The 60,948-nt window shown below is 43.1% G+C and overlaps 2 protein-coding genes across 5 annotated transcripts in view; one reads left to right on the forward strand and one right to left on the reverse strand.

The window, feature by feature from the left end:
- The window catches only part of dip2a (disco-interacting protein 2 homolog A), a 142,671-nt gene extending 119,908 nt beyond the window's left edge, over positions 1–22,763 (forward strand). For 3 of the 4 annotated variants that reach the window (XM_079562822.1, XM_079562824.1, XM_079562825.1), the window contains 20 exons: positions 56–136; positions 1,443–1,570; positions 2,406–2,520; positions 2,727–2,928; positions 3,537–3,637; positions 5,223–5,303; positions 5,381–5,498; positions 6,577–6,698; positions 6,859–6,970; positions 7,615–7,724; positions 7,795–7,925; positions 8,787–8,955; positions 9,519–9,689; positions 15,522–15,551; positions 16,446–16,507; positions 18,250–18,307; positions 18,380–18,454; positions 19,506–19,680; positions 20,840–20,963; positions 22,403–22,763. In XM_079562822.1, coding sequence (XP_079418948.1) covers positions 56–136; positions 1,443–1,570; positions 2,406–2,520; positions 2,727–2,928; positions 3,537–3,637; positions 5,223–5,303; positions 5,381–5,498; positions 6,577–6,698; positions 6,859–6,970; positions 7,615–7,724; positions 7,795–7,925; positions 8,787–8,955; positions 9,519–9,689; positions 15,522–15,551; positions 16,446–16,507; positions 18,250–18,307; positions 18,380–18,454; positions 19,506–19,680; positions 20,840–20,963; positions 22,403–22,655 — 2,418 coding nt within the window. In that variant the 3' untranslated portion in view covers positions 22,656–22,763. The remainder of the gene's footprint in view (positions 1–55; positions 137–1,442; positions 1,571–2,405; positions 2,521–2,726; positions 2,929–3,536; positions 3,638–5,222; positions 5,304–5,380; positions 5,499–6,576; positions 6,699–6,858; positions 6,971–7,614; positions 7,725–7,794; positions 7,926–8,786; positions 8,956–9,518; positions 9,690–15,521; positions 15,552–16,445; positions 16,508–18,249; positions 18,308–18,379; positions 18,455–19,505; positions 19,681–20,839; positions 20,964–22,402) is intronic. The other variant, XM_079562823.1, reaches the window with a different exon arrangement.
- A 7,011-nt stretch (positions 22,764–29,774) lies between these two features.
- Positions 29,775–56,192, reverse strand: LOC306967691 (sacsin-like). The gene is made up of 8 exons (XM_079562797.1): positions 56,071–56,192; positions 53,287–53,331; positions 53,120–53,207; positions 51,695–51,806; positions 48,102–48,248; positions 41,592–43,023; positions 41,109–41,197; positions 29,775–41,025 (listed from the first exon to the last, which is right to left on the reverse strand). Exons 2-8 carry the CDS (start codon positions 53,307–53,309, stop codon positions 29,990–29,992), a joined length of 12,927 nt encoding a protein of 4,308 aa, XP_079418923.1. The 5' UTR covers positions 53,310–53,331; positions 56,071–56,192; the 3' UTR covers positions 29,775–29,989.
- Positions 56,193–60,948: the final 4,756 nt, after the last annotated feature.

Raw genomic sequence — 60,948 nt, forward strand, 5'->3', positions numbered from 1 at the left:
TATATATTATATATTAGGACTTTAAAACATGGTGCTTGTGTGTCTCTGTCCGCAGACTGTCCCCTTGTCGTCCTCTGGCGTCCCCGTGTGTGACCGGGCCTTCACCAGGACCTCTCTGCTGGGCTTCGTCGGACCGGTCAGTGCCCTCCATCTAAACAAACACACATCCAATTTTCATCACTGTCCCATCGTCGTGCATTATTATTATTATTATTTTTTGTACATTCTCCGAGGCCAGAGGTTTACTTTGTTTCGAAATGTTGAGCCACGTTGATGTCGTCGTAGTTTGAAGGCTTTAAGAAAGGGCACAGGGGAAAGTTAGGTCAGTTTTTGTGGTTGACGTAGAATAAACAAGTACACTTGCTTACTTAAAAAAAATGTATCATAGAATTTTTTTTAGAGATTTTGACCACGGTGTGGGTGGTAAAGGTCAGTGTAGTTGCTGTTGTGACATAGCATTTTATATGTTCAATAGCGTCCCCTTAAAGCAGGGGTGTCCAAAGTGCGGCGCGAGGGCCAAATGCGGCCCTCATACCAATTTTTGGTGGCCCACAGCCTCCTTGTTTTATTGCCACACATTGCCAGAGATGGTCATTTTACTCCAATTTGAATAATTCCACGCAATTAAAACCTCAAAAATGAACATTTATTGTGGGACTGAGCTGGCATTATGGTTCTAAGTGTGTGGAATGGTTTAAACCTCTCTTAAATATACGCAGTTGAACGTTTGAATGCATTGACCACTGATCTGTGGCCCTCCATGCCTTATACATGGCAGTATATGGCCCACGGGGAAAAAAGTTTGGACACCCCTGCCTTAAAGGAAGAGGCCACCGTTTTTACATACTGAGATATGTTCTTACCATAGACGAGTTTATTTGTACCTGTCTGGTCTTCACACGTGCCCTCAGTCACAGCTCAGACGGCGTTAGCATTTAGCCTCTCCTCTCCTCTATAGCTCCAAACGAGGTGAACCTGTTTGAATATGGTTAGGTGAAGTGCTACACTATAAAGTATTATTACACAACATTAAACAATGGGGATTTTCTAAGTGGATAAAAAGTTGAACTATATTGTAAGGCTTAATAATACCAGGAGTAGTTCGACATCCACGCAGCAATATCTTCACTTTACTGTGCGGATGCCGAACTACTCCTGGTATTATTACGCCTTACAATATAGTTCCCCTTTTTATCCACTTAGAAAATCCACATTGTTTAATTTTGTGTAATTATACTTTAACCATATTTAAATAGGGAGAACGTGGAAGAGCTTGGTAGCTTCTATCTTCACCTCCTTTGGATCTATAGAGGAGAGGAGGAGGGGCTAAATGCTAACACCATACCTATTAAGCGTAATCCCACTTTGAGCCCGCCCTTTAGGATAAATGAGCCCACAGAACTGTCCTAACCTGCATGTGTATGTATCGTATGCTCCTGCAGGACGGCTTGGTGTTTGTGGTGGGGAAGATGGACGGCCTCATGGTGGTGAGCGGCCGCAGACATAACGCCGACGACGTGGTGGCCACCGCTCTGGCTGTGGAGCCCATGAAGTTTGTCTACAGAGGCAGGTAAGACTCGTACAGGTGCAAGTATCGGGCTTTGATACAGGGCTGGAGAAATGATTCAACCAGGCCAGCGACTGTCTGGACTTTTCTAAGGCCAGTGCCGATACGTACTGCTGATATTTTTGGCCAATTTTTCCAAAGGTCTTGTCTGTAATCCAGTGTATGATGTTTCTTAACTGTAAAACGTGTCAGTGTTGAGCTGTGACAGCAGGGGGCGCTTTATTAGAGGCATATAAGTTTATTTATTTAGGACATTCCTGTTTAGTAGGTTCTTCAGAGGGAGGTAGTTTGAAAGACCAAAATCAGCAGGTTCCAAAACGAAAAACGGTACATCTCAATCTATTATGGTTCTGAAGTTAGAAGGAAAAGTCTGTAACATAAAATATCTAAAATATGATCCGAGGTGAACAAACTTGTGACCGATTTTCTTCATTATGTTTCTCAGTTCCCCTAAAGCCTAGTGTGGGAGGGAACATATTAAAGACATCGGCTACTGTGACCATTTAGTCCAGGGGAAGGCAAAGTCCTCCATAATGGATTCTTTATTCGGTGGAAAATTGGAGGGTTTGGCCCTTGGTCTTTTGATGAAAATTGGCCCTCCACCAAGCGAACTTGCCTATCCCTGATTTAGTGCTCAAGAAGAACAACACCACTATTTGTGCAACTAAATACTTAAGTTGGCAGGAGTTTTGTCTGCGGTGCCAAAGCTTGGCTCTCCATCATTTAACAAGGACCAAATGTGATCTTTCCTGCCTGTTTTGTGGAGGTTGTTGAGTGTCTGAAAATGCAGTTACTGTCCCGTTCAGAAGTGCCATGGTTCTGTTGCTGTGTGTTCCAGGATAGCGGTGTTCTCGGTGTCCGTGCTCCATGACGAGAGGATCGTGGTGGTGGCGGAGCAGAGGCCAGACGCTTCAGAGGAGGACAGCTTCCAGTGGATGAGCCGCGTCCTGCAGGTCAGAGCGCGCTCTTAGTTCAATACAAGCCACAAAAGCCGAGGTAGACGGTGATGTTTCCCTCTTCTAACACTGATCACAGCTGTAGGATCTGTGTGGTATTCATTTAAAATAATGCAGCTAACACCTTAAAGATAGTCGAGAACTCCTTCCTTTAAGTTTGGCTGCCCTGCATGTTCATTTCCGTCCCTTGTCTTGTTTTCCAGGCGATAGACAGTATCCACCAGGTGGGCGTGTACTGCCTGGCTCTGGTCCCCGCCAACACGCTGCCCAAGGCTCCCCTGGGCGGCATCCACATTTCTGAGACCAAACAGCGCTTCCTGGAGGGGGCGCTGCACCCCTGCAACGTGCTCATGTGCCCCCACACCTGTGTGACCAACCTGCCCAAGCCCCGGCAGAAACAGCCAGGTACCAGCCACTGCAGATCCGCGTTTTTACTCTTATGAGGAGGTTTGTTCATGTGGGACAGCAAACATAGAGCACACAATATCTGTTTGAATAATAGAATAAATTCATTTTTAGTTTTAGTCGACTTTAAGTTAAGTTTTAGTGGATTGATGGAATCAGCTACATCATGTTGTTGAACCAGCAGGACTCTCCGGAATCTCTTTATTTTACAGTACCTTGATATAATGTACCTAACTACATTTAGAACAATGTAATGTGACTGTAACAATCTGTAATAACTTGTACCTATGGGTTAGATACACAATGGAATAACTTGTATTAGGACTTTGTAGGTACACAATGTAGGGTTAGAGTTACCGGTACTAATACAAGCTATTTCGTTGTGTATCTAACCCATAGGTACAAGTCATTACACATTGTTACAGAGCACATGTAGTAAATTTAGTTAGGTACAATGCATCAAGGTACTGTAAAATAAAGTGTTACCGACTCTCTTCTGAGAGGCTGTGATTTGCTTAGTTACCCAGGAGCAGGTGACTTGTTTGTGTGTTCAGTGATGCTCCAGCTGCATGTTGTAGTGACTGATGTCCCTGTGTGTGTTTCCGCAGAAGTGGGCCCGGCCTCTATGATCGTGGGGAACCTGGTGTCAGGGAAGAGGATCGCTCAGGCCTGTGGGAGAGACGTGGGGCTGATGGAGGACAACGAGCAGGTCTGTAAACTCTGAGTTTATTTTTTTAATCAAACGTTTTAGCACATGAAGCTAAAGCGATTCCATTTGAAGACATTGATAGAGTAAACTTATTAACATTTGTAGGATGCTCTTAGTGGTTTAAAAAGGCACTATAACTGAACGTGGGTTGCACAAAGCTGGGGATGAGACACAAGCACCAGTTTCGCAATATGTAAAAATGCCATTCCTTATTTGAAAGCTCAGAACCTCTAGAAGCTGGAGGCTGCACTAGCACTAACTTGATTAGGGCCTGGAGCTGGGATTGTGAAATCGAGAGGGGGTTATTTCCGAACCCAGTTTAGTTTTAGGATTTGGCAACAATAAGTGAGGGGCGCATTCTTCTCTGATTGTCCACTCGTTTCAGTGTATGCCAAAAAACTGAGAGATTAATCTATGACCTAAAAAGGGAAGATTTGGAAATAAGTTGGTATGTGTTTGGACATAAGTAACTGGAGTTTTGCAATAAAAAACAGTTTGAATGCGTCCGCTGTTAGTTTTATGGACACTGCTTCACCTCGAAGAGCACAGATGAAGAGCTTTTCCACCATCAAACACGGGGACACCGGTTAGCCTAGTCGCGATTTTATTTTACACAGGACCCGGACGTACCGCCAGCTGCTGGGAGGGCGTTGAGACGAAAGCCGGTCCTCGCTCATGTCGCTGTCGCAGTTCTTACATCCTCACATAGAACAGTCTGCATTGTCTCACATAACTGTTAAGCAGGTGTGTAAAGCTTTAACAATGCACGGGAACCAGTGCAGGCCGAGTTTCTCAAGGTTTGGCTTAAATGTTCTCGCTGACTGCGATCTAACAGGACTCTTATCTTTTCTCAGGACAGTTTTTCCCTCAGTTAAATACAGTAACGTATGAAAGCAGAAAGCATGTCGATGAACTAGTGTGCAGACGCCGCTGTTAATAAAATATCTCGAAATGCTTCTGTCTTTTGCGGCTAAATGTGACTAAAACAAAAAACATTTTAACTTAAAAGACTAAAACTAAGAGGACTGCAGTACTAAGTAACTTGTTTACCTTAATAAATCCTTTCCGTAGTCCCTCTGGGGGTAATACAAATGTTAATGGGATGATAAGGGGGTCTTTCATCTCCCCCTGGTGTCTCTGGCCAGAAAACCTGCAACTTCCCTGCCTACGGGTCTGAGGCCCCAATACACACTAATGGAATCATGAAGAAGAAGCTAACAGGCTAACGGGCAAAGCTAACTGCGGGCTAGCGCCACTTAAACAGTATTTACAGCCAAGTTTGAGTGAAAAATAATTGAACACGGACAGTGCTAACCAGTAATTTAGCGTTAGCTTCATGCTACATATGCTAATGTTAGCAACATTATCTCCATTGTGTTATTGGATGTACAATATCCTTGTCTCCCTTTGTCGTTTCTGTCAGCGTAGTATTTACTCTCACAGACAATTAATGAGTAAAAAAAAAAAGTAACTTGCTACGACACCTGCAGTGGCGCTTATGGCCTCTAGGGGCATGAGTTACTTAGTACTGCTTTAAAGTACATTGATACTTGTGTCACTGATATGTTTCTCTTTGTGTGTGTAGTTCCTGTACATCCAAGACGTGCTTCAGTGGAGGGCCCAGGCCACTCCGGACCATCCGCTCTTCGTGGTCCTCAACTCCAAGGTTCAGCCCCACCCGACCACAACATTCCAAACATTGATCATAAGTGTTGACATGTTTGTGTTTATATTTGTTCTTAGGGGACAGTGTCGAGTACAGCCTCCTGTCTCCAGCTGCACAAGAAGGCGGAGAGAGTGGCGGCCGCGCTGACGGGACGCCTCAACACGGGGGACCACGTGGCGCTAGTCTACCCCCCAGGTACAGTTACTACGATGTCAGGCCTCACAATTTTTCACTCTTTTTTTTCCGGACTATAAACATATTTATCACACATCAATAAAGTCAAGCCAGAATCGGGTCCATGTGGATGTGAAAAACTGATTGTTCGGTAGAAAAACGGCAAACGGCACTTGTTAACGTTAACATATGTAGCATGAAGCTTCCTGGTTGGAATTGTTAGTTTTATGGGCTGTCAAACCACTTTGCTCCTTTCTATGTCTCTGTATCTTGATTTAGTAAAAAGAAGGATCAGTTTTGTAGGTCTTAGCTTTCAAATGAGGCATTACACTGTGGCTCTCTCGTCAAACAGCTTTTAGATTAGGGTAAAGTTGTACTGGAGAAAATGCACTCCGTTGAGGCGGAGGTTAAGAGGTTAACGTAATGGTGGAGACATGGGAGACAGTTAAAGAGACTAGATGCAAGTCAGTCATATTTATACTCACTACTGCCACCTCAGGTCAAACCTGCCAAACACATCTTATGCTGAGTTTTTTTTCATTCTTTTGAAGATCATCTCCATTTTAGACGCTTTTATGAGATAGTCACGTGACCTTAGTTCATATGTGCTGAGAGAGAAGACGCTGGACCATTGATGTGCTGGACTCTGTGACAGTTTTTATTTCATGTGGACAGGCCCAGCCGTTACAGAGATATTAACCATAAACCAAGTCCAAAGTTAAGTTACCACTACAGTCGACCTTGCTGCACCAGTTCCATTTTAAATCATGCTTACAGGAATCGGCCATAAAATCGTCATGTTCGAAGCCGCCAGAGGTGAATTTTAGCTTCATGCTACATATGCTAATGTTAGCAACGAGTGACGTTTTTCGCTTCTACTGAACGATCTGCATCCAGATGGGCACGATTTTGGCTTGACTTTATTTGTGTGTGATAAATTTGTTTATAGTCCACCAGAAAACAGCTGATAAGAGACAAAAGTGTTGTTGCCCGTGACGTTCTGATGAAATGAAAAGTTTGTTGCACTAAAAATGATTTGTCTGACAGTTGTAGCCTCTTTTTTATTAATCGTAATGAGATGTTTCTGGTGTGTGTTCAGGAGTGGAGCTGATAGCCACGTTCTACGGCTGCCTGTACGCCGGCTGTGTCCCGGTCACCGTGAGGCCCCCGCACCCCCAGAACCTGGCCACCACGCTGCCCACCGTCAAGATGATCGTCGAGGTAACGCCGGCCGCTCTGGCTAATTCAGAGCGGACATGTCCCGCTTTAGCCTGGCTGTTAGAGGCACATATTCTACCAAACCAAAGCCGTATTTGTCCTGCTCTCCTGGTTGGACAGTGACATTGGACTTATCCTGATTTGGTGCTGATGTTCTCCACAGGTCAGTAAGTCGGTGTGCATCCTCACCACACAGGCCATAATGAAACTGCTCAAGTCCAAAGAGGCGGCAGCGGCGGTGGAGGTCAAGAGCTGGCCACTGGTCATGGACACAGGTGATTCACACACAACCTATTAACGCATCAACTCTAATCTACTCTTTGTTTAGGGTTAGTGCCCATATGTGTTTTAGTCATAGGATTAGGCAACCCATTAACAAACTTCACAAAAGCTGGGGCTCTATGGGCTTGATCACTGTGGGTCAAGAGGGTGAAAGCTTAAAGGAACCGCGGTTGGAGCCGTAACCTAAGGATAGTGGAGTTTACGAACTAAAGCTAACCTTACCTTAGCCCTAAACTTAAGGATAGTGGAGTTTACAAACTAAAGCTAACCTTACCTTAGCCCTAAACTTAAGGATTGTGGAGTTTACAAACTAAAGCTAACCTTACCAGATGAAAAGTTACGAGAGTTGTAGCTATTATTAGTAATTAACATCCGGGCATTTTCTATTTAACACAGCCGTGCCAAACAAACAATACATATTGCGGCGGGGGTAATCTGAAATCAGGGGGGGTAACTTGAAATCAGTTTCAGGTTACCCCGGGGGTAATTTGAAATCGATTTCAAGTTACCTCCCGGTAGTCTGAAATCAATTTCAAGTACCGGGGGGTAAGGTGAATGGGGGGTAGTTTGAAATCGCTACACCGGCCCTGCTCAGTTTGTCCAAAAGTGACTCCTGTAAATGTAACTTCTGCGGCAGATGACCTCCCCAGGAAGAAGAGCGCTCAGATGTACAAGCCGCCCACTCCGGAGATGTTGGCCTACCTGGACTTCAGCGTGTCCACCACGGGCATCCTGGCGGGGGTCAAAGTGCGTGCACCTCAGTACTGTATGTCCCCACTCTCTCAGCTTGATATTATTAACACACTGGTTTGTTCAGATGTCCCACAGCGCCACCAGTGCCCTGTGCCGCTCGGTGAAGCTGCAGTGTGAGCTGTACCCGTCCCGACAGATCGCCCTCTGCCTCGACCCCTACTGCGGACTGGGCCTGGCTCTGTGGTGCCTCTGCAGGTAACGCTCCAGGGCCCTGGTCACGGGTAGAACCGGCCACTGACTGGTGTCAGAATATGTGACCAGACATTAAACAAATGCGCAGAAATCTATGACTAGTAGAAGGCAGTTATGTCTTGTGGGGAGGGGGGTTAACAACTCGACTCACATTCAAATGATGGCAGAAAGGCCCAAACCTGATCCCAGTAACAGTAAATCAAACCTGTGTGAATTTGAAAGTGGATTTTTGGACGAGCTGGGGGTTATTTTATCAGCAACTAATGAACAGAGCAGAAAGAAGCATAGGCTGTGTCCGAATCCCTAACCGGTGGTGTAGTCTACGTCAGGAGGGTCAAAATTCAGCTCCCACGGCGGGGGAGCCCCACCAACAGATGAATAATAATAATGAGCTGTGATTTAAAAATATAAGCCCGACTGTAGTTTAACAAATAATTACGGCTTACACTTGCATTGCACTTTACAAGCCCTGGGGCTGGCTGACCATTTACCATGTGGCTGTAATGTGTTGTTTATATCCAAATGTGTGGAACTCTTTCCCTTTTTTATTTAAGCTGCCCCCTAGTGGCTTGAATGAGCATTCTGGTTATTTCTTTAAAGTCCACACAGGAATGGGCTAGTTTTTAACATACTCAGAAATCCATGCTTTACAAGTCAGGCTCTAAATTGGACAAAGATACGTGTACGAATACTGCTGCTCTTTATAATTTGTTCAGCACATAAAGGCCCCGCCCCCAGGACTGTTGGCCCGCTAAAAGATTACCATAAACCCAGAGGAAAATGGAAGACTACACCACTCCCAACTACACCACTGTCCCAAACTCCTCGTTCTCATTGACTATAAACTGCCCTGTGTGTTTGCAGTGTGTACGCGGGGCACCAGTCCATCCTCGTCCCGCCTCTGGAGCTGGAGACCAACCCGTCGCTGTGGCTGTGTGCGGTCAGTCAGTACAAGGTGCGGGTCACCTTCTGCTCCTACTCTGTCATGGAGATGTGCACCAAGGGCCTGGGCGCTCAGACCGAGGCTCTCAAGGTACGGCTCACATGCACCACACGCTTCACCTGGTACAGTGGGACACTTATTCACTTTTATTACAGACACTTTCATTTATGACTGTAAGTTTGGTGTTTTTCTGCTTTAAACATTGTTTACATCCAGTTTAGACAGAATTACGGCTTTAGGTCTATTTTAGATGAGTTTTAGTCCTAATATGGTTTTGTTCTCAGCCTCTAGTATTTTCTAAGACGGTATTTGGTGTTAAAGGTTTGAGAATCACTGGCTCATTACACTCTGCACATATGAACATGTTATATGTGTTGATATGAGAAGATAGTGAACCTTCTTTGAGTTCAGAACAGCCCAGTCCAGATGACGACTTTTGGAAAACCTTTGCTCTGATTGCTCATACCTGGACATTTGAGGGAGTTAATAGTTTTTGATAGTTTTCATGTCAGATCTTTGGACACACTGTTCACTCACATTAGTCACAAGACACTTTGCTGAATGTCTCTTCACCTGTGCTGTTCACCAGTAAAGAAAGTTCTACATCATCACTGATGAGTGTGATTGTTAAAGCCCTGTGTGTCCTGTTGCAGATGCGGAGCGTGAACCTGTCGTGCGTGCGCACGTGCATGGTGGTGGCGGAGGAGAGGCCGCGGATCGCTCTCACTCAGTCCTTCTCCAAGATCTTCAAAGACCTGGGACTGTCCCCTCGAGCCGTCAGCACCACCTTTGGGTGCAGGGTCAACCTGGCCATCTGTCTGCAGGTGAGACACTCTCTGTGTGTCTCTGAGGGACAAACCAGCAGCGGAGTCAAAGTCCTTCACTATTAAAGGACAGATCCCCATTCAGTATTACTCCATTACAAGTATGAAGTATGAAAATCAGAGTCAGAGTCCAAATTGCAGGAAGATTGTGCACCTGCAGTGCAGGGGTGTCAAACTCAGCCTCCACGGCGGGTCGAGGGCCGCATATGTATAACAGTAAAATACTATTGAGAAAACATTTTTCAATAAATGAAATGTAATAATATGCATTTTTGTGTAAAAAAAATTCTATGCGTATTTGACCAAAGAAGTTCTATTTCATCCCTCCTGACCGCCAGAGGCGGTGCTGTAAGCACTGAATGTTCCCTTCGCGCATGCGTAGTTCGAGTAATTAATACCAAATGAGTCACACCTGTGACCCTGGATGACGCCCCGGAGGTAATAAATCCCCCCGTCATCCGAGCCTCTGTTCCCTTTTTTCTTCTCGCGTGTGGTTCGAACAACGTGGCTTTAGCCGTTCGTTTTTGGAGTTTTTCGCTGTCGCTGGATGCCCTGTCGTCGAATCTGGCTGGAGTAGCGGTGGACCGTCCTCCTTGGGCTGCGACAGTTGGATCTTCGCTATTTTCTGTAGGTATATTTGAGTGTTGTTGGTGACGATAGCGTTCGCGCCTCCTCTCCCAACTCACGGCGTTTGGTGTTGGTACACACCGTCGTTGTTCTTTTGTGCTCCCGGAGTGTGGAGTTGGCTAACGGTGTTAGTCTTTTTTGTTGTTTTGCTATCATTGGTGACGGTAGCGTTCGCGCCCCCTCTCCCAACGTTAGCCTGTCTTTTCTGTGTATAGTCCGGATGTCGGTCTCTCTGAAGATGTTTTGTCTCTGGCGGCCTCAGCCTCTCGCTTTAGGGATGACGGAGAGGCTCCATTGTCTGTGGCTGGATCGCGCTCTTCGACTCAGAGTACAGCTAGTGAGGCGGCAGACAGCTCCATGCAGGAGGTCTTGTGCATGGCTTTGAGGCGGCTGCGGGTGGATATTCCGCAGCCGGGAGAATCTGCTCCTGGGAGCGCCTTCTTCAGGCGCGTACAGGCTCCTGCCCCTTTTATTGTCCCACAATCGTCGGAATATCTGAGGGAGTTAAATGCATGCTGGCGCGACCCAGGAGCTTTTTCGCACCTCTCCGCGGATGGTCGGGTGTTGGCTTCTATGCATGAGGCGGCAAAGGCAGGCTTGGAGCGCATGCCAGCGGTTGAACCTGCCATAGCTTCACTCATCGTGTCACCAGATGAGGCTCTGCGTCGTGATGTTCGTTGCCCACGGGTTCAATGTCGCGCTACTGATGACCTCCTCTGTAGGGCCTACAGTGCTGGCGCACGGGCTGGTCGTCTTGGTAACTCGCTGGCGCACCTCATGTTTGCCCTCTCTGCATCCTTGCAGGATGAGGGGGGTGTGGCGGTTGCTACCGGGTTTAGTGATGCGGCACTGCAGGCGTTTGCTCTGATGACCAGGGAGCTGGGCCGTGTAATGTCTTTCCTCGTTCAGGCTCGTCGGCAGGTTTGGCTGGCTCAGTCTACGCTGACTGAGACATGCCGTAGGACCCTACGCAGTGTTCCTGTGGAACCGGGAGAGATGTTTGGTTCGGCTGCCCTGGAGGCTTTGGAACGGACCGTTCAAGCGCGACAGACGAGACAGCAGCTTTCAGGTCTCAGCCGAGTTATGCAGCCCCCCCCTCCTCGGCGGCCGAGGCGCCTTGTTACTGAACCCGCTGACCGCTCGCAGCCTCGGTCCCGGGCTGGTGGTTTTTCTCCTCGTGATGTTTCACGGAGGACCAGTGGGGACTTTCGTGGCACGGTCCGCCGCTCAGGAGGGCAGGCCCGAGTGTCGGGTTCTGGCCGCCGCCCCCCCGGGGCCCCTAGGGGCCGTGGGGCTAGACAGTGAAGCCAACAGGCCGGCCGTCGGACACTTTTCCCATCAGCAGCTCAGTTACTGGGCTGCTCATGCTGTAGACCCATGGGTGGTTGCCACTTTGACCCATGGCTACAGACTACAGTTCCGACGCCGGCCACAATTTGCCCGCCGGGTCAGGATGACTACGATCAGCGACCCGGTGAAGGCTCAAGCCCTGGACCAGGAGCTTTCCGCCCTCCTGGCCAAGGGGGCAATCGAGGCAGTAGATCCTCTGCTGCAACCCAGGGGATACTATTCAACATACTTCCTCGTGCCAAAGAAAACAGGCGGCTTCCGTCCCATTTTGGATCTGAGGGGGCTCAATCGGTTTCTGAAGGTCCTGCCTTTTCACATGCTGACCACGGCAGAGGTTCTGCAGGCTATTGCGAGGGGGGACTGGTTCACGTCAATAGACCTCTCCGATGCGTACTTCCATGTGCCCATTGCGGTCGAGCACAGGTGCTTTCTCAGGTTTGCCTATCGGGGTCGCCATTGGCAGTTCCGGGTGCTTCCGTTTGGCCTTTCGCTTTCCCCAAGGGTTTTCACTCGGTGCGTGAAGGCGGCCCTCTCTCCTCTGCAGGCCGCTGGAATGAAGATTCTGCCGTATCTCGACGATTGGCTCATCTGCGCCCCCTCTCGTGCAGTCGCGATTCGGGAGACCGGTCGCCTTCTGGCTCATGTGTCCCAGTTGGGCCTCAAGGTCAACTTGGAGAAGAGTTGTCTGTCCCCGTCTCAGACGACAACTTTTCTTGGGATGATTTTGGACTCGACTTCCATGGCGGCTCGTCCATCGGTTCGCAGAGTAGACGACATCCTCCAGTTGGTCGGTCAGTTCACGCTGGGCAGGCGGTTCCCCTACGTCACCTTCCTGCAGTTGTTAGGGAAGCTGACATCTGTCACTCGCATTGTACCTTTGGGCCTGCTGTCGCTGCGTCCTCTACAGTGGTGGCTCAACGGGTTTCGCCTGGACCCCAGGCGTCACAGGCATTGCAGACTCACAGTGACAGGGACATGTCTCCGTGCCCTGACTCCGTGGGGGGACAGGTCCTATCTCTCCAGGGGTGTCCCTTTGGGGGTAGTTGTGTGTCGCAGGGAGGTGGTGACCACAGACGCCTGCTCTACGGGCTGGGGCGCTGTGTGGCAGCACCGGGCCGTCCAGGGGCGCTGGAGTCCGAGGGAGCGCTCCAGTCACATAAATGTGCTGGAGCTGCGCGCCGTTCACTTGGCTCTCCGGCGTTTCCTGCCCCACCTGGTAGGCAGGCATGTTCTCGTCCGAACAGACAACACCGCAGCTGTCTACCACATCAACCATCAGGGGGGCACCAGATCTGCACCGCTTCTGGAGGCGTCCAGAGCTCTTTTGGTGTGGGCGGCCCCTCGATTGGCCACTCTGCGGGCGGTGTATCTGCCTGGGGAACACAACCGGGTAGCGGACGCTCTCTCTCGTCAGTCATCTGCTCCGGGGGAGTGGACCCTTCACAGCGAAGTGGTGCACATGATTTGGGACCTCTTTGGTCGAGCGGAAGTAGACCTGTTCGCCTCGAAGGAATCGACTCAGTGCCCGCTGTGGTTTTCTCTTACGGGGGCATCGGGTGCACTGGGTCAGGATGCGTTGGCTCATCCGTGGCCTCAGGTCCTGCTGTTCGCTTTTCCGCCCCTTCCACTGATTTGGCCCACTCTTCAGCGGGTTCTGAGGGAGGGTCACAGGTTGTTGCTGGTGGCCCCGTTCTGGCCAGCACGGCCGTGGTTCCCCCTGCTGCGAAGTCTGATTCGCGGCAACCCGTGGTGTCTCCCGAACAGGAGGGATCTGCTGTCTCAGTTGGGAGGGCAGATTTGGCATCCCGACCCTCCTCGTCTTCGGCTGTGGGTCTGGCCGTTACAGGGCCCTTGTCACAGTTGACTGGGTTGCCGGCGTCTGTCCAGCACACCATTTTGAGTGCCAGGGCCTCCTCTACTCGTCGGCAGTATGATAACAGATGGCGTCTGTTTTCCCGGTGGTGTTCTGGTCGTGATGAGGACCCGGCTCTGTGTTCAGTGTCCTCTATTCTGGAGTTTCTGCAGTCGCTCTTTGATGAGGGTCGCTCTCCTTCCACGCTTAAGGTATATGTGGCAGCGATCTCTACTAATCATGCTGAGATTGATGGTTGTACTGTGGGGAGCCATAACCTTGTGTCTCGTTTTCTGCGTGGGACTCGCAGGTTACGCCCACCATCGGTCCCGCGGTCACCTGCCTGGGATCTGCCTGTGGTTCTCCAAGCGCTCTCCCGTCCTCCTTTTGAGCCTTTGGCGCAAGCGGAGCTCAAGTGGCTGTCATGTAAGACCGCTTTTTTGTTGGCTATTGTCTCTGCTAAAAGGGTTGGTGAGTTACATGCTCTGTCTGTTAGTCCCTCCTGTCTCCGGTGGAGTCCGGATGGCAGCGGTGTTACCTTATGGCCGAACACTGCATTTGTGCCTAAGGTGTTATCCGGTTCTCATTGTAACCGACCATTGCAGTTGGCACGGTTCCGGCCTTCCGGAGTGGCTGTGGAGGAGTCTGGCTGTTTGTGCCCTGTGAGGGCACTGGAGGCATACGTTGCGGCGACTGCGAGTTTGAGACGCTCGGACCAACTATTTGTGTGTTATGGAGGTCCTCAGTTGGGTCGCCCTCTGTCTAAACAACGTCTATCCCATTGGATAGTAGATGTCATCCGTCATTCCTACGAGGCGGAGGGTCACGCCTTGCCGATCGGGGTGAAGGCCCACTCGACTAGGAGTGTCTCCACTTCCTGGGCGGCTATGCGGGGTGTTCCATTGGATGCGATTTGTGCTGCGGCGTCATGGGCTTCCCCGAGCACGTTCACGAGGTTTTACAACGTCAATGTGGCGGCGTCTCATCCTCTGGGTCGTGCTCTCCTCCAGGGGCCTTCTGGATCCTCTGGGTAAGGTGGGTGCTCAGGATTCCTCGTGACGTAGCTGGTACTAGTCATTCAGTGCTTACAGCACCGCCTCTGGCGGTCAGGAGGGATGAAATAGAACGAAAGTTACGTATGTAACTACGGTTCTATGAATCCCGGATGACCGCCAGAGCTTCTCTGTCACTCAGAATCCTTGCGTTTTCGCGAGAAGATTCTTTAGGAACAGAGGCTCGGATGACGGGGGGATTTATTACCTCCGGGGCGTCATCCAGGGTCACAGGTGTGACTCATTTGGTATTAATTACTCGAACTACGCATGCGCGAAGGGAACATTCAGTGCTTACAGCACCGCCTCTGGCGGTCATCCGGGATTCATAGAACCGTAGTTACATACGTAACTTTCGTTTTACTTACCATCCCGATGGCCTGTAGCCAGAAAACCAGTTTGGGACAAAACCAAGACAGTTGGAACAGAAAAAGTCAGGTACCCAGCTTTAAAATAGAGCTGATTTGGCCCAAAGCCCCACAGGACGACAGCCTGCTGGATAATAACGGCCTCCACTTGTATTGCTCTTTACAAACCAGGGTGGCTGCACCCGTAGTGCTACGTGTGGACTAAATTTGACACTTGTCCATGCAGTTTGGCAGTTGTTTTGGGGTTCTGATATTTAGAAGAGTCAGAATGACAAGCCTGTGTTGTGTGTATTATAAGGCTTGAAAATGGGACAAAGTGTGCGGCTGTCTTTCACTCTTTACTTTGAAGCCTTTTTAGAAATGTAATGGAGTAGAAAGTCTGGAATTGTATGATCCTGGTGACTCTCTGTGCCCCGTGCGTCAGGTTGACTTGTGTGTGTGTGTGTGTGTGTGTGTGTGTGTGTGTGTGTGTGTGTGTGTGTGTGTGTGTGTGTGTGTGTGTGTGTGTGTGTGTGTGTGTGTGTGTGTGTGTGTGTATATGTCCCTGTCCTGTTGAAACGCTCTGTCTCTGTTCTGTGGTCAGCCCAACAGGTTAGGGAGGCCCCCGGAGCAGGTACTAACGCTCTGTCTGTCCGTCTGTGCCACTTTTGCATGGTGCCTCACTCTCGTGTCCATGAACTATTCGCACCCCTCTCCTCAGGTGCAACTCTGTAATCTTAAGAATCGAGCCATGCGCTTGTGTCGCAGCAAATCATGGAAAATACCTTCCCCCGTGTACTGCAAATATCATCGCCGTGTGCTAGGGCTGTCACGATAATGACTGTATCCACTGATCATTAAACTGCTGCTAAAAAGACTGAAGAATCTTTATTGTCGCAATGTTATCGTGACAGGCGTAGCTTTACCACAAACCATCCCAGGGCCATAACGCAAAGCATGTGCAAACCACCTCGACTGTCTCAGACGCAGGGACGTCAGGGGTTTTACGATTAACACCACGATAATAAAAGAGCATTAGAAGCCACAGTTGCCACGGAAATGGGCAGCTACACGGCACGAGCTAAGATAAGACAATGGAGAAATTCACTTGTGCGGAAACTCACCGATAGTTGAGCAAGGTAGGACGCTCTGCCTTGCATTTTGGAGATAATCCTTCGCCGTAAATGTCCAAGTGAAGGAAACTAACATGGAAAACCAGACTTCCCTTGTACAGAATCTCATACATGGAGTAAGTCAGGCCCCAAAATAACTGGAATTGATGGCGGTGGTGAAACTGTGTAGAAATGAATGTTGGAGTCTGAGCCACCGGAAAAGACTTGAAGTGAACCTCCCCACCCCCGCTCCCGTTCCCTTGGTGCGGTGTAGGGGAAGTGTGGACATGGTCATCTCCCCGCAGAGGCCTGGCTGTTTGGCTTGTGGCTGCCGCTGCTTTCCCGACACTCACGTCATCTGCGTTCCAGCGGCGTTCTCCTCCAGACCGTCCTCTAACGTCCACTCTGTCACGCAGGGCACCTCCGGACCGGACCCCACCACCGTGTACGTGGACATGAGAGCGCTGCGCCACGACAGGTAAAACGATGTCACAGAGCTGGGTACTGTTCAACGATACCGGAATGGTTTAGGTACTGCTGGTATCGAAAAATAAAAGTATCCAACGCAGGTACCAAAAAAATAATGTTATGCTGTTGGTCCAGGGACAGCATTGGATTAAGTGATTTGGTTGTTTCAGCTCAAATAAAGGATCACCCCCTTATTTTTTCTTCACATTTCCCAATTTTTCTCCATTTTTTTTTTTTACATGTTTTTTCCTTATTTTTGCCACATTTTGTTCTAATTTTCTGTTGTTTTTTTTCTGAATTTCTTCCCCCTTTTTCCAATTTAAACACTTTTTTTCCCCTCATTTTTGACACAATTTCTTTACAGAATTTTTGCCCAATTTAGCATGTTTATACACGTTTTTCATATTTCTCTTAAAGAAGAACTAAGTAACTTGTTTACCTTAATAAAATCCTTTTCGTAGTAGTAGTTCTGGAGATAATGGGATGAGTGGGGGGCCTTTTATCTCCCCCCCCTCTGGCCAGAAAAGCACATTTGCAACTTCGCTGCCTCTGGATCGGAGTCTCCAATTCACAATAATGGAATCATGAAGAAGAAGCTAACAGGCTAACGGGCCAAGCTAACTGCGGGCTAGCACCACTTAAAGGGATATTTCAGGATTTTTGACATAGGGCCGGAGTGTTGCTGATTTCTGGAGATATTATTTTTGTGTAATTCATTTTGTGTAATAGTTACGTGACGCTAAACTAGTGCATTTCTATGGTATCAGCTAGCCTGCATTAAAAACAGTCTGACCCGCTCCACAGAGCACCTGAGGCAAATCACTTCTAACACCAGACTAACCATATAAATGTCTGGGTTGACAGAATATATTTTGTAATATAACTGACCTTGCATCACATGAATGATCACATTTTGAGGGACTATTTTCTAGCAGATCACTCCGCCGCTGCGTAGCTTATACAACCACGAAGCTGATGCTGCTCAAATATAAGGTATTTTAAATGCAAAATGGTTAAAATATTTCTATCGACACAGACATTTATATGGCTAGTCTGGTGTTATAAGTGATTTGCCTCAGGTGCACTGTGGAGCGGGTCAGACTGTTTTTAATACAGGCTAGCTGATATCGTAGAAATGCGCTGCTTGAATTACAAAAAAAATATCTCCAGAAATCAGCAACACTCTGGATAACTAGGAAATGAGGCCCTATGTCAAAAATATAGTATAGTATTTACAGCCAAATTTGAGTGAAAATAATGATCTTCATTGGATGAACAATATCCCTCTGTCCCTTTGTCTTTTATGTCAGTGTAGTATTTACTCTCACAGACAATTAATGAGTAAAAAAACGTAACATGCACATTTTTCCGCCACATTCTTTTATTATTTCCCTACAATTTCTTCAATTTTTCCACATTTTTTTCTAAATGTTTGCCCCCTTTTAACATTTTTTTATCCTTGCATACTTTTACTTTTTTGACACAATTTCTTCAATTTTCTCTCTTTCTTCCCCCAAATTCTTCCCCATTTTCCCCACATTTCTTGACATTGGAGATGAATCCATTATTGTAAATTTGCAGGTCTGCCACACATTATTGTTCTGTTTTCTGGCTCTAGACGATATAAAAATATATTTGAGTATCAGTATCGTAAACCAAGTATCGTTAAAGTACTGGTATGGAAAGCAAAGTAACGGTGCCCCGGCCTGGTCACAGTGAGCCGGTCTGAGCCTGTGGTCCTTGTGTCTGCAGGGTGCGCCTGGTGGAGAAGGGCTCTCCTCACAGTCTGCCGCTCATGGAGTCTGGAAAGGTACGTACTCGGCTCCTCAGAGACGCTCTGTTGGACTCCATGTCCCTAACGCTCGGCTGTTTGTTTGAACAGATCCTCCCCGGAGTCAAAGTCATCATCGCCAACACGGAGACCAAAGGGCCGCTGGGAGACTCGCACCTGGGGGAGGTCAGGCACACAACACAACACAACACAGAATGACGAACACGAAATACAGAGTCATCCATGCCTTGTGTATCCGATATAACTGTATATTACATTACACATCACGATATAACAAAAAGACACTCCAGGATCAATTGTTTTTTAGGTTTTCACTGCTGATTGAACTGTATCCATGGTTACGTATACATTCCATTACGAAAAACCTTCCAAAAATCCTAAAAAAACGGAAATATAATTGATCCTGAAGCATCATAGGAGCCACTGGGATGGAAAGTAAAGGCGCTAAGCTAATCACTCACAGCCGCTGGGTCACTGAAAGGTCAAATACGCACTAATATCAACTTTCTTTTTACATTAAAAGTTGCATAGTGCAGCTTTAATGCTGCCCCTGGACCCAACAGCATCAAAACTTGGATCTAAAGATATACAAGTTTTCTTTCAGTACCTGCTTTCAATACTTTTATGTTTTTGATACAAGTTGTACCTAAACTTTCAACTTGATCCCATCTACAGTCCCGTGCAGTGGGTGAGAGGTGTTTCCCACCTCTCTATGCACTTTAACATCGGAGCATAATTTATACCTTTAAAGTGCATGTGACACGTTAGACACAATTTTTGTTAAAACATAGTTAACACAATTAACACAATTATAATTAAGATTTTGCTAATAAATGTTGCCCATTTTCTTTTTGGTTTCACGATTTTTGTGATGTTTAGAGTTCCTTATTGGACACTGACAGGAAGTGACATAGATAGAGGCAAACTATTTTAAACAGTTGCCGTGCCGACCATGTCATGTCAATGAGAAATGAGTCAAACTGCTATGCTCCTCTATCTATGTTACTAGCTTCAAAAAATTCATTCATTAAAATTTCTGCTTCACTGAAATAAAATGTTGTTCTCCATCTTAATAAGTCGTATTTACAAAAGCATTAAAAGCAGACCTGGCATGTGCACGTTAAATTGTAGAGAAAGTGTTCTGAACCAGGCTAGAAATGGCCTGGCTCCTCCAGTGGATCAAACTCTCTAAGACTGCTCCTTCTGTCTCCTCCAGGTGTGGGTGAGCAGTCCACATAACGCCTCTGGGTACTACACGGTGTACGGGGAGGAGGCGCTGCACGCCGACCACTTCAACACGAAGCTGAGCTTTGGAGACACACAGACGGTCTGGGCTCGCACCGGCTACCTGGGCTTCCTGCGCCGCACCGAGCTCACCGACGCCAACGGAGGTGAGCGGCTCCAGGGGAGCGAGGAGACACCACAGACCGGGAGTCACTGACGCTGACGACTCGCTCGTGCTGAACGGGCTTGACTGCACAGACTTTTACAACTGTGCAAAGAGCTAAGAAATAATAAGAGCCAGTAAAGATCTAATATTTAGTTTGTGCCGGAACATCACTGCGGCGTTACTGAAATAGTGGCTGAGTGGTTAACACTCTCCTCACAACAAGAAGGCCCCTGGTTTGATTCCCAGGCGGGGTGGGGTTTGCATATTCCCTTATCCACCCAAAACATGTACAATGGGCTAATCCTTTCGCCGGGTTATCATATTCGTAGCCATTGCAATTTGCTCAATGGCCATTTGCACATTTTAATAAAATTAGATTTAAAAAACAGATAAAAACTTAAGTAATTGTCAAACCGAGTTTCTTTCATAAAAATTATTTCAGATGGTGGCGCTATTTTACCATTTGTTAGCGTTAAATTAACGTTAGCCTTTAGCTTCAATGCTAAAGCTGCTACAGTTGTAAACACAGAAGTCTCCTCAGGTGAAGTGTTTACTTTCTGCTTGTTTTCCTGTTTAAATGCTTGTTTCATAGACTGTATGTATAAATGGACAGCTTCTGCTCACTGCTCCCCATTTACCATAATGACCAAGCTCATGGGGGAATTCATGGAGGATTTACAGACTCCCCCTCCCCAGCTCTGACGAAGCATGTTCCTAAAAAGGGCATAAGGGCGGGATCTTCACTGTAGACTCCGCCCTTGCGTGACGTGTAGCTCGCGCTGCTCCAATGCTAACAGTCCGACCCTCATCAAGTACGAGATTTCTAAGATTCTTCTTACGAAAACCAGCCTGGTTTCTTATATTGTGACTAACCCAGCGTTAGCACAGGAGGAACATCTAGCTCTAGATAATTCCCAAAAAATTGGGACCAGGCTTTAAAGTTCTTTTAACGTGTCTAAACTCCAATGCTTTTCAATGGGGCACTAGCGGCGACATGGAGGTACTACAGCAATGGCGGCCTCTAGTGTGGTTGTCAAAAAGCAGGGCAGCCAGCGGCCATTGGTTTCAGCGAGACACGGCTAACTCCTCACAGGAATAAAACAGCCTCTTCTGTTCATGAATAGTGACGCCTCTGTCTGCACGTGTGTTGTGTTTGGCAGAGCGCCATGACGCCCTGTACGTGGTGGGCTCGGTGGACGAGACGCTGGAGCTGCGGGGCATGAGGTACCACCCCATCGACATCGAGACGTCGGTGATCCGGGCGCACCGCAGCATCGCAGAGTGGTGAGCGCTCAGGGAGAAACGCCATGTGCAGCTTCAGACACAAAACACTGTTCAGAACCGCTCTCCACACTGACATCTGGTGGTAATAAGATAGTACAACATCTATAATGGTTCAAACAACTGTCCAACCACGACCACATCCTCAATTCTAAACAGTAAACCAAATATATTTAAATGTCAAGATTTTTACTCTAATATATTTTTACGATTCTGAAAAAGGTGGTCAAAAACTTTATTTACAGATATCACTTTTTAAATATTACTTCAACAAAAGTCAAAGTTGCTTAGTCAGATTAGTACAGGGGTGGCGAACACGTGGCTCTTGGCCAATCAGAGTGCGGCTCTTTGCATGATTGGATATGTTTAATAAAATGCGGCTCTTTGCAAAATAATTGGTAAATATTTCCCATAAACTGTAACAGTCTTTGACCAAAAATCCAACCATCGTCCTACAGACCCTGTTTCCATCTCTACATGAATGAGAGTCTGTATCTCTCTCCTTTTCGTGGCGGTGTGTAAAAGGAGCCCGTGCAGCCTCACTCACAGCGGGATGTAGGTTGAACAACAGTCAGGCAGATCGTGGCACTGGTATCAGCTTCTGTGCTTTTCAGGTTTCTGATCAGCCTACTCTTTATTTGATTAAATTTGGCTTCATATTCACAGAAAAAGATCAAAATTAGGAAATGGAAAAAAGCGGAGCTCTTTTGAAGCTTATGATGCGAAGCGCGACATCGTAACGCGGAAATACGAAAAGTCATGACTTTTCTTTCACATGTGACTGAAACTGTAACAGATGCAACAAAAAAACAGACTCTCAGACGTCCAGAGGCTCCTGGTTAAAGTTCATGAACTTTGTGCAGCCGAGAGTGCGTTCTCTGCACAGTCCAGTCAGGACAAAGCTGCAGGCACTGAGCGCACAGGCCAGGGGCGAATCAGAGGAGGGGGCTCAGTGGGCAGGACCCCACATACAAACACACCCCAGCATTAAAAAAAATAATAACAATCTAATTCTGTCTCAGTCAGAGCAGAACAGCACAAAATTTCAGTTAATATACATGTATTTCAATCTTGGTGAGGAGTAAAACCATTTAATCTAACATAATTATTTTTTTTTAAAAAATGGTCAAATTCTATTTCATCACAATAAACTACCGCCCCGGAATCTCACTAATGGTCGGTGCCTTTGTGGCTCTTCACAGGATCAATGTTGAAAATTTCGGCTCTTGGTCTGTGACTAGTTGGCCACCCCTGGATTAGTACTTGAGTGAAAGTACTGATGTATTTGCTGTAGAAAACACTTAAGTATCCAAAGTTGAAAGGCAAGGCAACTTTATACCACACTTGTGCAGGCATTTAGAACAAAATGTGTAATGAAGACAGAATAAAGATGTCCTCTGAACGTAGTGGACCAGCTCTCACTCTCCTGTCCCCCCCCCCAGCGCCGTGTTCACGTGGACCAACCTGCTGGTGGTGGTGGTGGAGCTGGAGGGCTCCGAGCAGCAGGCCCTGGACCTGGTGGCCCTGGTGACCAACGTGGTCCTGGAGGAGCACTACCTGATCGTGGGCGTGGTGGTGGTGGTGGACCCGGGCGTCATCCCCATCAACTCCAGGGGCGAGAAGCAGCGCATGCACCTGAGGGACGGCTTCCTGGCCGACCAGCTGGACCCCATCTACGTGGCCTACAACATGTGAGGTCACCGGGACGCTCTCACCTGCGGTCACCGGCCCGGGGACCTTGTTCTACGAGGCGCGTGACGGACCTCACACAGGAGTTAGGGCCCAACGCCATCGCCCTGACCTCCCCTGACCTCCCCTGACCTCCCCTGCTTAAGCCTGTCTCTGTGACTCCGTCTTTGTGATCCGTCACACAAGTCTCATAGCTGTGGTTTAGTTTATGGCGTCACTGAACCATTCCGCGCCCAAAAGGGGTACAGGCCGTTCCAATCTGGGCCCACTCTGGGTCCCCCGGAGCTTTCCTGTTGGCCTGGTTTGGAAGGAATGGGCAGTACAAGTCTCACAGTGGAAATAAACACACTTTGGTCATATTTAAGGCGAGACGCTGCAGGTGGGAAGGTGGATTTTTCTCACAGTGGTCGGCGTTGAGATCTTTAGCGAGTTTATTGAGCTTTGAACCCCAAAAACAAGGCGAAATTTGAATTTTTCACCGATTTGTTTCACTAATGATTGTGTTTTTCAAAAGCTAAACAAGATCCAAAATTCCCTCTGATTTGTATGTACTTTGTACTTGCAGTGTCTCGCCGTAAGCTTGTCCGTGTGATGTACAACATGTAACAACTGTGGATCCATGCATTTGACTCTGCACTATGTTTGTCATCCATGAGGTCACTGGTTCGACTCCAATGAAGCGGCGCAAAACAAGTCACTTTAATCAACGGGACGGATCATTTTGCGGGTGTTTCCAGGGCCTAAAACATGAACCCGACGGGCTACTTTTACCGAAAACAAAAAAGTCAGGGAGCTGCTTTCGCTTCATAGGCACTCGTGTAACTACGCTAACTCTCCTGGGTGAACTCCTCCGAAGTCGCAAAGATATCTGAAAGAAACTGACTTCCGTTTTGCCCCTATGTTTTACTATATGGACCCCAATGTTTGCTCAGCGTGTTCAGAACTGGCTGGAGATCCCTGGCCTAAACTGACCCATTCCGCAGCCAAAGCGGGGGCCAAGTCGCTCCATTCTGGGGCCACTTTTCCAATGGGGTGGAGAGGTTTGTGACGGGCACCTACATTTGTGAGATTCAGACAAACGCTGACCTGTTTCGGTGATCAGCGTCATATTCTGTGACGATAGCAAGTTCCTGTTGAGCTTTAACGTTGATCAAAACAAAGCTAGCTTGCAGTTAGCTACAGCCGCTTCCGGTTGAACGTCTCTCGTCTGCAAACCGAGCATTTAGAAAGTGTAGAAGAATCCATACAGATGTGAAATTAATATTAAAAAAGTTGGCAATTAACAGTAAGTCATTTTCCACATTGCGTTAACGTTGCCCCACAGCGCCACCCGTGGGTCACTCCAATTGTGGTCTGGGCCAGTTTATTCCGCCATTCCGCCCTCCTAAACGAGGTGCATGTGACCTTTAACACATTCTTTTTAGTCAGATGATCATCCAGGAGAGCTAAACCTTAAAGTGATAGTCTGGAAGCCTAAATGTTTTACTAGAATGTGCAAAATCGAAGGATCTCAGCGTCTAGAATAGCATCCTCCTGTGTTGACCAATAAGACAAGCTTTTCCCATGAACCGGCCTGTCAGGTCCAATCAGGAGGGAGGGGGAGGAGCTTGATCGTTCACTTTTAGAAAATAATGCTCCTGCTCTCCTCATTTTGCAAACTAATAAGGGCTTTCTGGTTAAAGGGGGGAGGAATTTGATTGTTTACTTTCTCTCCTCACTTTGCAAACTTACAGACTGTCACTTTAACTCCCGGGCTGACACGAGGTCCCAGCACCTTTTTCACTGACAGGAAAATGTGGCTGTGAAGTCTCCCGCCTCGCCCCCATGATGTCATGATTTGGGTGACCACTAACAGGGAAAGGAAACCAAAATGGCTTCTTACTCGGGATCACTCGTGAAATCAATCCAGAACATGAATGCTTTAGTTTGCCTGTGATTATTCCCGCCGCACTGGACACACTTCACAGAGAGAAGAACAGGGTGGGGGGGGGGAATCTCTCATGACGTCAACATTAGACCCTCGTCCTAAGCGTTTGGATTATACTTTAATGTGAAATATTTATTTTACACTTGGACACTAGAGGGGCCTGTGCCATATAAACTGGGAGAACTGTCTCACTATCCCCAGTTTAAAACGCCCTCTCTTGCATTTCATAATCCTGCAGTGAAAATCGAATGCCACTAGCAGTTATTTATTTCAGTTTGAACGCGACGTCAATAAACCACCAAGCACACAAGAACATACCTGTGTGTCGCTGTCCTTCCTAATCACTGAACTGACCGTTGGAAAGGAGAGGTTAATGCAGATCACGCTCGGGGAGGCCGCCCAAAGTTTTCATGGTAAAAACTATTTATGATAAAAATGTTTTTAGAAATGTACGTTTTTACAGTAGCTATATTTGAGGACGTTTGGTAGAGAATGTGACGGGGCTCAGAGGCTTGAACGGTTCATGTATCAGATGTGTGATATGCTTGAAAATAACCCCTAATCGTGCCATCTTTTAACTTTGTAAAAAAAAAACACCTCCCGCTGTTTTTAACGTCTGCCTAAAGCTGTAATTATGTACAGAAACTTGTGTAAATTATTAGTTCTGGCTTTTGGCGGGAAAGCGGGGACTGGGCCGAATGTCGCGTACTTCCTGTCGGACGAGAATCGTTTTTTCAGACGTTGGACCGAAAGCAGAGGAAACCTCCACAGCCAGGTTTTGGATGGACTTTTTTACAGCAGACGCTTTGCAGAGAAAGAGCAGCTGGAGGTTTCACGGACATTATTTTCATAACAGGATTTCTTAATGAATTAAAAAAGCTTTTAACTTAAACCCTGTGTGTGTTGTCATTAATAACTTTAAGCTGCTTAAAAGGCAATATTTGACTGCTTGACTAACTGTTTGGTAGTTTATGTTGGTGACAAATCATTTGGGAAACCGACTTAAAGGGACTATACGGAGTTTAAAAATGTTAAAATGATGTATTTTCCTCCCCCTACATGTTCCGGCCATGTCCTAAGTGACCTGTTCACCACAACTGCCTCTAAAATCCTGCACTGTCACTGAAGAACTTGTTACTTCAGGTCCGAAGTGCCGTCCTGCACGAGCTCAATATAGAAGCTGCAGTTACACGTATGACCTGAGGTGGCAGTAGTGAGTATAAAAAGGACAACTTGCATCTAGCCCCTTTAAATTCATCACAGTATTGAGTAGTTCTCAAAGTACATGCCTAATACCATATGTGCCCAATAGAGGGTGCTACAGGTTTTGCTGTAAACATACAGTGTTCTAAGTACTAATACACCTTGAACTTTTATTTCTGTATTTGAAAAGGGACAGTACACATGAATCAACGTTTTACAATGTAAACATGCCCGAGTTAGTAGAAAACTAATCTTCATCGATAGTCCCTTTGGCAGATGTCAAAACCAGCTTAGGAAAGACAGAAATTAAAATCACACCATAATTTACAAAACACAATATATATATAAATATATACATACATACATAGTACATAAAATGAGCCAAGTATACATTTTCAATATAACTAGTGCTCTCAAGTCTGTGTCTCCATGAGCCACTTTTTTGCATTCTTTTTAAAGGAATGAGGAAGACTCGCAAGTTGTTTCAGGCACTGGTGTTCCACTGGTGTTCCACTGGTGTTCCACTGGTGTTCCACTGGTGTTCCACTGGTGTTCCACTGGGGTTCCACTGGGGTTCCACTGGTGATATCTGTAGAGTTTTTCATCCAATATTTTAAGTGCTTGTTTATATAATGATTTCATGGGATTAATTGTTGTGGCATGTGAGTTGGACCAACTAATGATACAGTATGTGATATGTGAGGATCATGGAAAAAAAAGTATAATTTAGCAGCTTGACGTGACAGACAGTCTCTAATGAACCGAAAGTTTGATTAACAGAATTTGATTTTGCTTTAAAGCTAAGGTTTGAATCAATGTATAATCCTAGGTATTTCAATTCTGTAACGGCTTGAACTTTTTGTCCTGCTATTGAAATATCTGGTGTAATGTTTATGGTGTTTTTTGAAAGGAACATACAAACGGTTTTGGATACATTAAAGGGATATTAAAGGATTATATTATAACACCAGACAAACCATATAAATGTCTGTGTCCATAGAATAATTTTTGGAATATAACTGACCTTGCATCACATGAATGATCGCATTTTGAGGGACTATTTTCTAGCAGATCACTCCGCCGCCGCGTAGCTTATACAACCATGAAGCTGATGCTGCTCAAATATAAGTTATTTTAACTGCAAAATGGTTAAAATTATTCTATGGACACAGACATTTATATGGTTAGTCTGGTGTTATAAATGATTTGCCTCAGGTGCACTGTGGAGCGGGTCAGACTGTTTTTAATGCAGGCTAGCTGACATCGTAGAAATGCTCTAGCCTAGCACTAGCCTAGCGCCACGAAACTCTTCAAACATAAGAAACATAAGAAAAAAAAATCTCCAGAAATCAGCAAAACTCTGGATAACTAGGAAATGAGGCCCTATGTCAAAAATCCTGAAATAACCCTTTAAGTTGAAGGCAGGCTATGGCTTCTGTTAGCTTTGAAGGAACCTCCTCAGCTGTTTTGCCCTGTGGAAAAATGACTATCGTCTGCATACTGCACATTGTCATGTTTAAATTACAACCATAAACAAAGATTTCATTTGAATTTTTTACTGAAGGTTCACAAAAAAAGAAAAACAGACAACTGTGAAGTGAAGGCAAAATGATACATGATTCTGTTATTTTTCAGAAAATAGAAAAGTGGGGCGTGTATAAGTATTCATACAGCATTTTTCTGAGTGCATTAAATTGCTTTTATAACATTCCTCATGACGGCAGAATGTTCACACCTTGAGGCCACCTGTGTGTAATCTACTCTCAGTATAACTACAGCTGTTCTGTCAGGGCCTCTTTCTGGTAAGAAATGCATCCAAGTGCCCCAAGTTAATTCTGGAGGAGCTGAGAAGTAGTGATGGGTCAATGTCACGCTGTATCACGCAGTGTTGGTTGGCTTTTAGGCGCCATCTGGTGGTGAAAAAGCATTGCAGCAGTGAGCCTGAAAAAAGCAAACTCAACACTGACTGAGCTCATTGATTCTCATTCACAAATATGAACCAAATCATCCTCAGTATTGAGCTGTTTAACAGCTGAGAGTGAGAATTTAGAAAGAGGAAAACTGCTCTGGATAATGAGAATAGAAACAAATGAATGAGAAGTATCAGTCGGCCCATTTCGACAGCACAAGACCAGTTCGGTTCACTTGAGACCGGTTCCTATAGGGAGAGGCAGCGCCCGCAGGTTTGTGTTTCAAGTGTCTTTAGGGTAAAGCGGTCTGGGTCGATATGGGAATGGCCGAGGTCATTCATATGCATTATTGACAACAACCACAGCCACATCACTGAGCTTTAGTCCTGCATCAAAACACCTTTGTATATGCACAATTTGGCCACTAGGTGGGACGGAGTACTCAACAAAAAAATACTATGCAATTATTCTATATTATGCCCTTTATGTTGAACAGCGATAAGAAAAATCATATTTGAATGTTTTCCTATCCTCATTTATAAAATGGACTTTCATATAGCCCAGTTCTCATCGGCCTGGAGAGCCTGGTTTAAATTTGTGAAGAGAAAGGTAACTTTGAATATGCAAGGCGACTATTGTCTTTCACAGGCCTGACCGATCAGAGTGGGGACAAGCCCCGCTCCCCTTTCCCCCCAAACCGGTCTAGTTTGCAGTTTAGACTCCCCATTTAGGAGAGGACCGGTTCACTTTTGGCTGTCGAAACACCCTCAAACCTCTCCGGTCTGGTCCTGTTGAAATGGGGCCAGTGATACAACCTTCTAAAAATGTCAGGTCACTGACCAAGATTTAATAAAGGATTGTGCCTGTGACAAAAATGTGACACCTGAAGTACTTCTGATTATGTTCACCAGTAGATGTCAAGTCAAAGGACTAAACCACCACAGACCAACATCTCGAACTCACGACCCTATGACTCCTAACCGGACGCTCTGCTCACAGAGCTACACGAACATTATATCAAAGGCTTCATGTAGGACCAGCCTATCAGTCTGTGTTTGTGTTGCATTTCAAAATGGACATGACAGAGAAGAAAACAATGACTTGTGCTTTACACGCTCTCTGTTGAATAATTTTGTTATCAGAGCAGACTTACAGCTGGAGGAGGTGTGTGTGGATCGGGAAGTTTGGGCATCTCTGCTGAGACTGCTGCCCCCGTGACCCGGCCCCGGATAAAGCGGAAGAAAATGGATGGATGGATGGATGGATCAATGTGAGAAAAGATATTCAAATTCAAGACAAAGTTGAAAAGAGCATTTAATAAGACATCGTTGGAATGAATAGTTGGCATCTACAAGCTTTAACAGCATACATCTGATAAGATATTGTGAGCAGAGGTGGGTAGTACTCAGTTACATTTACTCAAGTACATGTAACTTGAGTAACTTTTTGAAGACTTCTTAAGTAGAAGTAAAATGATAAAACTACTTGTAAATATTTAAGTGGCAAATGCTTCATTTTGATCTGTAAAATAGATGTAGTTTGTCTCGTGCTATTTTCCATCAATTTCTTAGCAAATATCACAATTTCTACATGATTTTATGTTTTGTTTCACACAAATTAGGGCGTTGTTAAATCAGACTTTTTCGCTCAGTTACTCATAGTACGCAACATGAGTAAATATTTGGGCCACTACTTTTTACTTTAACTTGAGCAAAATGATTTCAAAGTAATGTTACTCTTACTTGAGTAAATATTTTGGCTACTCTACCCACCTCTGATTGTGTGTGCTTGCTAAAAGGTGGAATGGAAATCACTGAAACTAAGAATACATCAATAACCTCATATACTTTAAGGAAACTGGCAAGTGATGCACACTTGGCCCATCAGACATTGTATTGTCAGCCTGTGTTATCTTTTCTTATCAGTTACTTTATTAAGGAGGACACAGCCCTCATATCGCCTCCTGATTGGACCTCAAAGCCATTACTGGTTTGCAAAATGAGGAGACAGAAAGCAGCAAACAACAACAAAGGTAAACATTCAAGCTCCCTACCCTCCCCTCCTGATTGGATTGGTCATTCATTGGATATGGCAAAGGGGATTCTTATTTTTTTTGCTGAGATTGGCAAAGGAGGGACTGTAATTATTTAATATTACTTGCATGACATGAAATTGCAGCAAAATCAAATAAATCTTTGAAACATTTAAACTTCAAGACTATCACTTGAAATACATCTACTTAATTTCGATAATTTACACCATGCATTTTTAATTAACTTTTTTTAGTACCTTGACTTTATTCAGTGATTCACATAAGTTTCAACAACAGTTAGGATTTCAGAGGCCTTGTCCAGTGCTCGTCTTTCATTGGCTGATCTGAACTGTCCATTAGGAATGTTTGGAAAAGAGTGATAGTTTGGATACTGAGTCTTTTTAGCGTCCACATCCAGAGCTATGAGATCTCTTACTAGCTGTGACAGACCACTGAGCTGAAGGCTGTAGCCGGACACTTTTGAGGCCATGGCTGAGATGGAACTGCAGTTTGGCTGCTTGCCATTGTTTCGATAAGATGCAGCAATGAGGCTCTTTTCCACAGCCTGATGAACTTTGAATAGACACCACTCAGTGCTTTCTCCTCCAATATCTTTGTGGGCAGCGTTAAGATCACATTGTGCTTGTCGACACCAGCGCTTTCCTTCCTCTTTGTTTGGCCGTGGTATATTTTCATTGAAGCTCCAGAAATTGTAAGAACGTCCACCAGTATGAAATCTCTCTCGACTAGTTCTGTGATGTCTGGCCTCTTCGTTCCATTGATGGAAGAAGTCCTGAAAATTGGAATATGATGAGGATGAGTGGAAACCAGTAGATTTTCCTTTGCCTTTCGTAAGTTCCTCAATTCTATTCTTTAGATACTTGAAGGCCTCTGTAGCAATCAACGGACAGTCGGGGTTTTTGTCTGGATGCCATCTCAGATACAGACGCTTGATGGCTTTATCTCGCTCCTCCTTTGGAAGAGTCCAAATGTCATTCAAACATTTGTCAATTTCTTTCTTGGCTTCTTCAAGAGAGGTTGGTAAGGACCTTGAACTTTGTTGAGAGGAAGGTGGTATTACACCTTCTACAAGTTGGAGTTCCCAACCAGCAGATGGAGTAGGTTGTGTTGTTTCTCGTTTGAATTGATACAAGTCAAGACAACTGACTTCGATTGGCTCTTCTTCACCAATGTCTATTTTGTATCTCTGTGTGAATTGTCCTGAATTTCCAGGAAGCTCCTCAACAATCACAGCATAGATGTATTTCCCATTTGAATGGTAGCCGACATATTCCCCCTCCTCAAAGTTATTCAGAATGTTCATTTCCAGGGCATCGTGCCATTCTTCGGGGATCTCAGTCCCCGGTGAAGGTGGATTAAGATACAAACTTTTAGCTTCAACACTGTCATGGATATGATTGGTTGCCAATACTTTTCGAACTTTCTCTAGACAATTGCATGTGAGAAGATGTGAACAGACCAGTATGTTTCGTGGCCCAAGTATGTTCCCTAACAGATGGTTGATTTCCCTTGCCAATGTCCCACAGACCTCAAACATAACCGTGTGATCCATATCACTGTGCTGTAAGTAAAAGATGCAGCCGTGTGGCTCTTGTTTGACATAGACTCCTGTTTCTGCAGCAGTATTAGGCAGTGGCTGCTTCTCCAGCCAAAGCTCAGTTTGCAGACTTTGACAGCAGATGATCTGTATCCTGCCAAAGGCGGTGTGGCACATATTCTTGGCCTCTTCCTGTGTTACCTTGCCCTCTGACTCTGCTCGGATCAGACAGATAAGACCATATCTAAATGCTGTGGAGGATAGCTGTTTACTAAAGAACCCACTCAACTCACAGTTCCTCTCACAGAGCTCCATTTGACTCTCCACTACTTTCTCTTCAGTGATTTGTGACAGCATTTGTGGCTGAAGTCTCTGAGGCAGCAGTTTCAGCAGCTTGTGATGTTCATAGATGTCGTCTTTCAAATGACATTCACTAAGTTTCTCAAGCAATACAAACGTCTCAGGTAGAGCCTGTTCTAATCGTGACATTTCAAAAACTGTGTCATTGTGGTAGAGTTTGCAAGACTCCATTAATTTTCCATTTGCTCCAGGAAGATACAGCTTCTTCAAATCATCAGGGCATTGTTTTTGTTGTTTCATGAGGTTAAAAAGCTGGTGAACTGCACGTCTTACAGTTTTCAACTGGTTTGGTTGCAGGCATGGTTTATTGTAAGTCTCATTATATACAGCTGCTAAAACATTACAAAATTGAGCAAATGTGGCGTCTTTCTTTACTTCAATCATTTTGAAGAAATCCTTGTAGATTGACAATTCTGATGAGATACTGTACAAATAAGGTCTGAAGTCATGGTCATAATGGAGAGAAAAGCATACATCCTCAACCTTTACAAGTTTCTTGTTTTTTTCAACCAGTATGATGGGAAGTCCGGCCAGTGATTCAACTTTGAAAGGGGTTTTCAGAAGGAAAGCGTAACAACTTTGAAACACATTGGCTCGGGTCTTGATTGTCTCCTCATTTTGACAAGGTGTTTGGCAAATGTTGCGCATATTTGTGGTTACATATTCTGATGGAGGGTTGTCAAATGCCCCTGCATTGGATAGCTGTTGTTGAACTTCATTTGACTTATATACTGGTACATGTATGATTGGCATTGAAGACCAAATGAGTTCTTGATGTCCGTTGTCACCTTCAATCAAAGCTCCTCTGATTGGAACAGCTGTACTCTCAGTGGTGAAAGGTGGATGGTAGTTGCACAATTCGGTTTTAATCTTCACAGGGAAAATGAACTTTATGTGTGCTATGGTCTGTAGCAACTTTTTGCCCTTGGTTTCGCTGTGTCCAAGATAATCCAGGGCTTCACTGAAAACAACAGAAGATTTATATTTCAGAGCCTCAAGTTGGCCTTTGTGTTTTGCTTCTTTCTCTATCTGAAGCGCAAATGTAATTAAATCTTCTGACGATACATCGTGCCTCATTCCAAGTTCTTTGAGTAAAACTTTTAAATCAATGACTCTACGAACACTTTCGTTACTCCACTCATCCCAAAAAGCCTTGGGCACAAATCTTTCTTGTGGCAGCATCATACTGAATAGTTCAACATCATCATCATAGAAATAAGAGGCCATCTCCAATTGGCCAAGAGAACTGCGAATCAGTTTCACTTTTCTGAATGTGGAGATTATACTATCTTTTGATTTGTCATAGTTCGTATGACGTTGTATTGAAAGAAGAAGTTTAAGGCAGTCGAGTATCTGACGCTCAGTGAGTTTGTGGACAACCGGCAAAATGAACAAGACAAGAAAATCTAAATCAGAGAGTATTTTGATGTTCAATGTTTTGGAAAGCTGCAAGTTTTCAAGGCTGTCTTTGAGGAAAATGGCGGAGGTGTCAGGTAACCTGAACAAACCAGGAAATCTCGTAATTTCATTCATATCAAGGACATATACTTGCTTTGCGACACCAATCTTGACACGATCACCATTTATTGTTTCAAACAAAGGTAATGATTTAAATTTTCCTTGATAGTCCTGCGTGTCTTTGGCTTTGGAAACACCAGAATTGAAGAAGTTCTGGAGCTCATTTAACTCATTTGTTGAAAGGTGGGAAAATTCCAATTCCAACATGCCAATGTTGTAGAGTTGATCCAGAACAGAGCTACTATCATTGACATTCAGAAGCTCTGAGTGAAGATCAGACAACCGCCCTCGGTCCAGGTCCATCTCACGGAAAAACAAGGTGTTAAGCTTCATGAAGCCAAGTTTAAAAAAGGTTCTTGATAAGTCCTTGTCAGACGAAAAGTGAATCACGCTGGACATGTCCCTCATCATTTGCAGGTATTTCTTGTCGTTTTGTGGACAAATGACTGGCAAAATGTAGCACTCACTGTAGAGCTGCCTCACAACTGCTAATGTCAGACTATCGCTACCACCGCCCGAAGATTTGAGTTGACTGAATATAAACTTCCAGAGATCCTTCAACCACTCCAGCATTTCTTCACTGGGGATGTAGTGTTTTTTGCTGGGATCAACTTCACATTTTTGAAGAAAGCGTTCAATTAAGGGCTTCAGGTATTTTGCTGCATCTGGAACAGTTAACATTTTTACAAAACCCATTTTTTGAAGAATAGAAATGTGCATGCTTCTGTAATCAGCAAACTGATCCTCATAGCCAATAAACACCTTTTCATAAAATGAAGCCAAATTGGGAGAGTTGATGTCAAACACTCTCAGAACCTTGTCCTTTGTAAGAAGCAGTGGAAGTTCATGGATTGCACCAGCTTCAGATTTCATGTCTTTTTCTTTGAGTGCTTGCAGATCTTTTAGGCTGAACCTCAGAAGCTCTGAACACCTTTCCTCATTTTTGATCAATGTTTCAGATATGGGGAGAGGCAGTGGTGCATCAGTCTGTGAGGGATCGTTCAGGGGCTGCGATTTCAGAAATGTCTGAACAGATGAAGGAGTCACATAATTCAGTTCAATTCCAGCTGACTTAAAACCACTCCACACTTTTTGCATGCTCAACGGTACCAGCCTCATTCCTATATCTTCCAATATTATTTTGATTTGTTCAGTCCCATCGTGAGCGAGGTATGGTATTTTAGTTGGTTCTTTTTCTGTAATAGTACACCAGTCAAATGCATAGACTTTCCGAGGCCTGCCATCAGTTATTTCTGCAAAAGGCTTGAACACGGGGATGACATCTTGACCCCGTTCTTTGATTGATCTGTAAACTTCATGCACCATCTCATGCCATTCTGGGTGAACATCTTTGAATTCAGTTGGGAAAAAACGCAAGTAAGATTTTTCCAGAAACTGCTCAATTTTTGTCTTGTTATCCGGTTTGTTCGCAAAATTACAGCGAAGGTAATGAAGGAGGTCAGCATACAAAGAAGCTATGATGGTCTGTTTCAAATATTCATTCCAGGTAATTTTCTCAGATATCTGATCATCTTCTTTCCATAGATTTTTTCGAGAAGAATCCACCTCAAAGTTGGCATTGACATGAACTGGCAGTCCAGTGTGGCCAGGCAAGGGAAGGGAACAGAAGGCTACTCCGTTAAAATGGGGCAAACCTTGTGGTTCCTTATGAGAATTCTTTTGACTCAAACGTGCTGCAACTGCGGCTTGAGCAAGTTTGCCTGCAGGTAGTTTTTGTTTTCCATCTGTGTTTTTGATCAACTTTTCTGCCACTATCCACTTTGTTGTTATTTTATGTGATGTAGAAATGACTGATGTCTCTGAGCTGGCCTTGTGTCGCATCGGGGTCTCCCCAGAACAGCTAGAGTGGGTGTGCGTGGATTGAGAAGTCTGGGCATCTCTGCTCAGACTGTTGCCTCCGCGACCCGGCCCCGGACAAAGCGGAAGAAAATGGATGGATGGATGGATAGTAATAACTGCACCATAGATCACCGTTTGATCAGTTGGTTCATCGGACACTAGTGCCTGTTGTTTACATTTGTCGAATGCGTCTTTCTTCTGGATGCTTGACTCTGATATCTTTTTTTCTACTGCATATATCATTTGAAGCTCTCCTGATTTGTTGATTTCATAGATGTGGATTTTGCAGACGGATTTCAGAAACAGTACAAGTCCTTCAGGATCCTCAGATAGAGCAGAGCACAGGTCTTCCATGTCATGTTCGGTCACACTGTGTTGGGATATTTTTGAATTTTCTGCCATGGTTTCAGTTCTTAAAGGCAGCCTGAACATGGTGCCTTCTTTCAGAGGGAATTTATCTGGGAGAAAGGTATCGTAGACATCCATGTACATCTGCTTAAAACTGTCAGCTAGTTTGTAACCAATACCAGGAGGTGAAACATCTGAAGTACTCTCGATGTACTTTTGGTTGGGATCAGAAATGCAGAGTAACTCATCTCCAGTGAGGATAGAGGGGCAGTCTGTCAGATGGTAAACTGAGTTGAATCCCAGTCCATATTTCCCAGTCTTTCCTGGAGAGTTGTGCTTCCCGCCCTCTCCCAGCTGCTGGATACCTTTTAAATCTGCATCTGAGAATACTTTATTGTTGAAAACACACAAGGCTGGGCCTTGAAGATATTTCCATTTCTCCCCAAAGGTTTTTGTACAATTGTGTTGCCTTTTGTCCCAAACAAAATGAATTTCTGTTGCCTCTGCATCATCAGCATTTTGGATAAGTTCTTTAAGGATGTCCTTCTTTGATGGATAGGCAGAAATAATATTTCTGATTCGGACTGTTAGCTGTTCATGTTGTTCAAACTGAAACGCAAAAGGTGACATGTTTTCAACAGCATGACTGTTCAAAGTGTGGTGCTTAGTTGTTTTGATGCCCAAGTGGAGTGCCATCACTCGTGATATGTTTTCATGACAAAAGGTAACATGTTTTTCCACTGGCATCCATGGGCTGTCATTGTAGAACAATGTTTGTGCAGGTTGTAAAATCCACTTCTTATTTGGCACAAAACAGTTCTCTGTTTTCTCTCCAGCTTCATAAATTCCTTTGTTCAAGATTGTGAGACAAATTGATAGTTCCCTTTTTGATAATGGTTTACTTTTGTGTTTTGAGTGGATGTTCTTCAGGGCCTCCAGGCATTGGCTAACAGTAAACTCCTTTTTCACACCAACTTTTTCCCAGAGTGTTCGAAAGTTTGTGAAATGATGTGGAAGACCATGAAGATATGGTCGAGCTTCAAACTGTGCTGTCTCAGCCACACAGCTGACACTGACAAATCTGTCACCAACAAGCACAAACGGAAAAGAAGTTACACTCTGCAAAACTACGTTTTGTTTGTCATTGTGTGAATCAGACAGACAGTGATCAAGAAACTTGTAACACTCATTGGCTATTTTATGTAGCACTGATTTGTCCAAAGATTGACAATGTTTTTTTGTTTCTTTTAGCTGCTCAAGCACCATTTCAGGACCTGGGTGGTCATTAACTTCCAACATCTGCAGAACTGGATCAGATGAATGTATTTGAAGTTTAGAGAGATCCAAAACTGGCTGTGTCATGTTCACAAGAAGAGCACATTTCTCAGTAAAAACATCAACGGGCCTTTGCAATGTGACCTCTCTTTCCATTTTTGCATCCCCAGGAGAAAACCCTGGCAGAAACTGAGTAGAGCTCAAGGTTGCCCAGAAAGGAGAGGTATCATTGTGTAAGTGAAGCTTGAGAAGTTCGAGAAGACATTTTATATGTTTCTGTGCTTCGTTTTGGTCATTATTCCAAACTGTATTGATTGCTTCTGCTTTCTTAGTAATGTCTTCTAAAGAAAGCTCATCACTAGCCATTCCAAGCCCCTGCAGACGTAAAACATTTTCAGGGGAGCAGAAGTCATTAATCGTCCCACCAAGCAAGCGACTTTCCTCATGTTCAAACAGACAGGCCACTTTTCCTTTTGGGTTGACCAGGTTCTGAATATACTGAAGCTGTCCATTAGTTGTTGGAATACATGGGTATGAGACCAACAAAGAGTCAATCTCCTTGATGTTAAGGTGAAGAGCATGTAGCATCAATGTATCTCTCCATTTTGGATCCATCTGGTCGAGATTGTTAAAAACTACATCTTTGTAAAACCTCCCCCAAGTCCATGTCTTGTCTTGTAGAACCTTCTCCAGACCTGCTTGTTTGAAGCTATTCCTTGTCCATCTTGGCAGAGAAACAACATGACTGGATTTGACATGTGTCTGACATACCTTGATTGCAAGTTGGCAAATGTTCTGATCTTCTTGTATGCTCTCATGTAAAATAAGGGCATTTTCCAAAGAGAACCAGTGCTTGCCATCACTGAAAAGCTTGAGAGCACTGCAGGACTGAGCAATAGTAGAATAAAAAGCATCTACCAGTGGTCTGAACGTTTCACTCACTTGCTCTCTGTCTGGCCAGAATGTGTGGTAGCTGTAGCTCTCCAGTTTCTTGTTTTGGGACATTTCCTTAAGGGCCAACAGTGCAGTGATTAAGGCAGTGACTAATGGGTCCTGCAGCAAAGACTTGTTCCACTCATGTTTAACTCCACTCTCCCAAAGACCTTTTCTGTTGCTGGTCACAGCAAATGTTCCATTGACATTGAATGGCAGCCCTGTGGAAATGGACAGCGGAAGGAAGCAAAATGCTTGACCTGCAAGGTTTGTCTGTGATGCTACAAATGTGTCAGCTTCATGGTTGAATTGTAAAGGCAAAGCAACGCCACCTATGGGCAACGAGAATGCAAGTTTCTTGTTTTTTCCTGTGGCCATTTTTAACGACTCCTTTGTTCCAAAGCAGTTGTAGAGAAGCCAGCACTGCACTTGTGTTTCACCTGATTTGTTCCAGGTTATCTCCACAATGTCCACTTTACTGAAGTCGATGACCTCTTTGCATTTTCTGTTTAGTACTTTTTCAGCATGGTTTTGCTTTGAAAGAAAACCTTCTTCTTGAATATCTCTGCTACATAGTGTGCTTTTTGAGACTGTGAAAATGTCTTCAATATCTCCATGTTTCAATGGAGTTGAAGCAATATTTGGGGCAGTTTCTAGAGAGACTGTTTTGACATTTTTGAGAAAAATTAGGTGTGATTGTGAGTCCTTGGTAAAGTGTCTTTGGAAGGTTATAATATCTTGTTTATAATAAACTTTAGAACTTATTTCAGATGACCGCGACTCTTCTTCAGTTCTGAATGGTAATTTAATCAGGGTGCCTGGATAGTTCTGAGAAGTTTGACCAGAGAAACTACAATTAAAAACACCTTCATAAGGTGTGAACTGACCAGAAAACCAATGAAAAAGTCTCTTCTGAGTGAGGTCCAGCTTGATGCCTGGATTTGATTTGTTCTTGATGCGTTTTTTTAAATGGGTTGCATTGGGATCTAGTATGAGGAGAGTGTTCCCGCTGAGGATGGAGGGAATGTCTGTGACATGATACACTGTGTTGAACCCAAGTCCAAACATGCCTATCTTTTCAACCTTGTTCTCCTTAGAGGCGGAGCCCACTCTCACGATATTGTCCCAGTCATTCTGTGAAAACTGTTCATTATTGAACGCCCAAACACAGGGCCCCTGGCACAGCTTCATGTTTGGGTCGATGAGACTTTCAAGGTCATCTTTGTGAACTCTGAAATCCAGCAAGAACTTACAGGTGTCTGCTCCAGCATCTTCAGCATTTTGAATAATCTCTTTAAAGATATCACTTTCTTCATCATACTCTTTGAGAATGTTTTTAATTCGAGTTGTTATTGGTTCTGTTTGCCCACATTGTTCGATTCCCACTTCCTTCGGATCCAGAATATAGGTACTCAGCAGTTGAATGTCTAACCACTCTGCTGTTGTGATTGGCATCTCCTCATGAACAACATGCATTTCATCTTGGCTACACTCTAGTTCCTTCAAGCCATTTTTGCTCAAGTCACAGAACACAGTCTCAGACTTTGATTTCAGTGTATATTGTCCAGGTTGTACAATGACCGGCACTGGAATATCATCTGGAAAATCCTTCTTTTCTCTCCAAATCCAGTTCAGAATGTCAATAGATACTTTAACCTCGGACGATGTTGCTACTGCTTCTCTGCTTTCAATGGTTTGCTTTATTTTGGAAAGTAAGTCAATAATTTCTTCATCTGTCAGTTCTTCTCTGAGACCAAACTCCTGGAACAAACTTTTGTAGGGAAGAAATTCATCTGCGACTTTTCCAACATGAGAGCTCAGGTCAAGGTTACTGGGATAGTTTAGAACCAGTTCCTTTGGAGCAACAAACTGACTGCGATTCCAGAGCCATTTGGTGTCTTTGCTGATTAGTGCAGTATATTCACTTACTGACTTTTGCATATGTTCATAAATGCTTCGCAACTTTCTTTTAAAATCCACATTTGTGTCAGGAGTAGTCATTTTCTTCACTTTAGAAATCAGGGCTAATAGATTTGCCACTACTTTTTCAGGTGGAGGTGGTCGTTTAAAACCAAGTTTGCTGCAAATGTTTTCACTGAACATTCCCTCCAGGGGCATCACATATCCAACTATGTCTTCATACATGCTGTGCCTCATTTCTTCTGGGCAGAAGAAGCCACTTTTCATGGAGTCATTTTGTTTAGTCACTGGCACCCATTTAAGCCTTTTGAGTTTCTCAAGCTGGTCATTAGCAAAGTTCTTCAGTAAATCATTGGCATCCAAGACTTTCAGAAAAACTTGAGCTCTTTTGCGAGCCTCTTCAGGACTGGCTCTAGTAAGATTCTCCACCAGTGTAGCTGCATGCAGCAAGTGTTCAGGAGGCACATCCTTTTCTTTATGAATTAACCCGAGATCGATCAAGCTCGCGAGCATCTGTGGAGTCTTTGTGAACACAGCTGGTGGGAAATAATCCTTCTCAAAGAGAACTTTAAAAGCATGAACTCTTGGGTCATACAGACTGGAGGCCTTCTTTAACTTCATGTTTATTTCGATAAAAGGCAAATTTACACATTGTGTTTTTAAGTGTGGATTTTGATAGAAAAGAATATTTCCGTGGTCTAAGATCCATGTCATGATTTTTTCAGTCTCTGCTTTGGTGCATGCTCTACTCTCTACACTGTTGATGAGAAGGCTGGCTGCTTGTGCCGTGTCCAAGAGGTGGATTTTGAGTAGCTGAAGAAGTCTGCGATCTGCCTCAGTGGCACATTTAATCACTGAACCGAGCATTGTCACATCTGTTGGGATCCTGAGTCCAGATATCATTAGCACAGCTTGTTTGGAATGGGCGGTGGTATACTCTCCTGTCATGGTTTGGAACAAAGGCAAGTGCAAGAGGAATTCTGTCTCGCACTTTGAGAGAGAATCAAGGTGAGAGATGTAATCTTTTAGCTCCTCTAAAGTACTTTTAGAAACAGACCTCAGCTCTTTGATGACCTGCTGGGATTGTAAATTTACAAACACTTGCAGAACATGTTTTGGGGATGGGCTCAGGACATAGGAATCTAGATCTTCATGTCTTAGCCAAGGATTTTCTTTTACTACTGTCCCACCAACTTTGTTTACCAGCTGAGTGATACTATCTGGCATTACCACCTTCTTACTTTTGTCAAAAATCAAAGTTGGATTTCGTTGTATTTTAGCAAGTTTGACTGGTTGGCTACTGGACACTGTGTTCACCGGTATTAAGGGCAGTCCGATTAAACCACTTAGCTCCGTAAAGTGACAGTTGAGAAATCTCCAGAACTCTTGTAACCAGTTCAGTGGAGGATGCTGACCACTGCTCACGTCCCATGTCACAAGTTTATTCTCTGTCTTCTTCCAGTCGTCCGGCAAATGGCTTTTAGTGAATGTCACCACCTGGTCTGCATCAATGTTAGTGACCATGTAGAGATCTGCAAAAAGATAAATATCAACAAGTTGGTAAGGATAATTTAGATATAGATTTTGTACATAGCAGGTCAGAAAGTGCTCTTACTTTTTGGTGCGAGTTGTCTCAAATGGTTTACACAGTCAGAGGTGAGGCCGTCTTGTAGGAAGAGGTTTTGACAGAATGGAAGCAAAGTTCTGCACAAACAAAAATGTTCTTTTTAAAATGTAGAATTCAAAGGATATTGATAGCAAAAACCTGTCTCTGTTCTATTTTACTGATACTCGATCTGATATCAGAGCCAATCCAGGAAAAAATAGATAAGAAAAGAGATCAGGTATCGATTCCAAATATCTGATTTGAAATCTCTTAGTTTTAATCATCATTTTATCAGGGCTGGGACATGACTGGGTCACCACAAATAATGAAATAATTCGGGCCACTAGCGAATGTCAGTGTTTGCATTTTAGTTCATGAAATACTCTTACAGCATTAGATTTATAGCATATAAGACAACAAAGTCACATAGTATAACTGGTGATTTCAAATCTGTGCCAGATAATGCTATGACACAAAAAACAGTGCATGTACCTTGGAAATTCCTTGTTGTCGATTAAGACAGTGTCTTCCTCTCTGTCTGTAAAGGATCTGAAGGAACCATCACTGCGGGGCAGCAGCTGAAGACCATGGAGTTCACTGTACTGTTTGTCACTCAAGACAAACTCCAACAGAGCGAGTCTGTCAGCATCTGAGATGTCCTTCATACCAGAGCTTCGAAGTTTGTTTCTCAGGAAGGCTGGAGTCACATGAGTCAGTGAGCTATAGTCTGGATACACATCCTTTATGGCTCTTGCTACACTGTCTGATAAAGTCACCAGGTTGACGTCACAGGACACCAGGATTCTTCTAATGGCTGACAATGTCTCACTTGTCGTTGGTCCGTTACATGGAAGCACTGCTTTCTTCAGTGTGATGAACTGTCTCTCATCTTTGGCCAAGGAGAGAACTGCTATATCCTGACTAAATAACTGACTGAGGACATCCATGGCAACCTCATACCATTTCTCTTTGTGCTGCACTTGGGAAATATCCGGCCAGAGATTGTAGATGGAATTAACCAGCAGGATGTTGTCTTGGACCAGTCTGATCGCATCTCGAATGATTGTGAGATATGTTTTTGGAAGAACCTCTTTGATGAGCTTTTCGTTCCAGATGGCATGTTCGTCATTCCTCTGGTCTTCTTCGAGCCACTTGATGTGTCGTCTGTTGTCTGTGAGGCCAAAGTATGCGTTGACATAAACGGGGAGTCCTGTCTTATTTGAGTCATTGTTTGGAAGTGGGAGAAAGCAGCACAGTCTACTCTTACTACAGTCTGTGTGGACATCATCACAAGGAAAGGCCAGGTCAACCCTCGGAAGGAACTTCAACTTCTCTGCAAGGTAGTCGAGCTCGTCCACGTTTCCTTCTTTCATAGTGCAAGATGTCACAAGCCATTTTGTTTCTCTGGACTCTTCAGAGTCGAGAGTAATGGTTTTGATTTGTGTTAATCCTTCAGTGACACCATCGTAGGACTTTAAATTGACGTCTTGTGAAGTGGTGGATTTCACTTGCAGTCTAGTGCTGACAGAGCCAAGAGCATCAATGTGTATAAGAGAAACTGACGAGACGTTTTTCAAGAAGAGAAGGCTGAGTTCTGCATCAGCAATGAAGCTATCAAAAAGCTCAACAACTTTCTCGTAACTATAAAGGTTGTCTGATATTTCTGATTTCTCTGAGCGAAGGGGGAATCTGAAAAGGGTCCCATTGAAATTATGATCTTCCTGGACAACTCTGGACCACTCTTGTCCACTTACGAGTGACACAATGTCCCTAAAAGGTTGAAACTGGTCAATCATGGTTGTTAGTGCTTCTCTGTCGTCTTCTTCTTCCAAAGACCAACGGAAACCTCCTTTTTGTTCACCAAATATTTTCTCCTGAGGGTCCATCATACCCAGGTGACCCGCACTGAATATACTTGTCACATCTGAGGAAAAAAAAATGAATTAATAGTCTTAGGTTCTATCTGTGACCAAGCATGACTTGGCATGGCAGACACCTACAAGACCCAAGCTATTCTGAATGTACTATGAAATATTCTTAACGAACAGGCCAGTTTGCTCATAGGGTGAAAACTTTCACCTAGAAACAAGAATCTATTGCAGATGTCCCTGGAAATATATGTAATTAAAAAAAAAAAAATGAAAAAATTTAGTAAAAAAAATAAATAAAGATACGGTTTGTAATACTATTTTTTCTATGTACCTCTATAGGAAAATTGGCCTGTGGCATGATTTTCCAGTGCTAGTTCTGCTAAGTTGCGAGCGTCCGTACTTAAAGGGGCTAGATGCAAGTTGGCCATTTCATACTCAATACTGCCACCTCAGGTCATACGTGTAACTGCAGCTTCTTTATTAAGCTCGTGCATGACGGCAATTCAGACCCGAATTAACACCTTTTTTCGTGACAGTGCAGGATTTTAGAGGCAGTTGTGGTGAACAGGTCTGGGCTCATTCTACACATTAGGACATTGTTGGAACATGTAGGGGGAGGAAAATACTTAATTTTGACATTTTTGACTCCGTATAGTCCCTTAAATGTCCTATTCATTTACTATGGAGATTAGCTTCGACCCGTTTAAATCATCATATTTTCTAAACATGTGGCGGCAACAAATTATTTAATACATCCTCTTCGATTCAATATGTAAATATATTCTATATAATGTGAAGAAATTTGGTTGATGTGCCGCGGCCTGCAAATACTATTTTCAGCCATTCCCTGCGCACTCTCACTGAGAAACACAGCCCACTCCATGTAGACCTGTGAGAGGACCTCCTCTCCCCTCTGTGATCTGCCTGAAGACGGAGGGAGCCACACATGTGCACTAGCTAGCTGTTGTTTGTAGCATTAGCTCCTGCAGACGCCATTTCAGCAAGCAACAAGATAACGCCACCTTTGCACCTCAGGAGAAGAGGAGAGGAACAACATCTTTGGTCTTTTTGCATGACTGAGCGCACACGCAAAGACCAGACAGGTACACATCAAATCGTCTAAGATCAGGTAAGAACATATCTCAGTATGGAAAACGGTGGCCTATTCCTTTAAAACCGTATATTGCCCTTTAGCAATGACAGCTTGGAGTATTTTGTGGTAGTTGTGGATGAGGTTCTATGATGGTAAAGCGGCCCATTCTTCTTGGCAAAAAGCCTCCAGATCCTATAAGTTCCTGGGCTGTCTCACATGAACAGCGCATATAGATCTCCCAACAGTGATTCAATGATATTGAGGTCAGGAGACTGAGATGGACACTAACAGGACCTTCTGCACTTGTTTCAGCCGACTCCTTTTGAGTTTCCATTACTGTGTAATGATGTCAATTCTAAAAGAAAATAAGAATGTAAGCAACTCAAACAAAGCAAACTAAAACTAAGCTTAAAAACAGTGTTTTCAAAAGAGTTAAGCACTTGAATATTTTTATCTCTGCTGTAAACACTGCTGTAAACACTGCTGTAAACACTGCTAAAGTAGCGCTAGCCCGCAGTTAGCTTTGCCTGTTAGCCTGTTAGCTTCTTCTTTGCAAGGGTGGTTTGAAGTGGGAGATGAAAGACCCTCCAATCATTCCATTAACACTTGTATTACTACGGAATGGATTTATTAAGGTAAACAAGTTACTTCGTTTTTCTTTAAATGTATCGAATCGAATCGAAATTGTGACCATCATACCAAATACGTATCGAATTGAAGTGAATCGTTGCATCCCTACTTTTATTGCGTCTTAAAAACTTGATTTTGGATGCAAATACTTTAGCCAGAGACATCTGTGTTTATAAATCTCTGCAAGTTTGTCTAAAAGATAAAAAAAAAAATGGAATTATATTTTGATGAATTATGTATTTAAAATCAGCAGAAAGTACAAAGAAATGGTCTTGTATTGTCTATAGTTTTAATGTATTTTTATTTTGTATGTTTTTTTTTATTTAATTCATTATTATTATGTTACCCTTTAGCTTTAAAGACAAACTTTAAGACGTTTCCTCCGCTGAAGTGTTTACATCCTAAATGAAGTTGAGTGATCATCTACTACAAACTGTGTCCACCACATACAATTTTGAAAGTAAGATTATTCAAACGAGTCCAAGCTAAAGTAAATTAATAGAACAGGAAATACTGGTGCTCACAACTTCCGGTCAGAGGAACTAGCATAGCCACTTTGTGTAACGAGCAATGGGCGAGGAACATGCTTCTGTATGGTCCTTATGGCGAGGAGCTGACATTGTTGTAATACCACCCCCTGGTGGCCAGGGTCGACTCCAAGAGACACTTGGGATCATTGATTTGAATGGGACTTCAAACATCCCAAGAACAGCTTAAAAGCCTGGCTCCAAAGAGTTTTTTCTTTTTCTAAAAATCGCTGTGACTCATGTGACCACGCTGGGTGAAATAATATTTACGCTAGTTTTTGTTTATCAGCCCGAAATTTGGAAGCATTTTCAGTGCATTGACTGGAGCCTGTCAATCAAGCTCTGGAGTTCTGGAGGCTCCACCCGCCCCACGAGCGCAGGGCTCCCCGCCTTTTTGCCCTTTTAAGGAACAGGCTGCGTAGGAGAAGACAGAGCGACCTTTTTCAATGAATGGGGTTGAATGGGACGCACTCATCTTTATTATATTATATCTATGGTAACAAGCCAATTAATGTCTCTACGTATTTATTTATTTTTTTCCTATTCACTTGCCGTATCTAGGCTTAATTATTATGCCACACCAAACACCAGGCGTTTCTCACTTGAATATTTGGGGTTCACTCGCTTCTATCGCAGGGATTACTCGCTCCTGTCGCCAGAGTAAATTTGCCTCCATAGCATCTACTACGCCTGCACAGTTCAATGACCAATTTCTTTCTTTCCTCCACATTCAGGGCCAAGTTCTGAACAGGCTGCTCTCGCTTATTTTGTTCAGATAATTGTTTAATGCTCGTTGATCTAGCACTAGAAAAGTTGCTTTACAGCTTCCAGCTCCGGTGCAGGTGTCCTTGCTTCTTCGGACATGTAGCGCCACTTTCAAGCAAAACATTTTCATCTGACTCAATTTTTTATTTTCAACCGTGCTATCACTACATCAATGCGGGGCAGCAGAGTGCACACATATTTTCGCACCGGCGTTTCCCTTATATGCTCTTCCGATTCACCTTATTCTGGAAGTTCGCGTGGGCGCCGCCATGCTCTTTTCTCCTATCTGTTAACATGGGACTGGAGAAGTCCAGATAAAATCAGTCACTATAAGAAAACAAAGCAGTTTTTCGGCCGCGCAGAGAAACGGTGCAGTGTCGACATGTTGGTGTAAATGAACATTGGACATGTTACACAAATCAATCGACTAAACATCAGATTTGAGAGGAGAATATTCTCCCTTGTTCTCTGTTTAAATGAACGGGCTTTGCGCTCGACTGGAAGTGTCTGTACACCGGAAGTGCAGAGACAAAGCAAAAAGTGGCAAAAGTGGGCGGAAAAAAGGTGAATAGTAACAAAACATAAGTCTTCAGACACAGAGACACTCCGAAATACAATGAATAACTAGGGGGGAGAGATATTTAGGGATTCATATGATATTTCCTGCATTCTGGTGCATTTTAAATGATGAATAATATTTTCAGCTGGTCCTTTCTCTGTTGTCTAATATGGATAATTTGCTCAAAATAAGAATTATGTAGGATTGGAAATTGGAGAGGTTTTCTCTGGGTGCATTTTGAGAGATCACAATGGTCTTTTATTTATTCTAATGTTAAAATCTGCTAATGTTATGTTTAATCTTTAATAATCTATATTCAGGCTTATCTATACACTGTAATGTTCTGTTTCATGGGCAATTAATAGAATTTACAAAGTGTTCACATTTCCACGTTTATAGTTGAAGGGAAATTACTGTAGTTTATTGTACCAACCGAAAATACGTGTGTATTATTTTAGGCAGCAGTAATAAAACAGAAATATCAAGAGATTTCTAAACTTTCATCTTTTCATCCGCAATGTATGCACATGATCCATGTGGGTTTAAGTTTCTCCTAAATGAAAGCAAAAGCACAAACTGCCTTCATTTAGGCCGTTCTGAGGCGGTTCTTTAAAACAGTGACATGTGACTGAGCTGTGGTGACGCGAACTTGTATTTTGTCACTTTATAAAGTTTGGCTTGTGCAGAATCTTTTTATTATTATTATTATTATTATTAATAAATGTGCGCTTGTCAATCAACAGTGGTTGCACATGAATCCCTCGAGGGTGGGGGATTGGTGGCTTATTGGATGGCACGTAGCTCCTAATTGCTGGTAAGGAACCACCACCAGTTAGCACACAGGCTCCTTTCCCTAAGTCCTTCCTAACTGACTGCACTATTCGGAGGCTTCTTATCATGGCGGACGCTGACGCACATCCGGTTTGGTGTAAGACCTTTCACCAATTTACTGCTTTCGGATTCAGCCAATGAGTCCAGTCCACACAAACATATATAGCGGTCGCTCGCTTTAGCATCAAACGTAAATGTTTTTAGCCAAGAGCCCAATGCCCCCCTCTCACAGCACCTACTCACTTCTGATTGGCTGATAGCCGTGGTCCAACTTATTCACCGCAGCAGTGTCGCTGAGTGCACTATCCCGACATTACTTTTATTGATTTATTTCAGGTGACAGACATTTTTCCCAAATTGGTAAAAAAAAATTGGATACATCTATCGGTCATATACTACTGTGAGAGTGTCTCTAAAGGTACTATACGGAGTTTAAAAATGTTAAAACAATGTATTTTCCTCCCCCTAGATGTTCCACAAATGTCCTAATGTGTAGAATGAGCTCAGACCTATTCGCCAAAACTGCCTCTAAAATCCAGCACTGTCATCAAAGGTGTTCATTCGGGTCCGAAGTGCCGTCATGCACGAGCTTAATATAGAAGCTGCAGTTACGCATAAGGCCTGAGATGGCAGTAGTGAGTATAAAATCACAAACTTGCATCTAACCCCTTTAAATACAGTAAAATACTTGTCAGTAAATACTAATAAATGTCACTGAGGAGTTACCTGTTATGTGGTACACAGAGTTGAAGCCGAGCCCAAAACGGCCCACTTTGTTGGGGTCTCCGCGCTTGACACTCCTGGCCACACTCTGGATCCCTTCCCAGTCTGCATCTGTAAACTGGGCATTGTTGTAGGCGTACAGGGCTGGGCCTGTACACAAAAGAGAACACATGAATTGTTTTATATTAACATAAATATAAGGTAAAATACAGAAATATGCAATGTCATGATAAGTGTCATATGTTGAAGTGTTGGGGTTCTCCTTCTTAGACTTAATGCATATTAAGGCTATTGCACTTTGTAACACAGGTGCTAAATCTGGCAAAAATGTTGCCTGCTAGGACTTTCAGGAAAGCCCATTACAAAGCAAAAATATGGAATATTGGCTTAATATTACCTATACCTATACATCAGGTGTCACTGACACACATCCAATATTCTTTTTGCTCCCTGATTAAAACTAGTAATTTTATTTTCAGTTTACTCCTGTTTAGTAGATCAAAATCTTTAGTTTCAAACTGGTCCGATTGAGTCCCAGGACCCAAAGAACTCTTAATGTGGAAAATTATGGAATAGTCTTGTTTTTGTTTTTCCAATTTCTCACACAAATATTTTATCAGGAAAATCAGGAAAATGGGAAAAACAAATGTTTACTATATTGATTCTTTTAGCAAACTAATAATGATGAGGATTCATACTAATTTTGGCACTTGATTCAGAAAGTAAACACTTTTCTGCTCCGCTACAATAAGATGACGATAAAACAATGTCTAAAATGAATGACACTAGAGGGCGGCATTCAGCTCTGTATTTGAATAACGACATTTGTGGTGTGTTAAAGGTCCTATATCATGCAAAATCGACTTTTTGGTGATTTTAGCCATGTTGTTATGCTATTTCCTTATCAAAAACACCCCCAGAGTGGCTTGTGGCTTCATTCACGCAGCTCTCAGTAATCCTCCTGAATCCTGCTCTCTGAGCAGCTGCTCCTCCCTCTCCTCGTGAACGACTGAGTGTTCAGTTGTGTCGTAACAGCGGAACGGAAGTGCTCGACGTCTGTAATGTAATGTCTTAATTCTATGCTTACGGCCTGATTTTAATTTGTAAAACAGCGTTTTCATTATTTCTGTCGTAAGAAAGAAACAAAAAGTAAAAAAAAAAAAAAAAAAAAAAAAAAAAAAAAGGAAGTGCCTGAAGTGCTTCCAGGTCAGCTGTGGCCAAAACAAACACATCGCGTCTGAACAGATCAGTCATGTTTGCGCTGCAGCTGTGAAGGTGGAGCTCGTTACCTACTCTGACACACCTGTTCTTCATTCTTACCTAACGATCATGTCACGGAGAAAAAGAAGCGCGTTTGGCTACGAGGACGAGGAGTTTATATTCAACCCTTTTCAAGAAGAGGCCACTCGTCTAGCTGTTTTTTTCTCCGGGATTCAGCGACTATCAGCCAAAATATTGTTTTTCTGTGACTGTCTCTGATGGATGTTTGGTGAACCTTCGCCAGAACCAAAGTGGATTAACTTTTATAACCAACGCGAGTCCCATAATGTAAACAGAGATGGAGCAGAGGGTGAGTCAGTCCAAACGCGGGTTAGCTTGTGTGTTAGCATATTAGCATGTGTGTTAGCCATTTATGAAGCTGTGTTACAGATGTCAACTCCGTATAACTGCATCGTGAAGTGACTTCACTTATTGTTGTTTATTTATATTACGGTAAAGTTGTATGCGCGGAGAGAGGGGGCGGAGTTAACTGAATCGAAGCGTTGTGTCTTCCGGGTTCGAAAAATACCTCCAGAAAACACTTATATTTATCACAAAAATGAGTGCTCCATAATGGTAGAGGTACAATATATCATATAAATGCCTATACTTAACTTTGGAATGGCTAAAATAGCATGATATAGCTCCTTTAAATGATCACTTCAGCAGAGGTGGGTAAAGTAGCTAAAATATTTACTCAAGTAAGAGTAGTATTAGAAAAAGAGGTAGCGAGTGCTGCACTGGATCAAATGAGTCAAGTGGTGTCGGTTCTGTGAAAGGCTGAGGCTTTGAATTTGGAAAGGATTTATTGACGACTAGTCAGGGCTAGTCATATCAGAGTAATATTATTTTTAAATTATTTTAGTAAGAAGTAAAAAGCAGGGACCAACATAATGATTTGAGTAAGAGTAAAAGTACCTGTGAGTACAGAGTTACTGTTTCAGCGTAAAAGTCTGATTTACGATTGAGTCGTGACATAAATGATGAGAAACCAAACATAAAATCATGTTAAAATCCCAGTATTTCCAAAGGAAATGACAGAAAAAAACAAGAGTTTTTTCTGCAGAATTAAGTTCCTGAAACACAAACTTGATGCTTTTGCCACTTATTTATTCACTGTGGAATGAGTAACTTTTTTTTTTACTGTTTACTGTTATACACTGCTCGCTCCACACAGCGATGTACAGTTGGTGCCTCAATCATTCATCTTGATCTCCTGAATATTGCTCTTTTTAAATTTCTCTCCATACACTGTGAATATATTGTGTACATATTCATTGTTTATATTGTGTGTATATTTGTCTGAAACATTTTTTGGTCATGTGTTTTCTGATCACATGTGACCTCTGATCATGTGATCTCATTTTAAAAGGGACACACCTGGTACTAATTCTGAAGACTGATGAAGACGTTGTGTTGGCTGTCCATCTTCCATTAAAGGACTTTTAATCATTTTTCATACAACAGAGTGCCTCAGACTTGTTTGGCCCTTTTGATTAGGCTACTCCACCTCCTGCACTAGCTCTACACAGCCTTAATCTAGTCATGTTTTCCTTATTATTGCAACACTGGCCCAGTCTTGGAACAACACCTGTTTGTTGGCCTTCCACTACTACACAGACCCTCAGAAGCACTCACGTTTCCTGCTTTCAAACATTTTTTATTATTAGCCTATTTCTTTTTCCCCCCTCTTTTTGTGTTAGTAAATGTGATCTTGGATTGGCCATACGGTGAATGTGGGTTACTGACAGATTCTTAATTTTTCCTCGTGCACAAAAATATCACATTTGCTGTGTTAAAAGCAACTCTTTATCATTTCCTGGTTGGAGAAATGTTCTTTTTTGCCGTGCTTCGTGCGTGCATGCCGTAAAACCCGTGGGTGAGGCCTCCTGATACATGTATATTTTTGGCCGTTTCATTCAAATGACGCGCACTCTGGTGTATATCGCAAATACACCTACACATACGCCATTTTTGTACACAATCTTTCCCCTGACACAATCAATTGGATTAAATCGTATCCGGCAAATCGCTCTCAACATGTCAGAGTCTAGTCCCACCAGTCTACAGCCCTTAGTCTAACCACTGGTCTGCCTCAAGGATCCACTCTTGCACCGTTATTATTTTCTATCTACATTAAGGACCTCCCCACATTTTGCAATATCCCGATTCAAATGAACGCTGACGACACGGTTACCCACACCCATGGCGTTAAGGAAAGGCTTAGAGTCTTTTAACAGGCTTTACACTACACTACAAACTAAAGTATATAATGAGTGGAATGGTTGTGAAGAACAAATGAGCGCACAATGACAGTCCTGTTTGTCTTTGTGTACCTTGATACTGAGCCAGGTCTTCAGCCCAGAGGTTTTCTGTCCCGTAGCTTCTGTCGTCATGAATGAAAACCACTTCTGTGGCGCCGGCATCGTCCGCATTTTGAATCAGCTCCTGGAGTTGAACAGAAATAGTTTCAAAACAAGATTAGATTATAGGGTTAGAGACGATATGCTTCTGCTACAATGCACAATGCATCAAACAATACAAAGATATGATTTTTCCCAGAATGAAGGCCTGTGATCAATTTGGACGATGTGAAATCAATGTTCAATGATTCAATAATTATGGCAATCGCAAAGTGACTCTTCTCATTAATCATTCACCTTACTCTAGAATCAAGCCAAGTAAATGAGATCTTGCTCTGTGACTGCTGATGTTGACAAAGATAAATACAATGGAGCTTGAGTTTGCATCTGTGATTGTCAACAGGACAGTGGCGTGTCGAGGGGTCCCCAGGGGCCACCCCACTAAGAGGGATGTATGTGGAAGATTATTTATGGAAGTGGCTATGTTTCCATGGAGACCAAAATCTCATCCTAAACTGAATTCTGCAGTACTCGGATTATTGAAGAGACGTATAAAGACGTAATCTGAGTTCTTTCTGATCTTTTGCATTTGTGTATAAACTCAAAAAGTGATCCATGAAATACATCCCAGCTTTGTTTAAAGTGAAAGCACAGCGTTCAGCCGATAGTCGAGTGGTTAGAGCTGCTGCACATATGCAGAGTATTGCTCCATCCTCAGAGTTGTGAGTTTGAGTCACAGCTTGAAATATTTACTACATTGTCTCTACAGCTCTTCCCTTACATCCGTATTAAAGGTTAAAGCGCAGTTTGTGCTATTTGTATTTAATTTTGCTGAGAACACAACCATTACGAGTAAACAGAATGGTTTGAACTCTGGACCTTTGAGTTTCTAAACCTGTGCTGTCTCCACTGGGCTCATGCTCAGGAGGCAACGCCACATGGAGCCAAAAGACTCAAGTTCAAATATGGAGGCGCAAACATGTGGGAAGATACTTCTGTTGCTCTAAAAAGAGTTTTGGATTATCAGATTTCTAAAGTTCATGGGTTATTGGGTTATCTGATTACTCCAGTTATCTGATTTCACTGTCCATGTAAACATAGCCACTGTTTCCTCTACATGTAATTGGCAGAGCACCCCGTCCCACCATCAGCACACCCCTGCCCCACCCACAAGATCGTCAACTGTAAAATAATTTGATCCTCAGAGTTTGCGTTGTGCAACACTTAAAAAGATAAGGATGTAAAGTGCTTCAAAACCCTTAAAAATGTTACAAATAACAAAACAAATTATGATTGAAATTGAAATTGATATATAGCCCCCCCCCCCCCCCCCCCCCCCCCACACACACACACACACACACACACACACACACACACACACTGAAATGGTTTGTGTACCTTCAGAATCTGTCCTCCGTCTGGGTAGCGCCGCAGTATGTCTTTAAGGTAGTCAATGAAGGGCGGAGCCGTCGCCCCAAAGGGAGTCCTGAACAAACAAGTGTTTATCACAGTTTACATTTACTGGACATGAATATAAAACGCTGTAACTGCTGCTGCTGTCTTACCTTTTCTTTCTTTTTGTGCTCATCGTCCATTTGTTGAAGATCGACCTGAAGAAACAGACGTGATGAATAGACAGAAACAAAGTAATGAGTTACATGTTTATCTGTTTTGTGGATTAAGAACTCAGTGACTCCTAACCAAGCCACTTCCTTTAACCTCTTAACCCCCGCCTTAACTGAGCACATTTTCTCCAGTTCGGCTTTTTGTCACTTTTTCATCACTTTTCTGTTTGTCTTTTGTAGCTTTTTTGTTGCATTTTTGTCACCCTTTTTTATTTTTCAAGAAGCTTTTAGATTTGGGTAAAGCCAAAAAAACGAAAATGTGCTAAAATTGTGACCAACGGCATCAAAAATTTAGATCTAAAGATATCAATGTAGATTTTCTAAGCGGATAAAAATAATTCCAGGAGTAGTTCGAAATCCGCGCAGTAATATCTTCACTTTACTGTGCGGATGCCGAACTACTCCTGGTATTATTACTCCTTACAATATAGTTCCCCCTTTTATCCACTTAGAAAATCCACATTGTTTAATTTTGTGTAATTATACTTTGTAGTGGAACACTTCACGTAACCATATTTAAATAGGGAAAACGTGGAAGAGCTTGGTAGCTTCTATCCTGACCTGTTTTGGAGCTATAGAGGAGAGAGGGAGAGGCTAAATGCTAACGCCGTCTGCGCTGTGTTTACGTGACTGAGGGCACGGGTGAAGACCAGACAGGTACAAATGAACTTGTCTAAGCTTAGGTAAGAACATATCTCAGTATGTAAAAACGGTGGCCTATTCCTTTAATGATTTTTTTTTTCTCTTCAACTGTAACATCTGTTTACCAACCTTCCAAACTAAAGACAGGTTAAACCAGATCTGAGAACAACTCTAAACTAATGATTGAACGGCTGCGTTCCATTCGAGTGACAGTTTTCCAGATCCAGTAAGTCGGAAGTTACTCACAATGAGACAAACGCAAAACGAATAAAAAGTTTGATTGAAAAGTCAAGTAAAATATGGACCTAATGAACGTGCGAAGATTTATTCATCATTAGGATAACAGTGCCTAGGGCTGTGCAATTAATGGAAATTCAATTACGATTTTGATTATTACACTAAATGATTACAAAATTAGCATAATCGAAGAAAGAAAAAACCTGCATTATTTTATGGCGCTGGGATTATTTTCCTTCACATTTCACGTGTCGTGGCTCATGCTTTTGTCTGACATGAAAACAAACAGCGCTGTGTGATGATGTCATCAGGCCTTGCGCAGGTGTGAGGGCTGGCCAGCAGGGGGCAGGTGTGAAACAGAGACCTGTCCTTAATCGAGGCAAACTTGAAACCATTTGTACTTTTATGACTGTTCAGAAAACAGAAAATATTCAGCATAGTTTTTTTTAAATTAATAAATATATAAATAAAATAAATACTTTTTTTTAAAGGCAACAAATGATCGCTTGAATAATCGTGATTTCAATTATGACAAAAAATAATCGTGATTATTATTTTTTCAATAATCGAGCAGCCCTAACAGTGCCCTCATGAAAAATAATCAAAACGTATTGTAATAGCGAATACAGATGAGAAAATACAGACGAGGAAATAATAAAAAAAAGTGTGAAACAGAAGATACTTTTTTCTAGCTACCGCACACTGGTTTGTTGTGAACAGTTTCTGCTTCCTGTGGTGAGGCCGTTCCTCTGGATGCAAAAAAAAAAAAAAGAACTGAGACGTCTGTGTGTGTTTGAGCTTCAGATCATCCACTATTTTCTCATAAAAGAAGCCAATAATCATATGATAATGTTTTTCTTAGCAGAGACTGAATTATATGGTGCAACAGTTCTTCTTAAGTCTAAACCATGTTTCAGCCAAGTTACAATCCTCTTTAATTCTATGATTAACCTTGGATTCATCGTTGGTGCAACACAGACTCACAGTCAGAGGAAACTCAGAGGAAACTCCCTCTGTGGGCACCGCTCAAAAAAAACAACTAGAATTTGCAGGTGGAGACTAGTTGCAATATTTACTACAGTCATTTTGCCATGATTAATAAATGTTTTTTTTTAAGATTTTGACATCGAGTAAATTAGCCACTATAGAAGTGTTATAAATGCAGAGGTGGTAAAGTAGTCAAAATATTGACTTAAGTAAGAGTGACGTGCGTTGCTTTCAAATAATTTTACGCGGAAGTAAAATGTAACAATTAAGCTACTCAATTAAAAGTACAAAAAAAGTACTCACTTGCTTGTGAGTACTTTGAGCAATTGTTTGAGCGGAAAAATTTGATTTAACAAAACCTTAAATCATCAAATCCAAGAAAATGACATAAAAAGGTGCACGAGACAAACTACGTACATGAAACATTTGCCGCTTAAATGTTTACTCACAGTGGGAAAAGTAACAATGATTTTTACTCTCATAAAAATACTCTTGAGTATCTGTACTCTTACTATTTAATTTAAGTAAGAGTGCAAATACTTCATTGTAATTTTACTCAAGTAGAAGTCAAAAGTACTCTATGGTAAAGCTACTCTAATACCTGCCTCTGTGTAAATGTCACACGCATTGTTTAAATGGGCTTTTAAACTGCGTGCAAATAAAGCAGGAACTTACAGACTTACAGTAGCGTTATTTATTTTATTTATTTTTTTAACTCTGGAGTGGAGTGGCAGACTACTGTAAAAACTAAACATGCGTGCGAAAAAAAAGTTGTTTTAGCAAAAGTCCACACAGTCCATTGAAACTATGCTGAAGTTCAGGCTAAGCCCAGAGAAAGCTAAAGCTAACAGTTCGTACCTGAGCTCCTGCGCGTGCCCTCGGTCCAAATGAGCGGAGGATGAGAGCGCGTGATTCGTAAAACCGACAGTGCGGGCCAATCACAGCCCTGCACGCGCTCCTCTGGGATGCTAAAGTTTCGTTTTTCCGTCTTACGTCGCGTTTTTCATTTAACGAAACTTAGACACAGAGGATGTACTTCCGTTAGTGCAAAAACGAATGCTCACACCAGCTTTTGGTTTCGGTTTAGGAGGTGCCAACCGTGACGGGTGTAGCCAGATTTACTCCAGGGCTGTTTGATGAGTTTCATAAGCGGGTTGTTACATTTAAGCTACTCCTGTGTATGTGCTAACTATTTAACCTCTTAACCCCCACCTAAACCGACCACGTTTTCTCCAGTTTGGCTTTACCCAAATAAAAAGCTTCATGAAAAAAGCGTCAAAAATAGTAAAGGACAAAAGAGACGTAAACAAGGATGAAAACGCAAGAAAAAAGCGACCCAAAAAAAGTAACGTAACTTTTAAATCATTTTACTCAAGTACAAGCAAAAAGTAGTGACCCAAACAATTACCCCAGTACAAGTAAGACAGTTACTTCAGTTTCTCAGGGACTGTGTGTGGTGCAAACATAACATTTTAACTCTGCAAACCCATATCTGTCACCTACACACGGGCATTGTTGAAATATGTGTGGAGATGGTGAAATTTAAAAAAATTCTATTTGAACACACATTGGCACATGTTACAACTGCCCCCACGTCTGGGGACAGTTGTAACAATCATATGGGACAGTTGAAACAATCATATGGGACAGTTGTAACAATCATATGGGACAGTTGTAACAATCACATGGGACAGTTGTAACAATCATATGGGACAGTTGTAACAATCACATGGGACAGTTGTAACAATCACATGGGACAGTTGAAACAATCATATGGGACAGTTGTAACAATCATATGGGACAGTTGTAACAATCATATGGGACAGTTGTGACAATCATATGGGACAGTTGTAACAATCACATGGGACAGTTGTAACAATCATATGGGACAGTTGTAACAATCACATGGGACAGTTGTAACAATCACATGGGACAGTTGAAACAATCATATGGGACAGTTGTAACAATCATATGGGACAGTTGTAACAATCACATGGGACAGTTGTAACAATCACATGGGACAGATGTAACAATCATATGGGACAGTTGTAACAATCATATGGGACAGTTGTAACAATCATATGGGACAGTTGTGACAATCATATGGGACAGTTGTAACAATCACATGGGACAGTTGTAACAATCATATGGGACAGTTGTAACAATCACATGGGACAGTTGTAACAATCACATGGGACAGTTGAAACAATCATATGGGACAGTTGTAACAATCATATGGGACAGTTGTAACAATCACATGGGACAGTTGTAACAATCACATGGGACAGATGTAACAATCATATGGGACAGTTGTAACAATCATATGGGACAGTTGTAACAATCATATGGGACAGTTGTAACAATCATATGGGACAGTTGTAACAATCATATGGGACAGTTGTAACAATCATATGGGACAGTTGTAACAATCATATGGGACAGTTGTAACAATCATATGGGACAGTTGTAACAATCACATGGGACAGTTGTAACAATCATATGGGACAGTTGCAACACATTTATTTGTCATAAAATGCAGAGTAAAACACCATAAGCAGAAAAGAGAAACATTAGTGACTTTATTTTTGAAATGGAAACTTGTAATTGGCTGTCATTTTTATTTGCCCAAATGTCTAACAACAATGGTTATTTGAGAACAAACAAGAGGCAAAAAATTGTGAGTTGGCTCCTTGTAACAAACTGTGAGTGAGTGAGTGAGTGAGTGAAGGTAGTGAGTGAGTGAGTGAGTGAGTGAAGGTAGTGAGTGAGTGAAGGTAGTGAGTGAGTGAGTGAGTGAGTGAGTGAGTGAGTGAGTGAGTGAGTGAGTGAAGGTAGTGAGTGAGTGAAGGTAGTGAGTGAGTGAGTGAGTGAGTGAGTGAGTGAGTGAGTGAGTGAGTGAGTGAGTGAGCAACTGTCCCTAAACTGCCCGGGTTGCTAAATCTTGTCATGCTAGCTTTGCACATTGAGATTGACTAAAACAAACTACATGAATTGGGTGCTGAGAAACTCCAGTTTTTAATGATATTACTAAATATAGTGTATCTCAAACAGTTTACATTCAATAACAAAACCCATTGACATTTAAAAATGTGACTGAAAGTGTGGCAAAAGGAGGAGGGGCCTCACTGAGCATGTGCAGTATTCATTTTTTAACTGTAGCTCGTTCCTGATTGGAGTAAAAAAAACCCTGTTCCAGTCTCCCCTACTCGGAGAAAATGTCACTACTGTGAGTAACTGAGTAACAGAAAAAGTCTGATTTATTTTATTTTCAATGGCGCCATAAATGGTGTGGGAAAAAAAACACAAAATCATGTGAACTATGTAATAGGTATTTCCAAGAAAATTGCATAAAAAAGAGTAAAACTAAATCCTTCTAAAGAACAAATCATTTTACTCAAGCAAAAAGTAGTGACCTAAACAATTACCCCAGTACAAGTAAGACAGTAGGGGAGACCGGGGTCAGTTGCAACACTTTTTGCATTTACTTCAGTTTCTCAGGGACTGTGTGTGGTGCAAACATAACATTTTAACACTACAAACCCATATCTGTCACCTACACACCTGCATTGTTGAAATATGTGTGGAGATGGTGAAATTTTAAACAATTCTATTTGAACACACATTGGCACATGTTACAACTGCCCCCACGTCTGGGGACAGTTGTAACAATCATATGGGACAGTTGTAACAATCATATGGGACAGTTGTAACAATCATATGGGACAGTTGCAACACATTTATTTGTCATAAAATGCAGAGTAAAACACCATAAGCAGAAAAGAGAAACATTAGTGACTTTATTTTTGAAATGGAAACTTGTAATTGGCTGTCATTTTTATTTGCCCAAAGGTCTAACAACAATGGTTATTTGAGAACAAACAAGAGGCAAAAAATGGTGAGTTGGCTCCTTGTAACAAACTGCAGTGGGCTTTAATTCCTGCATGACCACAGGAACAGTGATCATGTGTGAACGAGGCTGATAAGTGGAAGTAAGCCATGTATTAGGATCGTTTTTTCATCTAACCAAGCAACAGCAATGGTTTTCAAGAACAAGATTGTGAGTGAGTGAGTGAGTGAGTGAGTGAGTGAGTGAGTGAGTGAGTGAGTGAGTGAGTGAGTGAGTGAGTGAGTGAGTGAGTGAGTGAGTGAGTGAGTGAGTGAGTGAGTGAGTGAGTGAGTGAGTGAGTGAGTGAGTGAGTGAGTGAGTGAGTGAGTGAGTGAGTGACAGGGTTGCCGGGTATGGACAGCCAACCCGCCCAAAAATATAATACTTCTAAATAGTGATTTTGATCAATTGCAACAACCTGTTGCAACTGTCCCTGTGTGTTCCAACAACACACGGGGACAGTTGCAACAACCTGTTGCAACTGTCCCTAAACTGCCCGGCTTGCTAAATCTTGTCATGCTAGCTTTGCACATTGAGATTGACTAAAACAAACTACATGAATTGGGTGCTGAGAAACTCCAGTTTTTAATGATATTACTAAATATAGCATATCTCAAACAGTTTACATTCAATAAAAAACCCATTGACATTTAAAAAAAAACTTTTTTATCTTGAATTTGGTTTCCATGTGAAGCAAAGCACACATGTGACTGAAAGTGTGGCAAAAGGAGGAGGGGCCTCACTGAGCATGTGCAGTATTCATTTTTTAACTGTAGCTCGTTCCTGATTGGAGTAAAACCCCCTGTTCCAGTCTCCCCTACTCGGAGAAAATGTCACTACTGTGAGTAACTGAGTAACAGAAAAAGTCTGATTCATTTTATTTTCAATGGCGCCATAAATGATGTGGGGGAAAAAAACACAAAATCATGTGAACCATGTAATAGGTATTTCCAAGAAAATTGCATAAAAAAGAGTAAAACTAAATCCTTCTAAAGAACAAGGTGCACAAGACAAACTATTTTATGAATCAAAATGAAACATTCACCGCTTGAATATTTGCACACAGTGGGAAAAGTAACAATTATTGTTACTCAAGAAAGCACAGATATGTCATTATAAATCTACTCACAATGAGCTGGGGTTTCATTTATTTTTAGTTTTTGTTTTGCTCTTGCTTTAATTTTGCTAAAAAACAACAACCCTACATTTGTGTGTAAAGTACAAAAAAGCTGCGAATTCAACAAATGACCATTTTCAGTTAAATACAACCTATAAAGTGTTTTGAAATGCTGCTGTGAATAATCATTTGGAACCGTAGATTTTGAATTATTTATTATATTTATTTTTGACACACACAAACTTATCACTGGAAGGTTTTTTTCATCACATTCAAATGATCCAACAGCTAAAGGCTTGAAAATTATGCTGACTTTCATTTGAGTTGACAATTTAAAAAATCTGAGAACAACATCATTTGCATAATAATTTGGAAGTCCATACAGTCGACTGGCCACAAGGTGGAGCTGTTGCATCGCTGTGTGAAGCATCTGTGCGTCAACGCTGCTGTTGGCCTGACTGAGTCTAGATCAGGGGTCACCAACGTGGTGCCCGCGGGCCCCCAGGGGCCCTTTGGGGCATGTCCAGTAGCCCTTGGGACTTTTTCAAAAGTGTAAAACACTTCATTTTCTTGAATCGAATTCTTAAAATTACAGTTATTTCGGTTCTTGTGACTTGGTATGAGTGTAAAATAAAGCAATTTTATATCATATGGGGTCAATATCCTATAAGTGAACAGTGTACGTTTTAAGTCTTTAGGATTTGTTTTTAACTGGTAGCCCTCGAACAACTTA

The sequence above is a fragment of the Gobius niger genome, assembly GCF_951799975.1.
Source record: "Gobius niger genome assembly, chromosome: 9".
NCBI lineage: Eukaryota > Metazoa > Chordata > Actinopteri > Gobiiformes > Gobiidae > Gobius > Gobius niger.

Coding starts and splice junctions, on each gene's coding strand:
- LOC306967691 (XM_079562797.1), bottom strand. CDS start 53,309: ATGAGCACAAAAAGAAAGAAAAG. Junction 53,208..53,286: donor AGCACAAAAAGAAAGAAAAG/GTAAGACAGCAG, acceptor TTGTTTGTTCAG/GACTCCCTTTGGGGCGACGG. Junction 41,198..41,591: donor GACAACAAGGAATTTCCAAG/GTACATGCACTG, acceptor TTGTTTGTGCAG/AACTTTGCTTCCATTCTGTC.